This window comes from Vipera berus (genome assembly GCF_964194415.1).
Source record: "Vipera berus genome assembly, chromosome: 3".
Classification (NCBI taxonomy): Eukaryota; Metazoa; Chordata; class Lepidosauria; order Squamata; family Viperidae; genus Vipera; species Vipera berus.
Window position 1 is genome coordinate 101,070,316 of NC_138204.1, and position 72,089 is coordinate 101,142,404.

A 72,089-nucleotide genomic window follows, 5' to 3' on the forward strand; every position below is an offset into this window, starting at 1 on the left:
GAAGGTGAAGGAATGAACGGAGGGAGGAAGGGAGGGAGGGTGGGAAGGAGGGAGGAAGGAAAGGAGGGAGGGTGGGAAAATGGAGGAAGGAAGGAAGGAATGGAGGGAGGGAGGGAGAGTGGGAGGGAGGGAGGGGAAAAGGGAGGGATGAAGGAACAGGGAAGAAAGAATGGAGAGTAGGAGGGAAGAAGGAAGGAACAAAGGGAGGAAGGATTGGAGGGTGGGTGGGAGGGAGGAAGGAAGGAACAGAGGATGGAAGGGAGGGAGGGTGGGAGGGACCATGTCCCAGCACTTGCCCCGGTCTCATCCGCCTGTGCCGGAGGCCCTCAGATCTGCCCCAGTCCTACCAAGGAACCCCTGAAGCAAGTGATGTCGAGCTGGCCATGCCCACCCAGTACACCACACCCATCCCAGCCACACCCACCCAGTAGGCCACACCCATCCCAGCCACACACACACACACACACCCAAGAGCAACCACAATGTTTTATGTGGCCCTCAATAAAATCGAGTTTGACAGCCTTGAAGTAGTCCATAATTCCCTCAATGCTTTTTTAGAATGAAGCACTTCCTGAGCAGTTTTTCAATAGTTCCAATATGTGTCTTCTGCTCAGGGAACCTGTGCACACTCCTGGTTCAGTCTCTCCATGAGGGAACTATTGCTTTAAATCCAAGCAGCAACAGACCTCATACTGATAAGTGTGAAGCACAGGCAGCTGAATCAACCTTGAGAAAACAGAGAAATGATCCACAAACAGAGTTACCCACAGTCACTGATTATGCTGAGGGTGTGCCGGAAGAAATGTTGATAGACTTTAACAATATATTGCCAGAACCTGAGCAAGCTAATTATACACAGAGACTGGATGATTTAAAAGAAGCATTGACAATAACTACTCAATCTAATGCATCAAATAACAATTATTATAACTATCCTCCAACAAGTGCCCCTATGGAGAACTTGAACTGACTATATGAAGGCCAGTGCAAGAAAAACTCTTTAAACATCATGGCATGGAATGTAGCCAGGTGGTATCATTTCAGAGGCCTTAATCACTCTGATCCTCTGAAAGGTAAGTATATTATATTGTTGCAAGACTTGGACTATTGATGATCTCCTGCTTAATGGCTATTATTCATATAAGCTGGTGAGTATCCTTGCGAGTTTACATTCGTGGCAGGGTCCAAAACTAGCACCATTGACTACATCTTAACTTCTATGGATTTAGTACATTATATAGAAAATTTGAAGTCTTGCCTTACCTAGAAAGTGATCATCTTCCTCTGTGTATGCACATGAAGCCGTTCATCAGGCAGATACCCTCCGAGGATCGTTTTATCCCTGCAATCTCTACAGCTGACCTAAAAAGATGTCAGGTCAAATGGACCCAACAACTTGATCAGAAGGTAAGGAGAGCCTTAACAGCGGATAATTTTTCAAAAAAGCCATGCAGCCTTTATATCAGCCAAATCAACTCAAGATTTATTAGAACTATATAAAAGTTTAGTTTATGAGCTACAACCATTATTAGAACATGACCAAAATTTCTCAGTTTCTACAGCGAAGGCAGGAACTTTGCACCCCTCCCTGCTGCCCAACTACACTATCTCAACTAGGTAAATAAGATATTATTAGCAAATAGGATGGCAATAAACAATTTAGGCTGCATTTACACCAGGTCTTTTCAACCTTTTCAGACATTGTACCACTTTTAGACATGACAATATCCAAGTACCACCAGTGCTTAACAAGATGTCAAAAACATGATGACTAAAAAAATGGGGGGTGTTTTGGGTTTCATTGGTTAGATTCATTTATTGTTATAGAAATGGCTAGTTTATAATATTATAGAAAAGTAAAAAGTTGAGGTGCAATGTTAATGCTTCCTTTTACTCCTGCAACAGAGGAAGTCAGAAGTCAGTGCCTTTTCTTTTTCCCTTCTCCCCCTCACTTTTCCATTTTTCTCTCACCCTTCACTTGCAAAAGCCCCCCCCCACTCACTCACACTTTGCTCACAAAAGCCTCCAGTCACTCTCACTCACTCCGTCTCTTTCAAAGGCACCTCATTCAGTCTCTCCCCCACTCACTCCATCTCTTTCAAAGGCCTCTTGCTCGCTTGCTCACTTACTGCCTCATCGCTTCCAAATGCCATTTGTTTGTTCACACACTCATTTACTGCCCCGTCACTTCTAAACACTTTCAAACGCCACTCACTCACTGCCCCGTCGCTTCTAAATGCTTCCAAATGCCATTTGCTCATTCACTCACTCACTTACTGCCTTGTCGCTTCCCAATGCTTCCCAATGCCACTTGCTCACTCACTCAGTTACTGCATTTGGAAGCAACAGGGCAGTAAGTGAACGAGTGTCAGGGCTGGTGTTGGAGGCTATCAGCTGTTTGGCGCCGAAGATGCCGAGCGGCCCATGGCCTGGGCATCTTCAGCTGGTGTCAGGGCCAGTGCCAGAGGCCATCAGCTGTTCAGCACCGGAGACTGCTGCCACGAGGAACACAGCTCTGGGTCAGGGTTCAGAGCAGCTCCGGAAGGGGGCTCAGCATGGGCCACGGCATGGCAACGGGGAATCCCCATGGCGACTGTGGAGAGGGGAATCTCCGCAGCCTGTGGCTCTGAGCCACAGGGGCAGGGGTGCAAAGGACAGGCGGCAACCCTGTAGCAAGAAGGGGTTCTTACAGACACCGGCATCGCTCCCAGTGACAGCACCTCTGATTTCCGGCACCATTTTTTTTAGAAAAAAAGCACTGGTCACAACATTATAGTTTTTCATCATTTGCATTCCTGGAAAGTATATAGATTGATATCTGGCATAAAATATGAATCATTTTTCATGTATATGTTAAGAAACTTTCCTTTGAAGACTATGGAAATTTGTCAGAAGGCAACATTTGTAAAAGCTGATGTGGAAGGAAAGAGAAGAACAAGAAGACAGCCAAATTTGATGGCTTCATTGGAAGACCTGAAGGACCAGGTTAAGAACAGATCATCATGATGATCTAAAAAAAAATAACATCATACAGTAGTTATTTCTATATATGTGCGTCCATGAATTCTGCCTCCATAAACTAATTATAGATATCCGAGGAATTATAAGAAGCTAAAATTTCTGTAGTCCACATATAAGAAAGAAGTAATGAGTGAAATATACTGCCCATTATGATTTTCAAGGATTCCCTACTGCACATTCTTACAAATGAGTAGTTTTGTAGAAATGGAATGAAGTATACAAGGATTTAAAGACCAAAGAAATATAACAGTCTGTAGTTTTCAAAATTTGGGTTTTCTGAGTCTCTGTATAGTCTTTGATTGGAAGAACTGCCTTCTTGGATCAGGCTAAAAGCTGTCTTGTCCACTATTCTTTTTTCTAGACCTTTTGAAATGTAAGAAATATAAATCAAAGAAGCCTCACATCATACTGTTTGACCCTGGATCTGATACTGAAACTTCTAAGTTTTAGCTGTGTGGTTTTTGTTTTCTGTTGTCTTTACAGCTGAACTTTTTGAAATATTATCTATTGTATTTTATTTAAAGCAACCATCACTACTAACCATCACTAGTCATCCACCCACCTAGTGTCCAAGAATCTTGTTAGGTCTAACCTGAGGCACTATGGTGGATGTACTGTACAACTATTCATTCCTTCACAACAAGAAATCCTCTAGAGAAAAAGTTTTGATTCTAAACTCTATGAATCAGTAACTTTCTTCATAAGAAGTTTTTATTAAATCTTACAGAGACATATTCTGAAATAAGTTGTCACTTTAAGAGAAAATTATTATAAGCTTTTAGAAGAGGAAAGTATATAACTACCCAAGCAACTAGGAAAAGTCATTCAGATATGAGATGACACAATAAAAAGTAAATATCAGATAAATTCAAGCTCCAAAGACTTAGCTTAATTTGCTAGAGATATAAAATCAAGGTATTGTAAAGAGGAAACAGAAGGTCCTCAGTAAGCTCTAATGACTGAAGTTCTATCAGAGGTATGTTGTCTCAGTGAAATTGTGGGATAGCTGCTAGTAATCAGACTATTGTGTGAACCAGACACACTCTCAAAATCTCCTATAACAAGACTGAAGATATAGTCTTTAGAACTTAACAATGGAAGGAAGGCCATATGTGCAGTTGGAAGAAGATAATGCAGTTTTGATCCTCCATGGTACATCAATGTGGCTGCTTCTCAGTGTGGATATTTTATAATTTTGCTCCATGAATCTCATCAGCTTCTGTTGTACTTCCAGATGAAATTCAAGGTGTCAGTAGTCACCTATAAGTCATCATGGCATCAAACCAAGTTATTTGCAGGTCCTTGGCTGTTTCTGCTCTTCCTGTTAGAACTAGACAGAGGTGTATAGTACTGATCTTTTCAGTTAAAAATATGTCATCTTTTGGAAACCAGGAAGAAAGCTTTATCAATTGCTGCCCTTGTCTGCCCTTGTTTCCCTCTGAAACTAAAAAGGCCTCAATTCTGCTAGTCTTTCAGAAGACTGTTAAGACATACATGGGTTCTCAAGCATGGGGTTAGAATGTTAATGGGAGCCATTGACGTGCTTAGTGTTGAACTGGTTTTGTTCCTTGTGTGTTGCTGTACTTTACATTAGATCATGTTTTTGAATTGTGTTGTAAGCCATCCAAAGTTTCTATTTTGAGAAGGGCAGCCATTTATCCACATCTTTCTTAAAGTAGGATAGGGGCTTGGATTGAGATTAAGATGAAACATTATTAAATTTTTAATGTAAATTAGGATATTTTCCATCAATGGAATCAGTAGAGACCTAATCCCAAAACTGGCTGAAATGATCAAGAAAAATGTAATAGCATATTAAAATGTAATAAATAAATGAAGAATAATTTGCTAACTGCACTGATATGATTCAGTTGCAATAAATTACCTGTTTTGTAAAGTGTAATGTCTAAGCAAGCCAGTTAAAAGCCAAGTGCAACCCATAGCCTCCAAAAGGGTTGTGATCTTATGATATCCATGTGGCACACTTGTTCCTTATTGCAGTTTCTTGAAATTGGAGAAGTGTCTAATCATCCAGATCAATGGACATTTTTACACTTTCCCAGGGAATGCTGTTTTTTAGGAGATTGCTGAGCATTACACATGAGCACTTGTGGAGAGAGGGGGAAACATCAGAAATATGTTGTTAAAGTACTTGACTCAAGTACATAGAGCATTGCTTCAAGCCATACAGGGATGCCTGCACATTAAGGTTTAAAAAGTGAAGATATAACTACAAATGTGTTATCAAAGCCCCTTTTCATGTATATACAAAATACATTTTTTTAAAAAAACAGTATGTCTTTGATTATCTATTTTCAGCTGTCATCTTCAGTTTTCAAGCACACACAAAGTGGACATCCCTGCAATAACAAATTCAGTTTTTGTATTAAATGAAATTTCTGTTGAAGCTAGTAATCGAATGTATTTGCCTATTTGGGAAAAAGGGTATCTGAGGACTATTTTTCCCCCCAGTTAATATAGCACCTTAAAAATAAAGGAAAATAAAAAGTAAATACATTTCAACAAAAATTGCTAACAATTCTCATTCATCTGAATTTAAACGCAACAAAAACACTGGCAATATTAAAAGTAGTGTTTTATTGACAATAATACAATAACATAAATAGAAGACACCATTGGATGGAGGAAATCTTTTCATTGAAATTTTACCTTTTTTGAAGTAAATGAATTTACACTATGAATATTCTTTCCCTTCTATTATAGCCATAGAGAATGGGAAATATCAGCCATTTTCAACATTAATTACATTCAAGGGCAAAAAAAATTCTATATGAATGTTAACTGTGCCTACAGGGTGATAATACGAATTAAATAATCTTTACAAACAATTTACTAAGTGTATTTCAACAGAAGATTTTGTAATAATTTATAGCCGTATTATTTTCCTTGGAAAATTCCCATTTATTTTAATATCCTTATAATGCTGTTCAATTATTTCCTGTTTTTGTTGAAATTCTTCCAATTATGAACATTTGACCTGCTTGGAATGGTGCTTGAGAACATTTCTATAAAACCAAATGAGTTGTAATTGATGCACCAGGATCTACCAGTAGACTATATCAAGTTCTCAGGATAGGTTAGATACATTAAGAGCTGGTATAGTACATTGGTAAGATATTGTCCTAAGAGTGAGATATAATGATTATATAATGATATAATGAGAATGTTCTTGAGAGACATGAAAACAAGGAGAAGCCACAGACTATAGAAAGGTCAAATAAAAGGCAGCTTAGCTCACAGAAGACATGGGGTATGGCAAACTTCTCAGAAGAGACCTTAACTAGTTCTTGGAGGTGAGAGCAGAGGAATTTCAGACTTGCAAGATACTGTTACGGCAACCTTACAATAAAGTTTGAGTAAATTATTTTTATATAAGTTTTTTTTATTGATTTTCCAATGTTACAATAGTATCTTTGAAAAGCAATGTGGTGTCTGGGTTACAATAGTTCCATTTCATACAAATACATATTATTACAAATCTCCAATTTATTGTGACCAGTATTTCCTCTCTTTTTTCCTTAAATACATATTATTTTTTAACTAAATTAACATACTTCTTATTGTTATCCATCAGTTATTTAGTAGTTTTCTTACATTTGTCAATACTTTTGTATATTTTATATTTTAACATTCCATTTTTAAAACATCAAACACCTTATATATTTTTCCAGCTTTGGTTTTGCATTGATATTAAAGTTAAACGTTTAAAGTTTCTCATTTTTATATTTCTGGGTGACCTCCCTTCCCTTTACACAATTCTCTCCAATACCTGGTAATATAAGTACATTTCTTAGCTATCTGATTTCCATATCAACAAGTTAGTAATACAATATAATATTCTTATTTTCATTATGATTTCCACATATTGAAAATTAGCCAAAATTTCTTCCATTTTAACATTTAATACATCCTTTCATATCACTACATCCAAGTATATTAATTACATTATATCATTCTTAACATATATATATATAAATATATAAATAAACATATATATATATATATATATATATATATATATAAACATATATATAAATCAATTTAACATATATATATGTTAATCAATTTCGTTTAAACAGCTCAATATTTCAATTTAACTGTTAATATTCATACATCTAATTTTTTTTAATTAGCCAGTATTTTTATCTACTCATCAAACAATCTCTTATAGCCCAAATACAATCCTGTCTATTTTAGTATTTTCCATTTCAAGCCTCTTAAATATGTCCAATCTTCTTCAATCTTATTCTTGCTTTTTTTCCTGTGCCATATCACTTTTTGCTTCTTTGCTTCAGGGTCATCAAAGAATTCTTGTGTTATTGTATCATATTGAAGTGACCCTCCAATCTCCATTTTTGAAGGGTTGAAGGGTCTAATAAAAACACCAAATCTTCTCATTATTTTCACCTCTTGATATAATTGTTCTGGACTATATATTTTTTCTTCCATTTGTTTCTCATTTTGTTCCTCAAATGTCTGTGCTTGTTGAGTAATTAATTCTTGTCAGTGTATTTGATTGTTCAGGTTCTTCTGTTAAGTTCTGTCCCAATAAATTATTAGTTGTAGTCACAATTTGAGTCTGCTTCTCCAAGACACTTTCTAGTTTTTCCCCAAAAGCTCTTATTTCATCAGTGGCTGTAGAAAGGAACTGATAAGTTTGGTAGGTTGTTTTCATCATAGCACAGATTTGTTTTTGTATTTCTTCCATGGTGGAGTCTCACATCTGGTATTTAAGGTTATTCTTATTTTTAGAATGTCAAATTGTAATTTCAGGCTTAGCCACTGAGTGTCCCCCAAGTGCTTAGAAAGTTCTTTTCTTTTCTTTTAGGGAACTGTCTGTTAATCTCTTTCCAATTTATTTCTTCTATTTTAGAAGAGCAGAGCCAGATTTTCAAATAAAAGTAAGAAATAAAGAGTAGGTAGTCCAAAGCTTTTAGTCCACAAATTATAAAGTTCTACTTGAGGTCCAAATCAATTTTTCAACTTTTTTTTAAAAAAACACTCCTGGAGGCTTGGTCGCAACTAATTTGAAGGGAGGGTTAAACTCCCCCCTCCCTCTCCACAAGGGGGGGACCATACTTAGCAGCTCATTTAGGTGGAAAGATTAGGGTATAAGAGAGGAATCTTACCTAGTCTCTTCCACACTGCTTTAATGTTGCCTGGTGGTAAGTGTGACTTCGGCTGTCTGCAGCCTAGTAACTGGCCATGTTGCTATGGCCAGTCTTTCGTCCACTGGTTCAAAGGGAATGCAGGCACTAATGGGAGGGTTGTGGCTCCCCCGCATTTCTTGCTGGTCGCCCCTCCAGGATAACACTTCGGTCTTTTTAGGACCCCCCCAGCGATGCAAAACTGGATGTGGAAGATAAGAGCCATCCTCCAGACATCCATAACAGCAGCGTTGGCAAACCAGAAGCCTTGAGTAAATTCTTATAGTTGGTGCTTCTTGTCTGAACTACCCTGAAGGACTGACAAGAGTCACCTTCTGTTGAGATGGGCAGCAAACAAATGTAATATATAAATAAATAAAATAGTATGATGGTTAAGGTTCTGAATTGGGGAGACCCAAGTTCTTTTGGGTCCTGAAACCAGATAGGTGATTTTGGACCTGTCACTCTATCTCTTCTAAACAGTATTCTTCATTCACAGTCAAAAGACAACCTGGAAGAAGACAATAGCAAAATGCTTCTGCAATTGCTTTCTTGCTAAGAAAATTACATAGGTCTCTTGTTGAAATTGCCAGGAATCAGAACTGACATGACACCATGTACAAAAGTATATTTTCCCCCAAATAGCCTTTGTTATTTTGTTCACAAAAAAAGTGACAGGGAAGAGGCTTAAAGAACAGAGTTATTGTCAGTCTTAATAAGTTATATTATTGAAGTACACATGGAGTGGAAATTCCATATTTTTGCTAATGATTATGGACAATAAAGATTTGTGAGTGATCCAATGGGAAACATTGTTATTTTTTTTAATACATCAGGAGAAAAGTTCAATAGTAGCAATTGTGAGAGGGATCTTGATGTCCTAATGGACAATCACTTAAATATGAGCCAGCAATGTGCTGCAGCTGCCAAAAAAGCCAACACAGTGTTAAGCTGCATTAACAGAGGGATAGAATAAAGATCATGTGAAGTGTTAATACCACTTTACAATGCCTTGGTGAGGTCACACTTGGAATACTGCATTCAATTTGGATCACCAAGATGTAACAAAGATGTTGACACTAGAAAGAGTACAGAGAATAACAACAAAGATGATTAGGAACTGGAGGCTAACACATATAAGGAATGGTATTCTGCCTTTGTTTCTGTTATTTTTATAATGCTCTTTGTTTTCACAGCCTGCAACAATTTTTCTGTACTTTGATTTAGATAGTCATTCAAACTTTGTTTTTCTTCTTCTACAGTTTGGTGGATTTGCAGTAGCCCTCTGGCCCCTATTCTTCTTGGCAGATACAATCTGTCAATGTTACTTTGTGGATGTAGAGCGTGGGGCATATTCAAAAGTTTATGCGTTTTCTGGTCTAGGTGTTCCAATTCAGCCAAAGTCCAGTTGATAATTCCAGCTGGGTAGTGTATCACTGGGATTGCCCATGTATTAATGGCTTCAATTATATTTCCAGCATTCAGCTTTGATTTTAGTATTTTGCGGACTCTCCTGATGTATTCCTTTTGTGTTGAATCTTTGACTTTTCCATTCAAGATGTTATCTGCTTCCAGTATGCCTAGGTATTTGTAACAGTCATCCATTGCTAGTGCTTTCATAATAATTCCGTTTCCCAGTTCTATTATTATTATTACTATTATTATTACTAATAATAATAATAACAACAACAACAACAACAACAACAACAACAACAACAACAATAATAATAATAATAATAATAATAATAATAATAATAATAATAATAATAATCACAGTCAGCCAGATGTTCAGACTGGATTTGGCATTTTTGTCTATCTATCGAGTCTTTACCAAGGACCTGGGATAGGCAGATGTGGATGCTTGATGGTATTACAGATATCGTCACAGGATGGAAGCAGTTCCTAGTAAGGCCGCCTTTTGCAATTGTCTAATGGCGAATTTGTCAATGCCAATGGTGTTCAAGTGGTGCTCCAGTTGTTTTGGGATTGCACCCAAGACACCTATTACTATTGGTACTACCCTTGCTTGCCTTTGCCACAATCTTTCTATTTCTATTTGTAGGTCTCTGTATTTTGTTATCTTCTCCAGTTCTTTCTCGTCTATTCTGCTGTCTCCAGGCACTGCCACATCCACTATCCAGACTTTTTTGTCTTTCTTATCAACAATTGTTAAGTCTGGGGTGTTATGTTGCAGGTGCTTGTCTGTTTGAATTCTGAAGTCCCAGAGCAGTTTAACTTTATCATTTTCTATGACTTTCTCTATTTTATGATCCCACCAGGTCTTGCTTACAGGCAAATGATATTTCTTGCAGATCTTCCAATGCACCATTGTTGCTAGTTTGTCATGCCACTGCTTGTAGTCAGTGTGTGCGATCTTCTTACAGCAGCTTACTAGGTGATCCACTGTTTATTCAGCTTCTTTGCATAGGCAGCACTTACTGTCTGTTGCTGTCTTCTCAATTTTGACTTTTTATGCATTTGTCCTTAAGGCTTGGTCTTGTGCAGCCAGAATTAGTCCCTCGGTCTCTTTCTTCAACTTTCCTGCTCTTAGCCATTGCCAGGTCTTGTTATTATCTGCTTTCCCAGCTATTTCTTAATATACTGGCCATGTAGTGCTTTGTCTTCCCATGCCTCTATTCTGTTCTTCATTTGGTCTGTCTTGTGCCCAGTTTGGTCTCTCCAGTAGTCAGTAAGCCTTCCTAATATATTAATTTCAGTGTATCTTCATCATTGTCCTTCAGATATTCTTCCAAAGCCATTTTTTTCTTCTTCAACCATGATGTTTGTATGATGTATGATGTATTTGCAGTATTCCATGTCCACCTGTTTGCCTTGGCAGATGGAGTCTATCAATGTCACTGCATGTATGAATGGCATGATTCATTGTCATTATTTTTCTGGTCTTCCTATCCATTGCTTTTAGTTCTGCTTGAGTTCAGTCCACTATTCCAGCTGTGTATCTAATGACTGGAATTGTCCAGATGTTGATTGCCTTCACGGTATTTCCTCCATTGAGTTTGGACTTTAAGATCTTCTTCACTCTCTTGATGTATTCACCTCTAAGCTTTTTCTTGACTTCAGTGTGCTTGATGTCGTCAGCTTGAAGGATAGCCAAGTATTTGTATTTAAGTATTTAATGTTATTTTCATGGAGCAACTTGATTCCTTCAGTTTTCACTATTTTTCCTTGTTTGAGAGTAAGTGTGGCACATTTGTCCAAGCCAAACTCCATTGCAATATCTTGGCTATATATACGGACAGTGTTCAGCAGCGAGTCTATTTCAGATGATGTTTTTCCATACAGTTTCAGATCATCCATGTAAAGTTGGTGAGATAGTCTGGCAGATGTTTTTGATGTTTGATAGCCATGTCCTGAGTTATTCAGTATTGTTGACAGAGGAAACAGTGCAATAACAAATAGTAGTGGTGATAATGAATCTCCTTGAAATATTCCTCTCTTGATATTAACCTCTCCCAGTCTTTCCCCATTGACCTGCAACTGTGTCTTCCATTGTGCCATCAACCTTTGCACAAATTTTCTGATGTTTCTACTGACTCCTGTTATTTCTAGGCACTTGATTATCCAGTCATGTGGCAGAGAGTCAAATGCCTTTTTGTAGTCAATCCATGCCACATTCAGGTTGGTCTTCCTTTTCTTGCAGTTTTCCAAGATCATTTTGTCTATTAGGAGTGGATCTTTTGTTCCTCTGCTATTGGGGTGGTTTCCTTTCTGTTCAGGTGGAAAGAGATTGTTTTCAACTAGATGCTGTTGTATTGCATCAGCTACCACACCAGTTAGCAATTTGAAAGTTGTTGGTAAGCAGGTAATTGGCCTGTAGTTGCCTGGTGTTGCCCTTTTTGCTGGATTTTTCATTATTAGGTAGGTTTTCCCAGTTGTTAGCCACTTTTCAATTTTTCCTCCTTGTAGTATATTGTTGAACTGCTTGGCAATGAGTGGGTATATAACAGTTAGATGTTTCAACCAAAACCCATGCAGTTCATCTTCACCTGGTGCTGACCAATTTTTGTTCTTCCTTGCTCTTTTTTCTACCATTTTTGTTGTTATTACTAGTTCTTTCATTTCAACTTCTGTTTTATTTGCATCCACCTCTTTTAACCAAGCCGCATCCTTTTTGTGTTTCTTTGGGTTATCCCATATCTGCTTCCAGAACAGCACTGTTCTTCCTTGTCAGGTACTGACTGATTCATTGCAGTTTCTCCATTGATGGATTGCTAGAAACGTTTCTGACTGGATTGAAATTGGAGGTTCTGCCTATAATTTGCAATTTGAGCTTCGTATCTACTGATTTTCCTGGCTATAGCTGTTATTTGCTGCTTTATTATTTCCAGTGCTTCCTTGATCTTCCGTGTTTCTAGGTGGTATTTCTTGATTAGGTATTCTTTGGTCTTCTTGTTCTTCAACATCTTTTTTTCTATCTGTTCTAGCTTGCCTGCATGTGATCTTAACTTGCTGATTTTATTTTCTAGTCTAACCTTCCATTTTTGTGGTGCACTGTTTGTTTGTTTTTCTTCTTTGTTGATTTTGCATGCCAGGTATTCAGTTATAACTGCAACTGTGTTGTACATTAGTTGGTTTGTTTCTTGCAGTGAATTGGTGCTTACACTTGATATTGCAGTATTTGTATCTTTTAATGCCTGTGCTAGCTGTTTTTTTGGAACAAGCTTCAATGCAGGCAGCCTTATTCTGTTGTTTTTGTGTTGTTCTAGATGCTCACTTATTCTTTGTTTCAATTCTTTTATTTCTTTAGTTAGAAGGCTTTGTTCCTCCTGAGGAAGAGGTGCCTGGTTTCCAAATGAGAACAGCTGTATATGTCTGCTGGATTCCTTCACTGCCAACTCCCCCTGGTTTGCCTCTACATTATGAATTACTTTTGGCAAGGCTTTGTTTTCTTTGCGCTGGGTAAACCTTTGCAGTTTGTCCAATTCTGTTTCTGTGAATACTTTATTTTGTATTATAAATCGGCATTGATCTTCTAGTCTCTGTTCTGTTATTTCTGATACTGGATGTTGTTCTTTCCAGAACTGGTGCATTCGTTTTAGATATCCTCTTCTTGTTGGACTTGATCTGTAATAACAGAGCATTATTTCTTTGTTTTCAATCACTGTGTATTTGCGACGGGTAAACACCTTTTCTTCCAGTAGTTCTGCAGCTGCTGGCCCTGGTTGCTCAGCCAACAGTCCTGAGTCCTGTAACCCATTTTTTCACCAGATATCCAGGAACTCCAACATCTAGTGTGGAGCTTGTTAACCCGGGTGACATCCAAGCTGGTATGACATTCTGAAATTTACATCTCACCATATTGTTTATGGGAGAGACACTCTTTGTCTGACTAATGAGACCTATCCAGTATGGTTGAATCTCTGGCATAGCTCTCATCTTCCTCAGAGTACACAAGTCCCACAACCACATCAAGGTGCACACACACACACACACACACACACCCCTTTTTTATTGAAATATTTACAATACATTTTTTAACAAAGCAAAACCCCTCCCCACCCCCCTCCCCTCTCCCCAACCCTCCCCAACACCTCCCTCCCTTCCCCCTCCCCCCTTCCCGACTTCCCAGAGCTCAATACAGGGTATAAAAATACAAACAAACATAGTCTACCTTATGCAAACAACAATAAAATATTAAATCTATCGCACTTTAACTCTTATAAAATAACTACAAGCAATATAAATATCACATCAATACTTATTCAAATGCTAGGTGAAACTTTTTAGTCCCTTATTTATTCTGGATATAATCAATCCATCTTCTCCACTCCACAATATATCTCTGTTGCGACTGGTCTTTCAAATACGCTGAAATCTTTGCCATTTCCGCCAGGTTGGAAACTTTTAAAGTCCATTCTTCTATAGTCGGCAATTCTTCCTTCTTCCAATATTGCCCTACTAAAAGTCTTGCTGCCGTAATTAAATTCAAGATCAACTTAGTGTCCACAACAGTAGTATCAGTAATAATGCCCAGTAAAAACAGTTGCAGACAAAACTTTATCCTTTTTTTAAATATCTTTTGCATATTCCACCAAATTTTAATCCAAAAAGCTTTAACCTTTTTACAGGTCCACCATATATGAAAATACGTTGCATCTTCACCACCACACCTCCAACATTTGGGCTGGCAGTTCGGATACATACTTGCTAATTTTTTAGGATCTAAATGCCACCTATAAAACATTTTATAAAAGTTCTCTCTTAAGTTTTGAGCTTGCGTAAATTTTACATTTCTCACCCAAATCTTTTCCCAGGTATCCACTGTAATGACTTCTTGAAAATTCTGAGCCCACTTAATCATACAGTCTTTAACAAGTTCTGTCTCTGAATCAATTTCTATCAATGCAAGATATATCCTTTTAATATGTGCTTGACCTTGAGCTCTAATTTGCTTTACCAGATTTTCATCAATCATTGAAAAACCAATTTTCTGGTCTTCCTTCCACCTGGCCTGTAATTGCCCATACTGAAACAAAGTTTGTACAATCTTTTCTTCTTTTAAAATATTATACGGCTTTAAATGCTATACATTCCTTTCCAAACTTAAAATTTCCTTATATGTAGTCACATCATGTTTAAACCCAACACTTATATTTTCTATTGCGTGTTTCGGTATTGCCCATATAGGTATCTTATAATTTAACTTATGTCTATACTTTTTCCAAACTCGCAACAGAGCATGTCTTAAAATATGTACCTTGAACACATTATCCACCTTCTTATCATACAATAAATATGCATGCCAACCAAATAACAAATCATGGCCTTCAAGATTTAATAATCTCACTTGTGTTAAATTAATCCAATCACTTATCGCTGACAAAGCAGCAGCTTCATAGTATAGTTTAAGATTAGGCATTTTAAGACCACCTCTCTCACGCGTATCCTGCATAATCTTAAATTTAACTCGTGGCTTTTTCCCTGCCCAGACAAATTTATTAATACCCTTTTGCCATTCCTCCAAATTTGAATCCTTTTTAAGAATAGGTATCATTTGAAATAAAAATAAAAATTTTGGCAAAACATTCATTTTCACTGCTGCAATTCTTCCTAATAAAGATAATTGTAGTTTTTTCCAGCTATCCAATTCTTTTTGAACTTTTCCCCATAACTTTTCATAATTATTTTTATATAACTTTACATTTGAGGGTGACAAATATATCCCCAAATATTTAACCCTTTTAACAATTTCAAATCCCGTTAACTCTTCTAAAACAGCCTTTTGTGATGGTGTCATATTCTTAGACAACATTTTAGTTTTTTGTATGTTAACCTTGAATCCAGAAACTTTCCCATATTGCATTATTATCTCCATCAGTTCTACAACTGAATCTTCAGGCTGAGTTACCGTAACAACCAGATCGTCTGCAAACGCCCTCAGTCTGTAATCCTGATCTCTTATTTGAATTCCCCTAATTTTTTCCAAATCCCGTATTTTAATCAGTAATATCTCCAATGTTAAAACAAATAATAAAGGTGACAACGGGCACCCCTGCCTTGTACCCTTTTCAATGTTACTTACTCCCGTCAAACTATTATTAACTATTATGCGGGCTGTTTGCTTTTGATATAATGCCCTAATTGGTTGTAAACATTTATCCCCAAAGTTCATTTTATCTAATACTTTTAACAAAAATTGCCAATCCAATTGATCAAAGGCTTTTTCAGCATCCAAAAAGATCAACGCTGCAGGGATCTGGTTGTTTCTTTCCAAAAATTCCAACAAATCAACTATATGCCTCACATTATTCTTCATTTGTCTACCACTTATAAACCCAGTTTGGTCACCATGAATTACCTGTTGCAATACCCTCATTAATCTGTTAGCTAAAACCTTAGCAAATATCTTGTAGTCTGTATTCAAAAGTGATATTGGCCTATAATTTTTTGCTTGGGTGACATCCTGGTCTTCCTTCGGAATCAAAGAAATAAAAGCAGTTTTCCAAGACGGGGGCACCCCTCCTCCCATTTGAATTGTCTGAAACAATTCCCTTAATGGCTTTACCATCTCTAACTGTAAATTTTTGTAATACACAGCAGTCAATCCATCCGTACCTGGCGCCTTACCCACTTTCAATTGTTTAATTGCTAAAAAAATTTCTTCCTCAGTTATCAATTGATTCATCTCTTCCTTTTGTTCTTGTGTAAGAACAGGAATATTAGCGTTCATCAAATATTCATCAATATCTACCTCACTAATCTTATCTCTAGCATATAACTTAGAATAAAAATCAACAAAAGTCTTCTTAATAAGACTCTGCTGATACACTACCTTACCCTTATGTTCTATTCTATCTATATTAGAAGCCCTTTGCTTCTTCCTTAACAAATAAGCTAACCATCTACCTGGTTTATTGGCATTGCAAAAAGTATTATGTCTAGCATACCATAAGTTAGTTGCCACTTGATCAGCCATCAACTTGTCGAACTGTCCCCTTAATAAATTAATTACCTCTTTAATCTTCACATCCGACGGATTCAAAATTAAAGCCTTTTCTTTTCCCCTAATTTCATTCTCTAATTCCTTCCTCCTGAATTCCAGATTGCGTCTATATTTATTATTCAAATATATTAATACGCCTCTCATATAAGCTTTACTAGCATCCCAGACCATTTCAATAGAAGTGCCTTTGTGCATATTAATTTTTAAAAAATTCTTCATCTGTTTTTTACATTCTTCCACATTTTCCTGATTTCTAAACAAATTCTCATTTAGACGCCAGGAACACCTATCTCTATTATCTTTTTCTATCTCTAACCAGACTGGACTATGATCAGACATAGTTCTTGGACAAATCTTAATCTTCTTAATCCTAGAAAAGAAATCATTAGTAATTAGTATAAAGTCAATCCTAGAAAAAGATTGATGTCTTTCAGAAAAAAAAGTATAGTTCTTCTCTTGCAAATTTCTTTCCCTCCAAATATCTCGCAATTCCAAATCGTCCTTCATTTCAAAAAAAGATTTAGGCAGTTTAGCATGACTTGGAATACTTTAAAAAAAAAACCTCTTGTCCATTTGTACATCCAAAACACCGTTCCAGTCCCCCATAAAAATAAAAGATTTATAATCCCACTGAGTAATCTTGCTGTGTAGTAAACTATAAAAATCTGCTTGTTGTTGATTAGGAGCATATAATTCAACCAGAAGTGTTTTCTTGCCTTCTATTAACAATTCAATTATAACATATCTTCCTTGTTTATCTGCTTCAATTAACTCCGCTGTCAAGGTATTCTTAACATAAACAACCACTCCATTTTTTCTTATCCGTTGCGGAGGCAATAAATTGTGTACCCAGTCTTGAATTTAATAAGTACTTTTGATCCGTAACTCTAATATGTGTTTCTTGTAAACAAATAACATCATTCTTAAATTGTTTTAAATATTGAAAAACTTTCTTTCTCTTCTGTGGTGAATTTAAGCCATTAACATTCCAGGTTAGAAACTTTGTCACCATCCTTCGCGACCCGAAGCTTTTGGAGCGCTTCTTCCAAAATCACCTGCATTCTCTTAGGTCGCGCTCCTCCCACAGCTTCACTATAAGTAAGTTTTGGAGGTGCCATCATGACTTTCTGCTGTTCTTGTTCTTGCTCTCGTCTCATTCGTCTCGAAGCAGCACACGTCATACTCTGGTCTCTGGCCTCCTCCAATGATACTGAAATTTGATCCACTCCTGTAGCTTTCTCTTCTATCTGCGTTGTTCCTTCAGCACCTTGTAAATTCTCACTGCGTATTTGAGGCTCTCCCTCACCATTCTTCTTTGTAGATTCCAAAAGTGGTATGGGGACTGCTTTTAAAACATTACTATAAAAATCACGTGCCTGCAACACTGTAGTAAGACGATGTCTCATGCCTTCATGCATTACCACCATACCCACTGGTATCTCCCATCTGAACTTAATATCACGTCGTCTTAATTCTTGTGCCAAAAAGGCAAATTCCTTCCTTCTCCTTAGGATTCTTGGAGGGATCTCTTTTAAAATCAAAACTTCTTGCTCAGCAATTGCAAATTTAGTATTGTAAAAGGCTTGAATAACCTCATTTCTAATTGCTCTCTTTGTAAAATAAACCACCACATCTCTGGGTAATTTCCTTTGTCTTGCAATCCACGAATTAACACGAAAATTTTTGTCTATATCTTCCATAATTGCGTCTGCTGGTCGCCCCAACACACCTTCCAAAGCCTCGGAAACTATTTTCTTCAAATTTTCTTTAGAGTCCTCTTTTAAGCCTCTAATTCTCAAAGCAAACTCCATCTCATGATACTGTACCAAGGTCAAATCACCATCAATTTTATCCACCACATTTTCAGTCTCTGTCATTTTTGCATCTAATCTGATATTATTTTGGCTGAGATCTTCCACTCTCTCGTCCAAGCGCTCTATGCATATAGCCATGCCTTGAAATGCAAGTAAGATGTCTGCCCTCATTTCTGTTAACTTCTCATCCATAAGCTCTGTAAGCTTCTCATCCATAAGCTCAACTAATTGTTGCGATTGCTTTTTCATAGCCTCTTGCAACACATCCTGCAAGTCTTTAACTGTAAAAGTTGGTACAGGTGCAGGTGCAGGTGCAGAGGGAGGGGGCATTAAAGCTTGTAATGAAGATTGCTGCACCAGAGAAGCCCCCACACTTCTAGGAACTTTAGAAGATTTGGCAGCCATTTTCACCCACTATTGCCTGCTACGCACTTTCACTTTCAAACTCCACAAAGTCCATTGAGTTAAAGATCATAAATTCACTTTCACCTGAATCTCCTGTATCGCTCTGCCTGCATCCAGGTTCTCTATGGTTCTCTCTTGCTGGCAGGGATGGCTGCTGATGCCCTGCTCTGCTCCAAAAAGCCCGGAGCAGAGGCGCCCCGCAGTCCGGAGCAAACTCAGGCTTCGAGGGGGCTCAATCCTTCAGCCGCCAGAATTTTAGCTCTGGCGGCCCCGGAGAGCTCTACCCCTACCTGAGCGCTCACCCCCTCCTCTTCTCCCGAGGAGCGGGCTTCCGAGCCGTCAAAACAGCTGATCGGCGTTGTTTTCGGCGGCTCTACAGAGCCAGCGGGGCTGACAGCCAGAATGGCTGCCTGTGGCGACGCCTTGCCACCCGGAAGTCTCACACACACACCCCTTTTGAATTGGAATGATTGTCTGAGTTATTTCTTTCTGCTTGCTCAAGCCAATTATTTCCCATTTAGAAACAGTATTAAAATTAGTGGTTTCATAAATACGTCTGTTACATACTCCTATATGAAAAGTGTTCTAGTTATGCATATATATGTGGTTTTGTATATACTTGTGAAAAAATAACAGCTAAAGGCATTTATTTTCTCTTCCCCCAATGTTTATAAAACAAAATAAAATGCTGAAAGCATGTTCTGAGAGTAGTGGTGATGAGATAAATAGGGAAGAAAAGATACTTGGTCTTACAAACAAAATGGACTTATGAACAATGTCACAGAATGTAGTCTGTTCATAAGTAGGTGACTGTTTGACTATATAGAATGTACATTTTCATTAGGCCTTCTTTCTAGTCTTCCTTCCTTCCTTCCTTCCTTCCTTCCTTCCTTCCTTCCTTCCTTCCTTCCTTCCTTCCTTCCTTCCTTCCTTCCTAAAACAGATGAAGTCACTCTACTTAATTAGAAAAGTAGATCTGTCTAACATGGGTCATAACATACACTGACCTATTGTACTGTGGAAAATGTAAGGTAGCTGCCATATCACAAATTGAGTTCAAAGTAGGTCTAGATCTGAATGGGCTGCAACTACTAATATCAGACTAATAAACCTTACCTGGTAACACCAAATGTTTTCCCTTCTCTTTACTTATTTTACTTAGTTTAGAACATATGAGTAGACCATGAGGAAGGCGAAGTCTAACTACTTTGCTGCCCTCATCGCATCCGCAGATAATTGCCCGGCCGCCCTGTTTAGGGTGACTCACTCCTTCCTTGATTGGGAGGTGAGGGAGGAGCCCTTGCAGGGGCAGGCCAAGGAGTTTAGTCACCATCTTGTGGAAAAAATCGCTCAGATTCGGGCCGGTCTGGATTCTGACTGGGCAGAGACTGATGGGGAGGAATCGAGCGATCTTGAGACTGTCATTTGGAGCGAGTTTGATCCTGTTACCCCAGATTTATTATTTTATTTTATTTTTTTATTTTTTTTTTTATTCCATTTATATCCCGCCCTTCTCCGAAGACTCAGGGCGGCTTACAAGCTTAGCAGTAGCCTTCATTCTATGTATATGCCTGCTTATTAGGGCTTTCACACACACACACACCCCAAGTGGCATTATTACAAAGTCAGCTTAATTGCCCCCAACAATCTGGGTCCTCATGAGGTGAGGTGGACAGGACCATAAGGAGACCACGTGTTTGTTGGACCCGTGCCCCTCCTGGCTGGTGTATTCAGCTCGGGAGGAGACACGAGGCTGGTTCCAGGCAGTAATAACTGCTTCTTTGAGAGAGGGTACCTTCCCTACTGCCTTGAAAGAGGCGGTGGTGAGGCCCATTCTCAAGAAGCCTGCTCTGGACCCGGCTATTTTGAATAACTATCGTCCGGTCTCCAACCTTCACTTTTTAGCGAAGGTTGTTGAGAGCGTGGTGGCGCATCAGCTCCCTTTGTTCCTGGAGGAAACTGATTACCTAGACCCGTACCAATTGGGCTTTAGGCCCGGGTACAGCATGGAGATGGCAGTGGTCGCACTGGTGAATGATCTCTGGCGGGCTCGGGACAGGGGTTGTTCCTCTGTCCTGGTCCTATTAGACCTCTCAGCGGCTTTTGATACCATCGACCATGGTATCCTACTGCGGCATCTCAGAGGGTTGGGAGGGGGGGCACTGTTTTACAGTGGTTCTCCTCCTACCTTCTGGGCCGTTTGCAGTCGGTGTTGATGGGAGCACAGAGATCCGCCCCGAGGCCTCTCATTTGTGGAGTCGGTTCTCTCTCCCCTCTTGTTCAACATCTATATGAAGCCACTGGGTGAGATCATTCGTGGTTTCGGGGTGGGGTATTATCAGTACGCTGATGATACCCAGCTTTTTCTTTCCACCCCGAACCAACCCAGCGATGCCCTCGACATGATGTCCCATTGCCTGGAGGCGGTCCGGGTTTGGATGGGGAGGAACAGGCTTCGACTCAATCCCGCCAAGACTGAGTGGCTGTACGTTTCGGCATCCCGGGAAATTCAGCATGGTTCCGGATTATCTTAGGGAGCACCTGCTCAACTTCCCATCGTCCTGTGCGCTCCCATAGAGAGGCCCTCCTTAGGGTGCCGCTGGTTAGGGAGTGCCGGCGGGTGATCCCCAGAGGGAGGGCATTCTCTGTGGGCATGCCTGCCCTTTGGAATGATTTACCTGTGGAACTCCGGACCGCCCCCGATCTGCGTTCATTTCGCTGGGACCTGAAAACCTGGCTTTTCGATTTATCAGGCCTGGACTGAAGGGGTTTTAGCTTTTTAAATATTGTTTTAATTGTTGGGCTTAATTAATTTAATTTATTTTAATTTTATATTATCTTTTATATTGTATTTTATGCTGCCCTGTAAACCGCCCTGAGTCCTTCGGGAATAGGGCGGTATAGAAATCTAATTAAATAAAAAAATTAATAAATCATGTCCAGAGCAATGGAAATTTGTATAATCCTTTTTTCTCTAATCAGTTTATGATTTTATAAGCAATTTTATTTCATAAGCTATAGTAAAATATTTCAATTGCATCTCCTATCAGAATCTGAAGGGGGGGGACCAATAAAGTTGACCATGTAATTCAGATTTATTTTGTTCAAAATAATTTTATGCCAACTTTTGAATCCATGAATCCATGAATACTTTAAAATGTGAAAATCTCAGTATGTTGGAATACAGACTGTATTTAAAAAAACCCAGTAAATCAGAAACATTTCTGCCCACTTCAAAATTGATTTGGAAAATAGCATTCAGATTTCAAGGGACTATGAGAATAGTATTTCTTGATGATTATTGAAAGAAATGTGATTTTTTTTAAAAAAAATGCTGGGCAAATCTTAAAAAGGGCCATAATTTTAAGAGATAAGTTTATTTCAATGAGAGATCTCTTTACATCATTGCTTTTTTCCCCTGACTAATGGGAAAGTCTGAAAAAAAAGCTGGCTTCTTTTAGAATCGAAAAGAGGTGTTTTCTACTTAAAATATTCATAGCACTAATATTTTACAGGTATATAACATCCATGTAGGAAAAAGCCATTAGGCAGCTTCTAAACTACAACAGAGAAGGGGGCAGGATTAGTATCCTTTGTCAGGTATGAGGGATATTAGGATCAGTGCGCAAATCATTTCTTCCAATCAAATTTAACCCCTCTTTTTTTCTAAGCAAGAGGTAGACTGGATATCCATACGGAGGAGTGAAATTTCAAATCATGGGAGCAATACCTGGAAAAAGAAATGCCCCTGTTCTAATTGAATAGACAGATGAATAAAGAGAATGCAGCTCCAAATATTTTCAGACCTAGAGCCATTTGAGACATTCATTTTCTATTTTATTGCATCGCAGCATTGCAGCATTTGAACATCTCCAAAACTATGTCCCATAATGAGTTAATCTGGGAATGACAAAAATATCAAACCGGCTCTGCATATTTCTAAGATGACACAGTATAGAGGTGAAATTCTAAAAGTTGCTCTTAAACCTGGATTGTCACCTGCATTGTCAGCAATCAGTTATATATCTTCGATAATTACCTCTCTGCCCAAGTGAAATATTAATCAAACTTTTGCAAAGTCATGTTTCTCATTACAAAAGAGGAACATTTATTGCATTTAAGGAAGCAGGGTATTTGTAAATGCTGCAAATATTGATTTAGTTATACAAATACTGTGAGTGTTCTATGTAACAATCACTATGCAGCAGAATATATGTTTATAAAAGAAAGAAAAGAAATGCTTGCAACTGTGCAGTGGCGTAGCGTGGGTTGTCAGCATCCAGGGCAAGGCAAGTAATTTGCACCTCTCCCCCTCCACAGTGGGCAGCGACCCGGCGGCTCGGATCAGATTCGCACAGCCAGCACTGCAGTGAGAGAGAGTGAGTGAGCCAGGCAGGGGCAGAGAGCTGCGAGTGCGAGCGCGCACCCCCCCAGATGTTGCAGCCGGTGCGGCCGGCCCCCCCTGCACCCCCACGCTACGCCACTGCAACTGTGCCAGTATGAATTGAACAAAGTTTTACTGACTAAATATATAAGTATTTTTTCAGGGATACACATTTGTTTGAAGTGTCAAAACTAAGACTTGCAATAAGATATTATCATGTCTCATAACTTTGAGTTTAAAAATTGGCCTTTCAGTCATTATCTGAATGCCTGAATTTGTTTTATTTGTTCACTGTCAGAGAACAAAGGGGCATTTAAAGGATGGCTTCAACATTTCCTTGTTTTGATTGATTACATGAACAAAAGTTGATGCATTGATTAAATTGCATGTAATGCCACCTATCTCTTCTATGAGAGATTGTCAAATACTAATGACTTCTGGATATTGTCTGTCATATCTTATCAAACATGCTCAATTGTATTTTGGAAACTGCCAGAAAGTGGCTGTTGTTGCAACCCAGACTGCTGACACTTTCAACTGTTGACTATAACATCAGACTCTGACATATTTCTGATAGCTGCAATGTATCATCAAATATCAGCTCTTCAAGAACATGTATAAATGGGAGTTGCTAAAATTGCACTGAATATTCACACAACCAGAGTTAAATGGAAAGAAAAGTCAAATCATATTTTTTGACAGAATAATTTTACAGCAAAATTGTTTGAATTACATGTTCCTCTTTTCCATTAATCTTGCAAGAACTGGCAACTTTAATGTTATGAAGAATTCCCTCCCCCCCAAAAATTATTCACATAATAAAATAGTTCATAAATTAAGGAAATGAAGGAAAATAAATATATTTCACACTGATTGAAGCATTAGGCCATTGTTTCAAAGTACGTTTGGTTTACATTGTAATGTGTGCAGACAACATAGATTCATGCCTATCAGACTTGTTTATGACTAATGGTCAAAATGTAGCTATTAGCCAATGTAATAAAAGTTGTGGCTATTTTTTTCCTATTGCAAGAAAGTTCAGTGGTTGTTTTTTTTAAAATCTTTTTGAAACAATGAAAGCAAATTAGTCTTTAATTTTTGCCAAATCAAAAGGATGAGACTCTGAAAAATGAGTCCCTCTTGTGAAAGATTTATCTATATTTCCCAGAGTATTTTGAAAGACAAATAAAAACTGATGATGATGATGAATTGAAAAAGTGTTAAATTCTTCAGCATATTTATTGTCAGGACCTACTTCACCCACATCTTAAGAAAGCAAAACTCTTGGAGACAGTTTTTCCAAGCAGGAACTTTTACTAAGAAATAGGAGATAGCAGGCATAATAGACAGGATCTGAGGGATTCCCTTACAGATCAATATTTTTAAAATGCCCCCAAGCAAACCCCACTCCACAGTTCATTCGGCCAGGTCCAGATCAGCCAATCTCCAGGTGGCAAGTCCATTGTGGGAAAAGAAAAATAACATCAGTCCGGTTCCATTTGCAGCATTATCAATTCCATCACTCTTCACACCTCTTCAGAGAAACAAACCAGATCCCAGAGGGCTGCACTTCTTTCCCCCACCTCCTTTTCTAGTTGCCCAGTAAGTTCAGAGAGAATGCCTAGTATAGAAAGCAATTGGTTACACTGTAATGGATAGCAGACAGGTGAATGAGCAAAAGGTTACATTTAATGGAGGAAGTTAAAGCAATAAAGCCCCATGCCTGTTCCCTCTCCCCCTTGGGAATATGGCAGAATCCAGGAGAAGGTGAGATTTGATTTTAGCTCAGAGGAGATAGTTAGAAATGAAATATAAATGGATTCTAACATTTATCCACAAATGAGTACCTTCAGAACTGAAGCAGAACAGATGCCATTTTTTTAAAAAAAACATGAAATACATGCTAAATAGATCATGTTCAAGCAATTGCTCCCCCCACTTAAATAAATAAATATTCAAAATTATTGAATAAATCAAAATAAAAAAAATGATACATGGTGGACTAATTGTTGCTTGCATATAAAAACTCAAAAACATATATACAGTTTCCTTCTTCTTTGTGACCTGTAAGATTTTTTGAGTATTGTAAATAATCTGGAGTTACAAAGGTAAGTGAGATATGTTATAAAAGAGTCAGAAGGATATGAATGGGTCCGCAAATACAACTGCCTTATAGCAATGCTATGTGATCAGGAGCAGTTGTTTGAAGTAGCAATCCCAAAGATACTTTTTCACAAGGTAACCAGTTTCTTGTTTTTCTTTGAAGACATTTTGCTTCTCATCCAAGAAGCTTCTTTAGCTCTGACTGGATGGTGGGAATGGAAAGATTTATAGCTGTTCACTGCATTCTTTTAGTGAGTTGTTAAAGCTACCTGGAGGTTTATCTGTCTCTTCAGGGTCACCTGAGTAGTGAAAATGGATGTGGACCTTCTCGAAAATGTTGAAAGGACTGTATTGTAGAGCTGAACATGCTTCTTGGATGAGGAGCAAAACATCTTCAAAGAAAAACAAGAAAGTCCAGTTGCCTCGTGAAAAAGCATCTTTGGGATAACTATGACCTGGATGACTGAGAATCTCCATTGAAGTAGCAATGCTGAGAAATTGTTTGAAATCTAGCCTATTTTTCCCCATACTGGTAGGGTAATATTTCAGACCATACATGAGAGGGGGTACATTAAAATAACATAACTTCTAATACATGAATCTTTTATGCAGTGTTCCAGTATCTCAGGGGTTGCCACAAAGATGAGGGAGTCATGTTATTCTCCAAAGCAGCTTAAAACAAGAAGCAATGGATGGAAACTAATCAAGGAAAGAACCAACCTAGAACTAAGGAGAAATTTCTTGCCAGACAGTTAGAACAATTAATCAGTGGAATAACTTGCCTCCAGAAGTTGTGAACACTCCAACCCTGGAAGTTTTTGAGAAGAGATTGGACAACCATTTCTCTGAATGGTATAGTGTTTCCTACCTGTGCAGGGGGTTGAACTAGAAGACCTCCAAGGTTTCTTCCAACACTGTTATTCTATTCTATTCTATTCTATTCTATTCTATTCTATTCTATTCTATTCTATTCTATTCTATTCTATTCTATTCTATTCTATTCTATTCTATTCTATTCTATTCTATTCTATTCTATTCTAGCTTCCTGACACAGATAATTGTTAATTTAAGTTCCCTGAGAAAATATTGTAATGCAAATTTCTCTGATGCAGCCTTTGAAAGGTAAACACTATGTGGGTAAGCTGTTTCTGTATGCAATTCTTTCATATGTTCTTTTAGAAACTTCTGTTTCACAAACAAATGTAAGGATGGGTGTTGTATTGAATTTTAATCACTCAGGAGCTGGATGATACTGCCACAAAGCTCCTTTTGGTGAATCTTTAAAATCTTTTTCTATAGGAATACACTGCAGATTTCATTTACATTATTCAATTAAATAAGTTGCTATTCATTAGCTCCAAAACATTGAGGCTCACAGAACATATTCTGAAAACTCAGAAGTTAATCAGTCATATCTTCTAGCAGTGTTTTATTGCTGTAGTTGTCACTTTTGGTCTCCTTTGAATTTCCTGAGTGCTGCCTGTTTCACCACAGGACTCCTTTTAGGTGGCTTATAACAAACACCAAGAAATAAAACAGAAGTTTAAACTCGGCAAAAGTAAAATAATAGAACAATAACATAAACAAAGAAAATTAAAACAAAACACATTGATATGACTTTGTAAAAAGATGGGCGAGTGGAGAGCGGGGAAGGAGAGGGAGAGTTTGCTGTTAATGCAGCGGTCTTCCTATCAGACTGAGTGATCATGATGACATGAGAATGAAGATGCTAATGACCTCAATGACAGGTCCAGTAACTTCAAAGTGATGTAATTTTGTCTTTGACCACCAAGAGAAGGCTTGATGATGATGATGATGGCTTGATGATGACGACGATGCTACATGTAGCCCTGGACAAAATATCTAGTTTTCCCATACCACTATACCTGTTTCCAAAGGAAATGTTCATCCAGCTCTTTTTCCTTGGTGCTACAAGTCTCATTTTTTCCCCTTTTGTTCCTTATGGTATTTTATCCCCTCCATCCTCCTGGGTCCCAAAGCTTAGAATGTCTCTTCTACCATCTTTGCTTAGGTACATTCAAAACTGGTAGATGCTGAATAAGGCCGAAGAATGTAATCATGATAGACCCCTGTGGTAATATATATGCTACTGAAGGTTCAAATTCAATGGGACAGATTCTTCAGCATGTCAAGTTTAATAGCTGTTTTCCACAAGGAGGCAGTAAAGTGTAGAAAGATAAATTTTTACTCCATGTCAATCTTTGCTATTATTCTGCTTATTCTTTGTCTAAGAAACTGTTTCTTAAACTTTTCAGAACCCTTTTCCATTTTTCTGCAGAAGAGTTTTTTTGTTTGTATGAGTTATATTTATAACTAAAAATGGACACATTTGTAAAACATTTATTCATTGAATCATGTAAAAATAACAATATTAAAGCCATTAGATATTAACATAAATATTTTGCATGGAAAAACTTTATACTTTTTAATAAGTAAAAATAATAATGAGTATTTTTTTTGTTTTAGCAAATGTCTGGCAAAATGTTTTGGTTTTGTGGGACACTGGGAGGGCCTTTGGGGACATGCATGGGTACTTGGACCATATTTTAAGGAACACTGGTATAAGAAATTGCCAATCTAAGATTATTTCTTCCTAGGCATACATGTACAGACCAAATGTAATTAGGTTAGGCTTTGCTTGTCTATGCATTTCCTATAACCCACCAATGAAAGCAATTTCTACTATATATTGAACCATCCAGAAGTGTCTAGAATTTTTCAGAACATTCAATCTCTGAGTTTAGCATTTATAAGATTTTGAAAAGTCAGTAATTACATACAATATTATTTTTTGGGAAACTCTTACTGTTTTAATCAGGGTAGACTTTGCTATTTAGGGAAGAAAATACATCCTATATTCTTCCAGATGACACTTTCATTGGGATTAGGACTATAATTCTCACTAGAGTGAATATAAAATAAAATAAAAAGGATTAATATATGTGTTTACACAAATAGTATATGAGTTCACAACATTTTAAGATTTGGTTTATCCCTTGTTTAAAACAAACAAACAAAAAACATTACTTTCAAGGGATGCTGTTAGTGCTGGAGCAGAAAAGAAATGGTAGGAGTAAGTTAGGATTTGGTAACATATTTAAAAGGAAAGCCTAAAACTTTGGAACATGGAATTGCAAGATTTTCCTGAAGATTTATTCCACAAAATGAGCATTTAATTTTTTTAAAGTAATGGTGAAGGAGCAAAAACAATCTTTAATTCATATCTGTAAAGATTGACTTCTAAATATTTTAATTAAATCACTCCCAAATTGCCATCCAAAGGCATTATGAGTTCTATTATTCCAATCCTAAAGTTCTAATGAAGTGAGTTTCTCTGAAAACATTTAGAGCATCAGGGTAATAATCTCCAGAAAAGAAGCCATGTTGGTTTCCATCAGAGGCAGAACATGCAAAATCAGGAAAGTAAATATCAGTTAAGGGACAATAGCAAGAGGCAGGTCTTAATTGCTTGATTTCCTAAAAATTACCATTATACCGTCTAGAGCAATTCTGTGGGAAGACATGGCACCAGATTTTTTTTTCTACACTTCTACAATATAACTGATGTTAAGGAGGGAGAGCAACTAAGAGAAGTATTTGAGGTATGAGTACAGAGTTAATTGATGTAATGCACTGCTGTAGCATATTTTAATGGCCATTATTTTGATGATAATTAAGCTCCAACACGAGGGAGCTTCTAGAGGGAAGTAATAGGACCACATAAGTATATTTACATGAATCCCCACTTTGTTTATTTTTTTACAATGGCCTAGAGAGAAAGACTGTTGGTGAAACATCTAGTCATCAGTGCATCAATGGAGAAGAAGAAAAATAGTAGCAGAGCATTTTGAAGTTTCTTCATTATGGCCCAGCAGTAGCCCAAGGCATGAGCAATTAACATCCTTGCCTGTCAATTTATATAACGATAAAAGAAGGATAATGCTTTCCCACCTCATCACAAGGTTGTTATAAAAACTAATTAGTTAATGCTTGTAAAATATTTTGAAACTGTAAAGAGGTATGTAAGTACTAAGTACTATCATTATTATATCTTAATAGAATTGTATGCCTACGCTGGCATAATGTCACTTAGTGGAACTCATTAATTTCCAAAATGCAAAGTACTTTGTATTCATATCCTTCTCTTCCTGTCTGATTAATACCAATAAGTTGTCTATTTTCAGATGTTCATTCAGAATATCTTGCTGAGATGATATCCTGCATCTACAGTAAGATCCATCAAGGGACAGAAGAGGGAAGGGATAAGAATTTGATACCTTTCATTGCAAAGTATTTTTTCCCCTTTGCTTTATTACCATTGCAGTTTAATTGCCATGTAACTTTAATACGCTTGGGGGGGCAAAAGCCCTAATAAGCAGGCATATACATAGAATGAAGGCTACTGCTAAGCTTGTAAGCCGCCCTGAGTCTTCGGAGAAGGGCGGGATATAAATGGAATTAAAATAAATAAAATAAATAAATAATAACTTATTCCCCAAGTTGTCCTCTTCTTATTCTGTTTCATTTAATGCCATATGCTTTGGATTATAAAATAATGGGAAATGATTTTTTTTTAAAAAATAATAATAATCCTATGTAACCTCTCTGGGACTTTTCGCTGAAAAGTGGGGAAATATTCTAAATTAATGAGTACTACATATATCGTATACTCTTAAGCAAGTTCATCTGGGTGCATAATATCATGTGTGATGTGGAGAAATTAAGAGAAAAGTTTTCCTCCTTCTGGCATATTATAAGACCTTGGGATCATCCAGTACAACTGACATGAACAAGGGTGGGCAACAAAGAGAAGTATTTGTGGTATGAGTACACAGTTAATGGATGTAGTCCACTGCCTTAGCATCTTTTAATAGCCATTATTTTGATGATAATTAAACTCCAAGTCAGAGTTGAACACATTAATGAAATGAAGGCTATCATGGCTAAAAATCATGGTTGCCATGTTGCCTCCAGGTGCAAAGGCAGTAGACCTTTGAATCTCAGTGGCAAGGCAACTAGAGATGGATCTGCCTGACCCCTGTATATAAATAACTTGAATTTGTAGCAGATGGTGCTTGTGTGTTTGTGGAACTGACAGCACAGAAGATTGTGGGAAACCAAGTTATTGGATCAGATGCATCTTTGTTATCATCCATCAGAACTTTCTGAGGATCAGCCTAAGATGTTTGGCTATCTTCTGTGAAGGAGAAGATGGTGCCTCCTTCTATTTAATATACAGAAGCCAACTATGCTAGATTGTATCTACAAAAGGGGAAGTGGTGTGATGGACTCCAGTGATGGAGCAGTTTTCCAGAAAGGTGGGAACACATTCTAAGGAGGTGGTGGGGTTGAGATAAAAGGTAACATAGCTCAGACCTGGATTAGAGACAAAGGAAGAGAATTAAGATAGCCACTCCCTAGAATTTCCCAAGGTATATCCTTTGGGGTAAGAATTGTATCAGTTTAATCTGGCAAGATTCTGTCTATACGGTGAGAGCAAATAAAGAACTGAACTTTGACTGAATTGTTATATTTCATTCTTGGGCTGGCCCTGACAGCAACCAATATGGCAGTTGCCTATCATTTTGTTTCTAATTATAGACTGTTTCTATCTGAGGTTAAGATAGTTATTTAAGGAGTGCAGAATGAACCATGTGAAACTCAAGAAAGGCACTTAACCAGAGAATAGCTGATTTGCCTAATGTTAGGGCAGTGATTGATCCAATCTTGACTTACATCTCCATTGCTAATTTAGCTATGGCAAAATATGTGCAGTTTGAAGGATGGCAGAATAAAGGAGATATCCAAAAAAGATCCCCTTGTATTTGCAAAACTATTTAATATTGGACATGAGATAGATGTAGCACCAATGGATGCAAGGCCGCACATATATATTTTCTATACAGCATTATGCTGGGGTATTTTTAGAAATATATGGATGGGTGCAAGACATTATCATTGTTGATTCCCAATCTGAAAAGTGGAAGAGGATATTTTCAGAGTATAATGAAATTTCATAAGCAAGTCACTGCTCCAGGCCACAAAGGAACTGTATGACTTTAAGTACAGGGAGAGCATATAATGAGGATAAATAGCATCTGCAATAGTTAATGTGTGCAAATTCAATAATTTGGACAGATATAACAACACAAGTAGAATTGACCAAGGGACTCAATCTAGCTAAATCTGCAAGTCATTCCCATATTATTAGCCCAATATTTACAAGCACATAATCTAGCATAGAGGATAATATTATCTGTCTTCAGCTATTGGGAAGAAATTCTGGTCTATTTGGAAATTATCTCCATTTAATATGTACCAATAGTGAATAGAAATGCAGGTAGCATCTATAGAAGTAATACCAAAGGTATTAGAGAACTATATACCTCTAAAGCTTGGGCTGTAGAAATAATGTCTGAAATATAACATAACACACAGGTGTTCTGATTATTCTGCTGCTCATTCAGCTGGTCTTCAGAAAAGCAATTCAGGAAAGTTTCAGCTTTTTCTACTGTAGGTTCTTGAAAATTAACTTAGAGCAAGACTCCAGAATGTGTTGAGAGATAAAACTATGGACACAAATCTGTATCTTTCAATCCCACATCTTAAGAAAGCAGAACTCTTGAAAACATTTTTTTCCAACAGGAACTTTTATTAAGAGTAGTTGATAGCAGGCATAATAGACAGGAACTGACATTTCCCGCACAGAGCAATAGATTAAAGTATCCCAAACAAGACCCTACCCCATAGTCCATCTGCTCAGTATGGGATGGCCAATCCCCAGGTGTTAAGTCCATCATGGGAAAGGGGGAGATAACATCAGTCCATCTCCAGTTCACCCAGTGATGGTCAGCTGCTTCTTCACACCTTCCTCTGAGAGCGTAGACATAAACCAGGCACTGAGGTTATGTTCCTTATTTCCTCCCTTGTTCTAGCTGACAGTTTACGGATATAAAGTTCAGACATAGAGATAACGCTGGAAGCAAATTGTTTCATTATAGTGGGTAGAGGACACAGATGCAATAAATGAAGCAAAAGGTTACATTCTAGTGGAAAGAGGAAGCAAAGGCAATAACCCCGCAGGCACATCCCCCTCCCCCTTGGGAGTATGGCAGAACCCAGGGAAAGGTGAGATTTGATTTTGGGTAAAAGGAGATAGATAGTTTCACTAAGGTTTTTGCAGTGCAGATCTTTTGGCAAGGGAAAAAGTGCACTTGTTTTGAAAATAGGTCCATAACCACCCAGATGATAGTGTTTCCATTGCTTTCTGGTAATTCCACTATAAAATCCATGGATACTTCTTTCCATGGGGCTAAGGTATTCACCACTGGTTGTAGAAATCCAGGCAATTTCCCTTGCAACCTCTTAGCAGTTGCACAACTTGGGCAGCTGGCCACATAGCTTTCTATGTCCTTTTTCATGGACGGCCACCAAAATTGCCTTTTAATTAAATGTAATGTTTTTACAAATCCAAAATGTGCTGCTGATTTTGTATCATGGCACAGCTGCATGAAAGTGACCCTCTGGGTGGTTGGTAAATATAACTTCTCCCCCACCAATGGCAGCCTGTTCTTGATCATACACATGTGTCTATTTTTCTGGAACCATTCATCTGTTTCTAAAGTTTTCCGGAATTCGATTCCGGTTTGGCTATCCAGCTGTGTCTTTATTTTAGCTTGGGCCCTGTTGGTTACTGGCACTGCCAGTTATGGTTCAGGCATGAGAGGTTTAGAACCAGTGGCTCATGTGCTGATATATTGGGGCATGCAAGACAGTCCATCTGGCAGGAGTTTATTTTCCCCTGGCAAGTGCTTGAGCATAAAATGGAATTGGTGAAAGTGCTGGGATCAGTGGGCTTGCTTAAGGGTGAACTTTCTGGGTGTTTTTAGTGCTTCCAGGTTTTTGTGGTCTGTCCAGACCTGAAAAGGAATTTTACTTCCTTCAAGGTAATGGCACCACTTAAGTAATGACCATCTAACAGCATACACTTCCTTTTCCCACACAGCCCAGCATTGTTCCATCTCAGTGAATTTCCTGGTTGTGTATGCACACGGTTGCAGTACCCCTTCATCATTTTCTTGTAATAGTACAGCCCCCACTGCCACATCACTTGCATCCACCTGTATTATGAAGTGTTTATCTGGGTCCGGGTGCCTCAGTATGGGTTTGGTGGAAAAGAGTCTCTTTAACCTCTCGAATACCGCTTGGCATTCCATTGTCCATTTCAGTGACTGGCTGGGTTTCACTGAGGTTTCTCCCTTTGTTTTTAACATGTTTGTGAGGGGCAGGGCTATTTGGGTGAATAAGGGGATGAAATGGTGGTGTTGTTGTTAGTTGCGAAGTCGTGTCCGACCCATCGTGACCCTATGGACAACGTTCCTCCAGGCCTTCCTGTCCTCTACCATCTTCTGGAGTCCATTTAAGCTCACGCCTACTGCTTCAGTGACTCCATCCAGCCACCTCATTCTCTGTCATCCCCTTCTTCTATTGCCCTCAATCTTTCCCAGCATTAGGCTCTGATCCAGTGAGTCCTTCCTTCTCATTAGGTGGCCAAAGTATTTGAGTTTTAGCTTCAGGATCTGGCCTTCTAAAGAGCAGTCAGGGTTGATCTCCTCTAGGACTGACCGGTTTGATCGCCTTGCAGTCCAAGGGACTCGCAGGAGTCTTCTCCAGCACTATAGTTCAAAGGCTTCAATTCTTTGGCGCTCAGCCTTTCTTATGGTCCAACTTTCACTGCCATACATTGCAACTGGGAAGACCATAGCCTTGACTATACGCACTTTTGTTGACAGGGTGATGTCTCTGCTTTTTAGTGTGCTCTCTAGATTTGCCATTGCTTTCCTCCCAAGGAGCAAGCATCTTTTAATTTCTTGGCTACAGTCCCCATCTGCAGTGATCTTGGAGCCCAGGAAAATAAAATCTCACTACCTCCATTTCTTCCCCATCTATTTGCCAGGAATTGAGAGGGCCAGATGCCATGATCTTGGTTTTCTTAATGTTTAGTTTCAACCCAACTTTTGCACTCTCCTTCTTCACTCGCAACAAGAGGCTCTTTAGTTCCTCTTCACTTTCTGCCATTAGAGTGGTATCATCTGCATATCTTAGGTTGTTGATGTTTCTTCCGGCAATCTTAATTCCAACTTTTGATTCATCTAGCCCTGCCTTTCTCATGATGTGCTCTGCATATAAGTTAAATAGGCAAGGCGACAGTATACAGCCTTGCCGGACTCCTTTCCCAATTTTGAACCAATCAGTGGTTCTGTGTCCAGTTCTCACTGTTGCTTCTTGGTCCGCATATAGGTTTCTCAAGAGACAAATAAGATGGTCTGGTACGCCCATCTCTTTAAGGACTTGCCACAGTTTGTTATGATCCACACAATCAAAGGCTTTAGCATAGTCAATGAAGCAGAAGTAGATGTTTTTCTGGAACTCTCTAGCTTTCTCCATGATCCAGCGTATATTAGCAATTTGATCTCTAGTTCCTCTGCCTCTTCGAAATCCTGCCTGTACTTCTGGTAGTTCTCGATCCACATACTGCTGGAGTCTAGCTTGTAGAATTTTAAGCATAACTTTACTAGCATGTGAAATGAGTGCAATGGTGTGATAGTTTGAACATTCTTTGGCACTGCCTTTCTTTGGAATTGGAATGTAAACTGATCTTTTCCAATCCTGTGGCCACTGTTGAGTTTTCCAAATTTGCTGGCAAATTGAGTGTAGCACTTTTACTGCATCGTCTTTTAAGATTTTGAATAGCTCAGCTGGAATACTGTCACCTCCACTAGCTTTGTTGTTGCTCAGCTTTTCTAAGGCCCACTTCACTTCACATTCTAGGATGTCTGGCTCGAGGTCAGTGACCACCTCATTGTGATTATCAGGGACGTTAAGCTCATTCTTGTATAGTTCTTCTGTGTAATTTTGCCACCTCTTCTTAATCTCTTCTGCCTCTGTTAGGTCCCTGCCATTTTGGTCCTTTATCATGCCCATTTTTGCATGAAACGTTCCTTTCATCTCTCCAATTTTCTTGAAAAGATCTCTGGTCCTCCCTATTCTATTGTTTTCTTCTATTTCTTTGCATTGTTCATTTAAGAAGGCATTCTTATCTCTTCTAGCTATTCTTTGGAATTCTGCATTTAATTGGGCATATCTTTCTTTTTCTCCCTTGCCTTTTGCTTCCCTCCTTTCCTCAGCTATTTGCAAAGCTTCCTCAGACAGCCATTTTGCTTTCTTGCATTTCTTTTTCTTTGGGATGATTTTGGTTGCTACCTGTTGTACAATGTTGCGAACCTCTGTCCATAATTCTTCAGGCACCCTGTCTATCAGATCTAATTCCTTAAATCTATTTGTCACCTCTACTGTATATTCAACAGGGATATGATTTAATTCATACCTGACTGGCCTAGTGCTTTTCCCTACTTTCTTCAGTTTAAGCCTAAACTTTGCAACGAGAAGCTCATGGTCTGAGCCACAGTCAGCTCCTGGTCTTGTTTTTACTGACTGTATAGAGCTTCTCCATCTTTGGCTGCAGAGCATATAGTCAATCTGATTTCTGTGTTGACCGTCTGGTGATGTCCATGTGTAGAGCCGTCTCTTGGGTTGTTGGAAAAGAGCATTTGCTATGACCATCGTATTCTCTTGACAAAATTCTATCAGCCTGTGCCCTGCTTCATTTTGTACTCCAAGCCCAAACTTGCCTGTTATTCCAGTTATCTTTTGGCTTCCTACTTTAGCATTCCAATCCCCCATGATGATAAGGACATCATTTTTGGGTGTTAGTTCTATAAGGTGCTGTAGAGCTTCATAGAACTGGTCAATTTCATCCTCTTCAGCACCGGTGGTTGGGGCATAGACTTGGACTACTGTGATATTGAATGGTTTGCCTTGGATTCGAACTGAGATCATTCTGTCATTTTGAGGATTGTATCCCAGTATTGCTTTTCCTATTCTTTTATTGACTATGAAGGCTACTCCATTTCTTCTGAGGGATTCTTGCCCGCAGTAGTATACCTGATGGTCATCTGAATTAAATTCACCCATTCCTGTCCATTTTAGTTCGCTGATACCTAAGATGTCGATGTTTAGTCTTGTCATCTCTTGTTTGACCATGTCCAGCTTTCCTTGATTCATGGATCTTACATTCCAGGTTCCTATGGAGAAAAAATCTTTACAGCATCAGACTTTCCTTTCACCACCAGACACATCCACAGCTGAACGTCCTTTCGGCTTTGGCCCAGTCGCTTCATTCTTTCTGGCGCTACTAGTACTAGCCCTCTGCTCTTCCCCAGTAGCATATTGGACGCCTTCCGACCTGAGGGGCTCATCTTCCAGAGTCATATCGTTTTGCCTTTTGGTACTGTCCATAGGGTTTTCATGGCAAAGATACTGGAGTGGTTTGCCATTTCCTTCTCCAGTGTATCACGTTTTGTCAGAACTCTCTGCTATGACCTTTCCATCTTAGGTGGCCCTGCACGGCATAGCTCATAGCTTCATTGAATTACGCAAGCCCCTTCGCCACGACAAGGCAGTAATCCATGAAGGGGGAAATGGTGGTAAAAGTTTGCAAAACGCAAGAAATTTTGCAATTGCTTCCTTGTGTGAGGTGGTGCCCATGCTAGCATTGCCCTGACCTTCTTGGGGTCCATTTCAATGCCCTGTGGGGATATTAGATAACCAAGGTAGTCTATTTTTTCCTGGTGGAACTAGCATTTTGATAGTTTGGCATATAGGTGGGCAGCTCGCGGTTTCTTTAAAACCACTCTGACTAGGTTGACATGCTCCTCTTTGGACTCGATGAAGATAAATATGTCATCTAAATAAACCAGGACTCCCTTGAATAGGTGCTGTCTTAGCACCTCATTGATTAATTGCATAAATACTGTGGCTGCCCCTTGTAGTCCAAATGGCAAAACTTTGAATTGGTAGCATCCCATTGGGCAATTAAATGCAGCTTTCCATTCATCCCCTTCCTTAATCCTAATGTGGTAGTACACTTCTCTTAAATCTAGTTTTGTAAAAATTCTTCCTTTCGATAGGTGGGATAACATTTCCTTCATGAGGGATAGGGGGTACAGGTTACTTTCACTGATTTCTTTCAGGGCGCAGTAATCCACACACAAGCGCCATCCTTCTTCTCTCTAAAGAGGACTGGGGTGGCTACTTTGGCTTGGCAGTTTCAATAAATCCCCTTTCTAGGTTTTTATTTATGAATCTTTCCATCTCCTCCTTTTCTTTAGGGCTCATGGAGTACAATCTGGGCTTCAGGAGTTTTGCCCTAGGTTTGATTACTATGGCACAGTCCATGGGTCAGTGAGGAGGGAGCTCATCCACTCGGTATTCCTCTGGTGTTGCAGGTAACCCCTTTTCCTCTCCCACCAACACTTTCTCCATTCCTGGGCTTGGTATGGCTCTTTCAGCTGTTAAGTTCACACAATTCCCTCTGCCATCCTTCAATTTACCCTGGGGTTCCATTTCTTTAGCCACACCAGCCCTAGGATCACTGGATATTCCATGCCTTGGGTCACCTTCTCAGAGAGGACATGAAGTGGTTGAAGTTGTGGAGCTCTGGGGTATTGGAATCATGCAGGTTCACCATCCAGTCTACAGCCACCCCATCCAGAGCGGACTACATGATCCGGATATGGACTTTGTCGCTGGGAATGTCTTGTCCATATTCTTCCATGTAGCTAAGGACTTTTTTTAAATTCCATTTATATCCCGCCCTTCTCCGAAGACTCAGGGCGGCTTACAAACTTAGCAGTAGGGTTAGGAAGAACCCCAAGCGTTGCAACTCTCCTCTGAATTTCACATCCAGTGGAGGGAATCTTTGGATGGATCGGTACCTTCGCTGCCAATGGTGTTGTCTCCCATCCTGATTGGCAGCTGTGGGTCAGCGGGGTGTGGGGGCTGCCAAAGCAGTAGCTGCTGTCTTGGCGGTCTTGGCGGATGTCCCTGGGACTTCAGCTTCCAATTCCCACTCAGTGTCTCTCTGGTTGCAGCCCAAGGTATTAGTTTGGCCGCAGGGTTCAGGTTTTTCATCCCCAAGAGAGCCGATGGTTCATTTCATCAGGTCAATAGCTTTCTCTAAGATCCAGGTCTTCCTTCCAGGTTGAATATTACTGCAGATCCTGTCTAATGTCAGGACCCACTTCAATCCCACATCTCAAGAAAGCAGAACTCTTGGAAACAATTTCTTCCAACAGGAACTTTTATTAAGAGTAGTTGATAGCAGGCATAATAGACAGGATCTGAGATTTCCCACACAGAGTGATAGATTAAAGTATCCCAAACAAGACCCTACCCCATAGTCCACCCACCGGGTATGGGACGGCCAATCCCCAGGTGTTAAGTCCATTGTGGGAAAAGGGGAGATAACATTGGCTCATCTCCAGTTCATGCAGTGATGGTCAGTGGCTTCTTCACATCTTCCTCTGAGAGTGTAGACATAAACGAGGCACTGAGGTTACGTTCCTTATTTCCTCTCTTGTTCTAGCTGACAGTTTAGGTAGATAAAGTTTAGAGAGAGAGAGATAACGCAGGAAGCAAATTGTTACATTATAGTGGGTAGAGGAAGCAAAGGCAATAACCCCTCAAGCACATCCCCCTCCCCCTTGGGAGTATGGCAGAACCCAGGGAATGGTGAGATTTGATTTTGGGTCAGAGGGGATAGATAGAAATGAAATAGGAATGGGTTCTGACATGGTCCATTCATTAGAGTTTCTACTGGCAGTTTCTATTTAACTTTGAGTGCCTTTCTTCTGTGTTATAAAAAAATGGAAGCTAATTCAGTAAAACCAAATGTTCTCAGTATAGAATATTGAACTTGGCAGACTCAGTTCAAGGAATTAATAACATACAACCCTATTCACACATATTCTTTTTAACAAAAGTTATATAAAGCTAATAGGAGGAACTGGCAAAGAACTTTTGATTTTTAAATGGCTCATTTAATAAACAACTTAAAAGAAAGACTAAAAGAGTTGCAAGATCAGACTAAGCAGAAATCACCAGACTTCAGGCTTAATAACTAGCACATCATTCCATCAAATGTTAGAGTAGTAGCTGTCCAGCTGAGCCAAAACCTAATTAGGCCGCCAATTGCACAAAATGATTCATCTTTTGTGGATGAAAGATCAATAAATATGAGCTATTCCATGCCTTTGGAAATAATCTACAATATTTATAAATCTGCTATGTTGAAGCAATTTTTTAAAGATGGTTCATATGTGTTTCTGAGTTAAGTACCCTAGTTTGATAAAATTTCAACAACATAATATAATTTTATTGAACATAAATATGCTTTGGTCTTTATGTATGCAATACATCATAGTTGGGCATAAATACTAATCCATAAAAATTAGTCTAATTTGTCATAAGTGAAAGTTGCTATTTAGGAAGCCAAGTAAAATAAGATCAAATTTTGATAAATTAATAATATTTTTTCTGTTGTATACTTATTCTGTTACATCGGGGTGTCCAACTGCTGGCCCACAGACCGGACATGTCACAATGAAACCGCGCCCACCCCATTGCTGGCAATGGGGAAAAAGTTCTGATACGTCGCGCAATGTCACGTGACATTGTGTGTTGGACATGTCTGTGTTACATGATCTTAAACATTTACTTTTTTCCCTATTATCTTAATTATAAAAGCCAAAGTATATTATGAAATATTTTGCTCAATTATATGAAATAGATTGGAGAAAGAGAAAACAGGCCTCCAAAGGCAACATGTGTGTTCATGAAAATGGCTCCATTACAAGAAAGGAGTTATCTTATTATACTTTGACAGCTTTTTGCTTAATTAATAATGAGTATGGTTCATTTGTATTTTAAATTTATGTTACTCTTTTAACATAAAAAATATGGGTCTGAAGTCAAGAAGTCAGATTAAACAGGGCTCTCTCATGTTTCCTGAGGGACAGCAGATCCCAAATGAGTTGAAAATCGAAAGAAACTTTGCTGAATTTATTCTAAACCTACCAGGAAAAAAGTAAAGAAAATAACTGAGAAAAAATATGTAGAATTGTTTAAAAGTTCTTTCCCATGATTTAACAAATCTGATGTTAAAAACTGCAGTGTACAAAATGACACAGAGCCTTTGGGAGATGAAACAGAGATTGATGTGTTTGATGAGAAATTAGTGGAATTAAACACCTTAGTGATTTATTAACATGAAACAATGGTTATTGAGGGAACTTCTGTGGAAGAAATGGTGAACTGAAGACAGCTACATTAAAGTAGAGCCAACAATCATGGTGGAAATAAGAGCTGATTCCAATGTGCCTACTTTGGGGTAGAGTCAGATAGTTCAGCAGTTCATAGCCATCCTGGTAGCCATTAACCTGACCTAGGTCACTGAAGGACTGGCATATAATGGTGGCCACACTTTAGACCTGGTCTTTCTGTTGGTGCAGTGGTAATATGATCTGGAATTGGGGACAATTACATCATTCCACTTTCTGGTTGCTTGGAGTATTCTGCTGATCTACCATCACAGGCAGCCAGGCCCTCTTTGACCAATCAGCCCCAAGTGCTTGATTGACCTAACTGGATTCTAGAGGGAGTTTAGGGTTCTAACTGAATGTTTTCTTTATGATAAATGGCTCAGCTGATGCATATTTCCACTTGGAATGAGAGGGAAGACTTTAGATTGGGTCATACCTATGTGGCCCAATGGATCCTGAATTCCCCTTGGATTATGGAGGAGCTAAGGGGCCCATTTAGATGGCCATGAAGTAGGAACCTAAACAAACACAAGCTAGAGCCATTGTTAAGGCCAAGGACAGCAAAACTATCTCCATTATTTTATACAATTTTGTATAATTTTAATGTGATATTCAGTATTCTTTTCCTAGGGAAGGTTCTTGAGAATGTAGTAATATTCTGGGGGAAGCAAATTATCTAGACCCCTTTCAGTCAGATTTCAGACCTTGGCATGGGACCAAAATGGCATTGATTGCACTTGTAGATAACTTCTGGTTGGACTTTGGGATAATGTAGAAATCCTTGCTTTCTTTAAACTCTCAATGGCCTTTGATGCCTTTGCTCAAGGCATACTTCTGGCAACTAGAGGCACTGCACAGTGCACTTCACAATGGATCAGTTCAAAATGTGCTACATGGGAGTTCCCTTGGACCATCCAGAAGCTATAGCTGGTCCCAAATGCAGCAGGATGGGCAACTATGGGTGTTTCTCAATCATTGTTATGAAAGCTGACCTGGTTTCCATTTGGCTTTCAGGTTCAATTCAAGGCATTGGCTGTCACCTATAACATCCTTCATGGTAACTTCTTTCAGTAAACTCTATCTGCTGTATGGATCCAACAGGAGAGGCATGGTCATCTTGTAGGACCCTGGAAGTAGGACTTGTCTATCACAGGACATCGTATTACCTGATATCCAGGTTGTCCACGATCCTGCTGACCTTCTGGAAAGTGGTGAAAATGTAATTATTGTCCAAGCATGGGGGTCATGTACTTATTGAAGCCCAGGTAGAGTCATATTTTATTCTATTCTTTTTACTCAACTACACTGTCTTTGGACTAAATTATATGACTGTACAATATATTTTAATAGTTATATTGTGATTTTTGTTTACATTTTATTGCTGCACAGAGTGACACTAAACAGAAACAAGCAAACATGTTCTTCTGTCTTGATCTATAAAAATACTGCATTTTTTAAGAGCAGAGGTTTTCCCTCTACTTTTTCCATCTTTAATTGTGGAATCGCAAAGGCTTTTGATGTCTTTATAATTTATAATATAAAGATAGATCCTTACAAAATTGCGGCTCTTTCAGCCATCTCCTGCGGCTCCCAGTCCTCTGCCATGTGCAGTCCAAAAAAAAAAGTGGGACTAAAAAAGTTCAACCAATCAATTCAAATATGCAGGGTAGGTGCATATCTCGCCTTGGCTCCACTCTTCAGTCAAACCCTGTTCTGCACATGCGCCCATGTACGCGCATGCACACACATTTTTTTGCGGCTCCCAGTTTTTCCTTTTGTGAGGGAACCGGTTCTGAGTGGCTCTTTCACTGTTTCAGGCTGCTGACCCCTGTGCTAGACCAACCCTCCAAATTTGGAGAGGAACAAGAAATAAATGTTCCCCTACTGTATTATTTGCTCATAATAGTGATACATGTTAACTTTTAGTATTCTACCATCATACTAAGTTAACTAAACTGTGTCACTGTATGTGGAAAATGCTGCAAACAAATATAGTGGAATTTAATGTGGTGAATATAGGACAAGCTTTAAAACCATTTCAGCAGCAATACATCAGACATTTCTTTGACACGATTATTTTCTAGTAGTTTGACCCTTAGAGGAATGTATGAATTAATTTAATACAGATCCTATTACAATTATCAACGATTATATCAAAATCATTATTGTAATTCAACATAGTATTTACATCATTATACAGAACCCACTGTTTACCCAAAAAAAGATAAAATAAGTTTTTGACCTAATTGTTTAGATCCATGAATAAGGAATTTATTCATCATTTTATTGTTGCATATATTTCATGGAAAAAATATAAACAAAAGGTGGAGAATAAAGTTAAGAAGCTTCTGAGTATGTATTCAAGATAATCTATACTAGAACTCTAAAAAGATTTTATATCTCCTAAATTAGAGCAATTCTCTGTATTTGATGAAGAACATTCATTCACTGATTAAAAGAAAGAGATAAAAAAAGGGAAAGAGGTGGTAAATTATGATTAAAATAACAACAGAAACAACAGAAAAGTGATATTATTTCAAATATAAAGAATGCGTAAGGCAAAATATATAATGACTGATTTTTAAAAGTTAACATTTTTTTCATTTTTATACTTGACTTTATAACACTAAGTCAGAGGTTACTGTGGAAGAAATTAATCATTTTAAAATTTTAAGTCTTTGAAATATAGATGACTAAGGTGTTTTTTCTATCAGCACTTTTATCTCTTCAGGTCAAACTAAATATTAAATACCTTAAAATATATGAAAACAGGAAAAGCTTCTGGTCTTACGACCATTTCATTTCTATTTTATATTCTCTTACACTGTTAGAACTTCATTCCTCTTATATTATTATGATGTTTGAGGCCCTTGAATGAACGGCCTATACCTGCAGATAGATGATAAAAATGAAATATGATCATCTTTATTGACACAATGGTGTAAAATTATATTCAGGCATATATGAGAAGTCTACTTTTTTTCTAAATTCCTTTTGTAACACTTATAATCAGTGTTTTTTGAAGACTGGTGACGGTTCTATTGATTATTTAACAAGGTTCAGATAATATGAGATTGGCAAGTTTTATATATATACATACACGTATACACATACATATACATACAGAAAAGCTGAAAACAACATTGTTCATCTTGTTGAATATGTAAAATAAAATTATTGATATGGAAATTAAAGCAAATATATATTTTCTTCCTTAATAATTCAATTATTTAATAGCTTGCCAATCCTTTGGCTAGTGTTAACACAACTGGAATTATTTTTTCACATGCAATGTTAAATGAAATTGTCAGTATTATATTTTGTCTTCTCTTTTATTTACTTTGATATTGGAAATATTAATCTATTTTATCAGGGACATTCTTGGTAGTGAAGGACATTGTGGGCACTGGCTGGATTGAAAACAAATAGCATAACTATATGCTGAAGATATATTGTGTCTTTCTTATTAATAATTACAAATTATGTATACCAAAAATATTAACACAAGAAGAATTTGGTAAATTATCACATTATTCATTTAATTAGAATAACAGGCAACCCTCTATTTACAACCACAATTGAGCCGAAAATTTCCTTTGCTAAGGAAGATAGTTATTGCGTTTTGCCCATTTTACATACAGTCTTGCCAGTTGTTACATGGATCACTGCAATTGTTTTTTTTATTGAAAAGTTTTTCAATACATTTTATCTTTAACAATCCCTCCCCCCCACCCCCCACCCAACCCTTCCTAACCCTCCCTAACCCTCCCCCCTCCCCTTCCCCCATGCCCCCTCCCCGACTTCCCAGAGCTAAATACAAGGTATAAAAGTAAAATCAGTCATAAACAACCATATGCTAACAACCATAAACCATTAAGTCTATCGCACTCTAGCTCATATGAAATGACTACAAGCAATACTAATATAACCTAAAAAAAAGAAAAAAGAAGAAACTTATTCAAATGCTAAATGAAACTTTTTAGTCCCATATTTGTTCTGGATATAATCAATCCACTTTTTCCACTCCATAATATAACATTGTTGTGAATGATCTTTCAAATAAGCCGAAATCTTTGCCATTTCCGCCAGGTCAGAAACTTTTAGAGTGCATTCTTCTATAGTCGGAAGTTCCTCCTTCTTCCAATATTGACCTATTAAAAGTCTTGCTGCTGTAATTAAGTTCAACATCAACTTAGTGTCCACAACAGTAGTATCTGTAATTATGCCCAATAAGAACAATTGCGGACAAAACTTTATCCTTTGCTTAAATATCTTCTGCATATTCCACCAGATTTTAATCCAAAAAGCCTTAACCTTTTTACAGGTCCACCATATGTGAAAATACGTTGCATCTTCGCCACCACATCTCCAACATTTAGGTTGATAATTCGGATACATACTTGCAAGCTTTTTAGGATCTAAATGCCACCTATAAAACATTTTATAAAAGTTCTCTCTTAAGTTTTGAGCTTGTGTAAATTTTACGTTCCTCACCCAAATCTTTTCCCAAGTGTCCATTGTGATAACTTCTTGAATATTCTGAGCCCACTTTATCATACAATCTTTAACAAGTTCTGTTTCTGAGTCAATTTCTAACAATGCAAGATATATCCGTTTAATATGTGCTGGACCCTGATTTCTAATTTGCTTTACCAAATTTTCATCAGTCATTGAAAAACCAATTTTCTGGTCTTCTTTCCACCTGGACCGTAATTGACCATATTGAAACCAAGTTTGAACAATCCTCTCATCTCGTAAAAGATTATACGGCTTCAAACACCATACGTTCCTCTCCAAACTTAAGATCTCCTTGTATGTAGTCACATCATGTTTGAAGCCAACATTTATATTTTCTATTGCATGTTTCGGGATTGCCCACAACGGTATCTTGTAATCTAATTTATGTCTATACTTTTTCCAAACTCTCAGCAATGCCTGTCTTAAAATATGCACTTTAAACACATTATCTACCTTCTTATCATACAATAAATATGCATGCCAGCCAAATAACAAGTCGTGGCCCTCAAGGTTTAATAATCTCCCTTGTGTCAAATTAATCCAGTCACTTATCCCTGACAATGCAGCAGCTTCATAATATAATTTAAAGTTGGGCATTTTAAGACCACCTCTTTCACGCGTATCCTGCATAATCTTAAGTTTAACTCGTGGCCTTTTCCCTGCCCATACAAATTTATTGATACCCCGTTGCCATTCCTCCAAATTTGAATCTTTTTTAAGAATAGGTATCATTTGAAATAAAAATAAAAATTTAGGCAAGACATTCATTTTCACTGCTGCAATTCTTCCCAATAGAGACAATTGCAATTTTTCCCAACTCTCCAATTCTTTTTGAATTTTTCCCCATAACTTTTCATAATTATTTTTATATAACTTTGCGTTTGAGGGTGACAAATACACCCCCAAATATTTAACTCTTTTAACAATCTCAAATCCAGTTAACCCTTCTAAAAGGGCCTTTTGCGATGCTGTCATATTTTTGGCTAGTATTTTAGTTTTTTGTACATTGACCTTAAATCCAGAAACCTTCCCATATTGCATTATTATCTCCATCAGGTCCACAACAGAATTTTCTGGCTGGGTCACCGTAACAACCAGATCGTCTGCAAACACCCTCAGTCTGTAATCCTGATCTCTAATTTGAATAGCCTTAATTTTTTCCGAATTCCGTATTTTAATCAATAATATCTCCAATGTTAAAACAAATAATAAAGGTGATAACGAACAACCTTGTCTTGTGCCCTTTTCAATATTGCATACTGCAGTCAAACTATTATTTACTATTATTCGGGCAGTTTGTTTTTGATATAATGCTCTAATTGGTTGTAAAAATTTATCCCCAAAATTCATTTTATCTAAAACTTTCATCAAAAATTGCCAATCCAATTGATCAAAAGCTTTTTCAGCATCTAAAAAGATCAACGCCGCAGGGATCTGGTTGTTCCTTTCCAAAAACTCCACCAAGTCAACTATATGCCTCACATTATTTTTCATTTGTCTACCACTAATAAACCCAGTTTGGTCCCCATGGATCATCTGTTGCATAACCCTCATCAGTCTATTAGCTAAAGCCTTAGCAAATATCTTGTAGTCCGTATTCACAAGTGATATTGGTCTGTAATTTCTTACTTGAGTAACATCCTGATCTTCCTTCGGAATCAGGGAAATAAAAGCAGTTCTCCAAGACGGAGGCACCCCTCCTCCCCTTTGAATTGTCTGAAACAATTCCCTTAATGGCTTTATCACCTCCGATTGTAGATTTTTGTAATAGACCGCAGTCAGTCCGTCCGTGCCTGGCGCTTTATCCACCTTCAATTGCTTAATTGCTAAAAAAAATTCTTCTTCTGTTATCAATTGATTAATCTCTTCCTTTTGTTCTTGTGTAAGAACTGGGATGTTAGCATTCTTCAAATATACATCAATATCTATTTCCTCAATCTTGTCTTTAACATATAATTTGGAATAAAAGTCCACAAAGGCTTCCTTAATAAGATCCTGTTGATACACAACCTTACCTTTATGTTCTATTTTATCTATGTTAGAAGCCCTTTGCTTTTTCCTTAACCTGTAGGCCAACCATCTACCTGGTTTATTGGCATTACAGAAAGTATTATGCCTAGCAAACCGTAGGTTAGTTGCCACCTGATCAGCCATCAACTTATCAAATTGTCCTCTTAACAAATTAATAACCTCTTTAATCTTCACATCTGATGGATTCAAAATTAGGGCCTTTTCTTTTTCCTTAATTTCATTCTCCAATTCTTTCCTCCTGACTTCCAAATTACGTCTGTAATTGTTAAGTTAGTAAATATGGTTGTTAAATGAAGCTGGCTTCCCCATTAACTTTGCTTGTCAGATGGTCCCCAAAACCAGTTAAACATGGTTTTCCTATCCTTTCTAGGCAATAAACTGAAAATGTTGTCAAAGAATTCCAGAAAGTGCAGAAATCTAAAAAGTTCCCTGATATCCCTTTATCATTCAGTTCTCAGATCATGGGTTAATTAAACATGTAAAACCTATTTTTGTATGCTTATCAGCTGCTAACAATCGGACACAATTAAAAGTTTCCATTATTGCCTTTTCTCAATAGTATGATTGCATCATTCCCTAAATTGTGTGTGCAGATTTGAATATGTTTTACTTTTTTTCCAGTTTGGTCTTTCAGCTTGATATTTGCTCCATTTTTCATTGAGAAATTATGTTTGCCCTGTCCATTGGAGAGACTGAAGTGCTCATTCTACCTCTGAAGTGAATCTACCTCTGATTCAGCTCTTATTTTTTTTTTATTGAAAAGTTTTATCATACAATTTTATCTTTAACAATCCCCCCTAGCCCTCCCCTAGCCCTCCCTCCCTACCCCTCCCCCCTCCCCCCCCGACTTCCCAGAGCTAAGTACAAGGTATAAAAAACCAAAAAAAAACCAATCGTAGACATTCATATGCTAACAACCATAAACTCTGAAATCCATCTCTCTCTAGCTCATATAGGGTAATTACAAACACTATTAATATAAGATATATAAAAAAAAGGAAAAGAGAAAAAAAGAGGAGAAAAAAAAGGAAGACTTATTCAAATGCTACATGAAACTTCTTAGTCCCATATTTGTTCTGGATATACTCAATCCATTTTCTCCACTCCATAACATAACGTTCTTGCGAGTGATCTTTCAAATAAGCCGAGATCTTTGCCATCTCTGCCAGGTCAGAAACCTTTAAAGTCCATTCTTCTACAGTCGGCAGTTCCTCCTTCTTCCAATATTGGCCTATTAAGAGTCTTGCTGCCGTAATTAAATTCAACATCAGCTTAGTGTCCACAACCGTAGCATCTGTAATTATACCCAACAAAAAAAGTTGCGGACAAAACTTTATCCTTTGCTTGAAAATCTTCTGCATGTTCCACCAAATTTTTATCCAAAAGGCCTTAACCTTTTTACAAGTCCACCATATATGAAAATATGTTGCATCTTCTTCACCACACCTCCAGCATTTAGGCTGATAGTTCGGATACATACTTGCCAGTTTTTTAGGATCTAAATGCCATCTGTAAAACATTTTATAAAAATTTTCTCTTAAATTTTGAGCTTGTGTGAATTTTACGTTCCTCACCCAAATCCTTTCCCATGTGTCCATTGTAATAACTTCTTGGATATTTTGGGCCCATTTAATCATACAATCCTTAACGAGTTCTGTTTCCGAGTCAATTTCTATCAAGGCAAGATATATCCGTTTAATATGTGCTGGACCCTGATTTCTGATTTGCTTTATCAGATTTTCATCAGTCATTGTAAAACCATTTTTCTGATCTTCTTTCCACCTGGCCCGTAGCTGAGTATATTGAAACCAAGTCTGAACAATCTTCTCATCTCGCAAGAGACTATATGGTTTCAAACACCAGACATTTCTTTCCAAGCTTAGAATCTCCTTGTACGTAGTCACATCGTGTTTGAAACCAGCATGTATGTTTTCTATTGCGTGTTTTGGGATTGCCCACAATGGTATCTTACAATCTAATTTATGTCTGTACTTCTTCCAAACCCTCAACAATGCCTGTCTTAAAATATGCACTCTAAAGACATTATCTACCTTCTTATCATACAACAAATATGCATGCCAGCCAAACAACAAGTCATGGCCCTCAAGATGTAATAATCTCTCTTGTGTCAAATTGATCCAATCACTTATTCCTGCTAAAGCAGCAGCTTCATAATATAATTTAAAATTAGGCATTTTAAGACCACCTCTTTCACGAGTATCCTGTATTATCTTTAGTTTAACTCGTGGCCTTTTCCCTGCCCATACAAATTTATTGATACCGCGCTGCCATTCCTCCAAGTTAGAATCTTTCTTAAGAACCGGTATCATTTGAAATAAAAATAAGAATTTAGGCAGGATATTCATTTTCACTGCTGCGATTCGCCCCAACAAAGACAATTGCAATTTTTCCCAACTCTCCATTTCTTTTTGAATTTTCCCCCATAATTTTTCATAGTTATTTTTATATAACTTTGTATTAGAGGGCGACAAAAGCACCCCCAAATATTTAACCCTTTTAACAATCTCAAATCCAGTTAATCCTTCTAAGAGAGCCTTTTGCGAAGCTGTCATATTTTTTGCCAGAATTTTAGTTTTTTGTGTATTAACTTTAAATCCAGAAACCTTCCCATATTGTATTATTATCTCCATCAGGTCCACAACAGAGTTCTCCGGCTGGGTCACTGTAACAACCAGATCGTCTGCGAACGCTCTCAATCTATAATCCTGATCTCTAATTTGTATACCCTTAATTTTTTCCGAATTCCGTATTTTAACCTACAATATCTCCAATGTTAGTACAAATAACAAGGGCGATAACGGACACCCTTGCCTTGTGCCCCTCTCAATATTACATGCTTCTGTCAGGCTATTATTAACTATTATTCGGGCAGTTTGTTTTTGATATAATGCCCTAATTGGTTGCAAAAAATTATCCCCAAAATTCATTTTATCCAAGACTTTCATCAAAAATTGCCAATTCAATTGATCAAAAGCTTTTTCAGCATCTAAAAAAATTAGCGCCGCAGGGATCTGGTTATTCCTTTCCAAAAACTCTAACACATCAACTATATGCCTCACATTATTTTTCATTTGCCTACCACTAATAAACCCCGTTTGGTCCCCATGAATCGTCTGTTGCAGAACCCTCATCAATCTATTAGCCAACACCTTAGCAAATATCTTGTAGTCTGTATTTAAAAGCGATATCGGTCTATAATTTTTAACTTGAGTAGCATCTTGGTCTTCCTTCGGAATCAAAGAAATAAAAGCAGTTCTCCAAGACGGAGGCACCTTTCCCCCCCTCTGAATTGTCTGGAACAGTTCCTTTAACGGTTTTATCATCTCTAATTGTAAATTTTTGTAATAAGCCGCAGTCAAACCATCCGTGCCTGGCGCTTTGTCCACCTTCAATTCCTTAATTGCTATAAGAATTTCTTCTTCTGTTATCAATTGATTAATCCCCTCTTTTTGTTCTTGCGTAAGAACCGGGATGCTAGCATTCTCCAAATATACATCAATATCTTTTTCATTAATCTTCTCCTTAGCATATAATTTAGAATAAAAGTCCAGAAAGGCCTCCTTAATAAGATCCTGTTGAAACACAACCCTTCCCTTATGCTCAATTTTATCTATATTAGAAGCCCTTTGCTTTTTCCTCAGTCTATAAGCTAACCATCTACCTGGTTTATTAGCATTGCAAAAGGTGTTGTGCCTGGCAAACCGCAAATTGGTTGCCACTTGGTCAGCCATTAATTTATCAAATTGTCCTTTTAATAGCTTAATAACCTCCTTAGTCTTCACATCCGCTGGATTCAAAATCAAAGCCTTTTCTTTTTCCTTAATGTCATTCTCCAATTCTTTCCTCCTGGCTTCCAAAATACGTCTATGTTTATTGTTCATATATATCAACACCCCTCTCATATAGGCCTTGCTAGCATCCCAAACCATGTCCATAGAAGTGTCTTTGTTCATATTAATTTCAAAAAAATCCTTCATCCGCTGTTTACATTCTTCCACATTTCTCTGATTTCTAAACAAATTCTCATTTACGCGCCACGAGCGCCTATCTCTATTCTCCTTATTAATCTCTAGCCAGACTGGGCTGTGATCAGAAATAGTTCTTGCACATATCTTCACCTTTTTAATCCTTGAAAAAAAGTCATTAGTCAGCAAAATAAAATCGATCCTGGAGAAAGATTGATGTCTGTCAGAAAAAAAAGTATAATCCTTTTCATGCAAATGTATTTCACGCCAAATATCTCGCAGTTCCAAGTCATCCTTCATTTCAAAAAAGGATTTAGGCAGTCTAGCATGACTTGGAACGTGTTTAAAAGAACCAGCCTTATCCATCTGTACATCCAAAACACCATTCCAGTCCCCCATAAAAATAAACGATTTATAATCCAACTGAGTAAGCTTTGTGTGAAGTAAACTAAAAAAATCAGCTTGTTGTTGATTAGGAGCATATAATCCAACTAAAAGCGTCTTTTTACCTTCTAACAGCAACTCTTCTAACAGTCCGCTGTTAAGGCACTTTTAACATAAACAACCACTCCATTTTTCTTATTCATTGCAGAAGCAACAAATTGCGTGCCCAACCTTAAGTTCAATAAATACTTTTGGTCCATAGCCCTAATATGCGTTTCTTGCAAACATATAACATCTATCTTGAATTGTTTTAAATATTGAAAAACTTTCTTCCTCTTCTGTGGTGAATTTAGTCCATTAACGTTCCAGGTTAAGAATTTAGTCGCCATGCATGTCATCCCAAAGCTGTTGGAGCACATCTTTAATAGGCTCTCCTTTAGGCCATGCTCCTCCCACTGCTTGGCTGTAAGTACATTTTGGATGTTCCATAGACTTCTGCTGATCTTGTTCTTTTATTTTTTTTGCTCGTTTTAAAGCAGCACGTGTCACCCTCTGCTCTCCAGGATCATCCAAAGAAGTTGTAGCTTGATCTCCTCCAGCACCATTCTCCTCTGTCTGTCCAGCTTCAGCCTCTTGAAGTTTTCCTTCTCCAGATCCCTTTGCAGCTTCCAGAAGTGATAGTGGGGTTGCTTTTAAAACATTGCTATAAAAATCCCGCGCCTGTGTCACAGTGACCAGACGGTACCTTTTGCCTTCATGCATCGCCACCAATCCAACTGGAATCTCCCATCTGAACCTTATATCACGTTGTTTGAGCTCTTGCACAAGAAATGCATAATCTTTTCTTCTCCTTAAAATCTTTGGAGGAATTTCTTTTAAAACCAAAACTTCTTGGTCAGCAATCACAACTTTAGTATCATAGGCAGCTTGAATAACTTCATCTCTAGTTTCCCTCTTTGCAAAATATACCACCACATCTCTAGGTACCTTTCTCTGTCTAGCAATCCATGAGTTAACACGGAACACTTTATCCATGCCTCCCTTTATTTCAGATGCTGGCTGACCCAATACTGCTTCCAGAGCTTCAGAAATCAGCTGCTTTAGATCTTCCTTAACATTTTCTTTTAAACCTCTGATTCTAACAGCATATTGCATCTGGTAATATTGAACTAGACACAGTTCTCTGTCCATTTTGTCTCTTAAATCTTCATTCTCCAATACCTTTGCTTCTAATATGGCATTCTTTTGAGTCAAATCCTCCACTTTTTCATCCAGATCTTGCACACATTCAGCCACACTACGCACTGTAGACAAAATGTCTACCCTCATCGCACTGAACTTCTCCTCCATCCTCTCCTCCAATTTCTCCTCCATCTTTGCCAATTTATCACCCATTGATTCCAAAATTACCTGGGCATGTTTTTCAAGAGCATCTTGTAAGTCCTTCGATGTCAGTGCAGCGGGAGGAAGCAAAGCTTGCAATGATGTCTGTTGCACCGGAGAAGTTCCAGCACTCCGAAGAGTTTTTGGGGGAGGTTTAGCCGCCATCTTTTTACTTTCACTTGTGACGCACTTTCACTTTAAGTTTATAAAGTCCATTAAGCTAGAGAGCAAAAATAAAAGTCCTCTTCACCTTATCCTCCTGTACCGCTCTGCCTGCTCCTTTTATTCCATGGTCTTTCCTTCTGGCAGGGGTGGTCGCAAACGCCTGGCTCCGCTCCAGAAATCACGGAGCGGAGACGCTGAACAGCTGGGAGCAACCCAGGCTGATTCAGCTCTTACTTTTAAGCTTTTACACATATGAAATCAGGTTTCAGGCCCGGGTACAGCACGGAGACGGCATTGGTCGCTCTGGTGAATGATCTCTGGAGGGCACGGGACAGAGGACATTCCTCTGTCCTTGTCCTATTAGACCTCTCGGCGGCTTTCGATACCATCGACCATGGTATCCTGCTGCGGCATCTCAGGGGATTGGGAGTGGGAGGCACAGTTCTTCAGTGGTTCTCCTCCTATCTCCAGGGACGCTCGCAGTCGGTGTTGGCAGGGGGGCAGAGGTCGACCCCTGGGACTCTCGCTTGTGGAGTTCCTCAGGGGTCGGTCCTCTCGCCTCTCCTGTTCAACATCTACATGAAACCGCTGGGTGAGATCATTCGTGGTTTTGGAGTTGGGTATCATCAGTATGCTGATGATACCCAACTTTTCATTTCGACCCCAAACCACCCCAGTGATGCCCTCGATGTGATGTCCCATTGCCTGGAGGCGGTTCGGGCCTGGATGGGGAGGAACAGACTTCAGCTCAACCCTGACAAGACTGAGTGGCTGTGCATTCCGGCATCCCGGGACATTCAAAATATTCCATCTCTTCTTATGGGGGGTGAGTCCTTACCCCCCGTCGATAGGGCTCGCAACTTGGGAGTCCTCCTAGATTCACGGCTTACTCTGGAAGACCATATAGTGGCCGTGACTAGGGGGGGCTTTCGCCCAGGTTCACCTGGTGCGCCAGTTGCGGCCCTATCTGGACCGGGATGCCCTGTGTACGGTCACTCATGCGCTCGTGACCTCTCGCCTGGACTACTGCAATGCTCTTTACATGGGGCTTCCCTTGAAGACCACTCGGAGGCTCCAACTGGTACAGAATGCGGCCGCGAGAGTTGTCTTGGGAGTTTCCCGGTACTCCCATGTTACACCTTTGCTCCGCGAGCTACATTGGTTACCAGTTGTCTTCCAGGTGAGGTTCAAGGTTTTGGTTATGATCTTTAAGTCCTTACATGGCATGGGTCCGGGGTACCTCGAGGACTACCTGCTGCCGGCGTCAACTCCCCTCCGCCCTGTGCGTGCCCACAGAGAGGGCCTCCTCAGGGTGCCTCCGGTCAGGAAATGTCGACTGGTGGCCCCCAGGGAGAGGGCCTTCTCTGTGGGCGCTCCGGTGCTATGGAACCAACTGCCGGTTGAGCTCCGGATGGCACCGGACCTTCGCTCCTTCCGGCGCGGTCTGAAGACCCACTTATTTGAATTATCTGGTCTGGCCTGATGGGGAACGTTAGGGTTTTTTAATGGGTTTTTTATTGCTATTGTAATTTTTAATTGGGCATTTGTTTAATTCCTTTTTAATTTTTGTATTGTTATTTATATATGCCCTGTTAACCGCCCTGCGTCCTTCGGGAGAAAGGCGGTATACAAATTTAATAAAAGTAAAAAAGTAAAGTAAAGATGATAATATAATGCAAATAAAATAAAAATAGTACATACAGTCAAGAAACAGTGGCTGGCAAGGAACAAAAAAAAATCTACTGAGATTGTGTATTTGCTAAGAGTGGTAATTTTGGGGAGAATAAATAGAAGCAATTTTATTGTTACCAGAGAAAACAGAGGGGAGACTGAGGCTTCTGTCTGTGGTCTAAGAAATCCGAGAGACATCATTTTCATTTTCATTTTCAATTAATTTTATCAGTGAATTTGAGGAAGGGCATTTTAACATATAACACTCTGTCTATATAATGGGTTTATGTTTATGTGTGTATATCAGTGGTGGGATTCAAATATGTGAACAACCAATTCTCTGTGTGGATGCCACTTCCGGAAGTCCATTCTGGGCCTCAGCAACAAAAAAATAGCTACCGGTTCTGCTGAACTGGTGAGAACTGGCTGAATCCCACCACTGCTGAAAATATGTGTGTAAGTATCATCAAATGCCTGGACAAATCCCTATAGTTTTATTGGAAAGATTTTGGGAATGGTTTGCCATTGCTTTCTTCCTAGGCTGGGACAGATTGGCCCACTCAGGGGCACCTGAGGTAGGACTAGACCTCTTAGTCTCCCAGTCCCTAGCCTGGTGCCTGAACCACCATAATAAATTTGGCTCTCAAATACTACATACAATATAATACTAAAAATATTTTGATTACAGATAAAAGGAGCAAAATATCTTATATTGTTTACACTTTAGGAGATCACATTGCTGTAATCACATGCATGGAATAAGGGACCTGAGAGAGAATATTATATATACATGCAACTAATGGTGGAAAGAGAAAAGAAGGAAAGAGAAAATAAAAGAAGATAAAAATTTGTATTAGTTTTCAAGGCAAATTCTACAACACAATTTGTGATTAAAATGTGACCATTTGCGTTAATGCAGATTGGATCCTAATAAATAAAGATGTGTATGAGAAATAAATATAGTAGACTATTTAGCTTTTTATGTGTTAGATAATACAATACTGAACTCAAAGGAAGGATGTATTGGTTTATTTATCCCAGACAAAATAATGTTTTATTTGACAGTATGCCATATTGTTTTTGCTACTTAAACTAAAATGATATGTCTGCTTACTTTGATCTGGACATAGAAATTGATTGGAAACATGCTACAGTTGCTTGTGGCTTTAGAAAGCTAGTAAGATGGCCACAAGATAATAAAAATATAAAAAACAAAAGACATTTGTTATTTATATGCATTAATTGTATTATATATTTTATATGTGGCCCAAGTCAATTCCTTTTCACTCAGTGTAGCCCAGGCAAACTAAAAGATTGGACAACCATGTACTTGAACAAACTAAACTGGAAAATACCCACAGTCATTCTCCAACAGAAAAGTTCAAATCCCAGTTATTTTCAGAAATATATCCTAATTTTTTAAGATATACTTAAAGAATTAGGATATATCGAATTAAAATTGGATTAATTAGACTATTCTACACTAAGGGATGCGGTGGCTCAGTGGGTTAGGATGCTGAGCTTGTCGATCAGAAGGTTGGCAGTTTGGCGGGTCGAATCCCAAGTGCTGCATAACAGAGTGAGTGCCTGTTACTCGTCCCAGCTTCTGCCAACCTAGCAGTTCGAAAGCACGTAAAAATGCAAGTAGAAAAATAGGGACCACTCCGGTGGGAAGGTAACAGCGTTCTGTGCGCCTTTGGCATCTAGTCATGCTGGCCACATGACCACAGAGATGTCCTCGGACAAGCGCTGGCTCTTTGGCTTTGAAATGGAGATGAGCACCAGCCCCTAGAGTTGGAAATGACTAGCAGACATGTGCGGGGGAACCTTTACCTTTACCTTTAATCTAAACTAAATTAGATTAATAATTTTAAATGGAACATCACCTTTCTGTTTCTGTAACAAGGTTGTACTCTATTTAATGCACAACCTTGGTGAGAAATAGTGATTTGTGAAATGACAGTTAAAACAACAGGATAACAACATGATTAAAGGAAGCTTTATGACCTTGGCCAAGTTAAATGATGACAAATGTTTGTGGCCTTTAGAATCTATGACAGCCAATGTGTGCTGAGCAAATCAGAGTTTTTAAAAAGATTCTATCGAATGAAAGGTTATACTTCAAAAATGTTACATTTGCCATTTCAGACTAGCCAGGATTGCAGAAACTATTTATTTCCAGCTGTAGAAATTACCTGAGTAGCAAAATGTTCAGTTTTTAGGCATATTTTATTAATCAGAATGTGACAAGATGAACAAATACCTCATGATTTTTTGTTTTCCGTTTTTTGTTTGTTTGTTTTGTTTTTTTACATTTTAGGCTGTCAGAAGATGATTTGCAATATGCGTTGATAAGATTCTTGGCAAATTAGGGGAAATCAGCAATAGTTTCTGAGTTGCAGATAATTTATAATAATCAGTCTTTCCATCATTCTAAAGTAAATTGCTACAATGAAAAGCAATAAAAGGAATAAAAATGATAATGGATTTTTAAATGTTAATGTTACAAACAAAGGGAGATCTAACTGTGAAGTTCAGTCTGATATTTAAAAGAAAGAATTGTAGTTATCATGGTATGATAATTCCTTTATTCTAGCTTTCACTTGATTCTGGTTGGTACTTCTTGGTCTTCAAGATGATGATAAGGAGAAAGAGGTTATATTCCAAGACTGAAATCTGTCTCTGTGTGCTATATCATCATCTTGTTCAAAACAGCACTTACACATTCTCCCTCCATGAGTAATCAATCTCCAGTAGATGCCATGATATCATCATGCAAATAATACAAATTATGAAAATTGTGTCAGGCACACATGACATGACTTGCCTTGTTTTGAAGAGCACAGCTTGAAAGTTTGACATTCAACAGAAAAAAAGAAAAGAAAATTATGTTGTTTTATGCCTGCAAATGCACAACAATTAACATTACTGTATGATCTTCTTTTTGTTCTTGCTTTGTTTTTGTTTTTTTTTGTGTGTGTGTGGGAGTAGAGGAGGAGGAGAAGTAAAAAAAGATTTTTTTAAAAAAGTTCAAGGGTTCTGTGGACAGTTAAGATGTGAAAGAAGCTTAACTTAGAAATCAGGATGTATTTATGTATGTATACCAACTTAATGTGCCATTATTTTTATCCAAGTTGGATAGATTAAAATGAGTTTCTTTAAAGGAAAATGTAGTAAACAAATCTGTTGTGAATGCCTAATTATAAATTTTAAAAGGCTTTAAAAAGACAAGAACTACAAAAAATATGGTAGCTCTATAATTGCCTACATTTGCTGCTTCTTTACCATAATTTAGAGCATTATTTATGAAAGATTTGAGGATACAGATTGACCAGATAATTCCAGCTGAAGATTCAGAACATTTATGAGTGATTATTTGTAAAACTCGGTAGTGTATACTATTTAGCATTTAAGTTTCTTGTTATTTTTTTCTCCAGAGCTCCATTAACTTCATATTGAGGAAAACTGGGAAATCAAAAAATATATTCCATTAATATTATTGAGTATTCTATTCATGTACAGCACTAGTTAATTATTTACTCTCTGTTTCTGTTAAAGATAATAAGGCAGGCCTCTCTGCAGATAACATAATTCCAGAAATTATGCAATTAATCTCTGGAAGATTGGTTCCAGTTATGAACATTGAACAGTGACTTGTTATTAAATTATAAAAATATCGTCTTAAACTGCATGCCCTCAAGAGTTATGAATTTCAACTCCTAGTCTCTCAGAAAGGACCTGACATTCAAGAAGGATGCTCAGGTAGGAGAAGGCTAAGACCTAACGTAGATATTTTCTTATAGAAATAAGACCGTTTTTTCTTCATTTCAGTACTGGAAGATGGAATGCTGATATTGCTTCAGGACTGCATTTCTCAGATAATCAGTACCCATCAGTTGGCAAATCCTGAGATATAAATGGGAAAGAGTTCAGCAATTGCTCTTCATGTATGTCTTCTTCTATCTTAAAACAGTATTTCTGAAATCTATCAAACAAATACAAGTGTGTATAGAAACATAGAAACTAAAGTATTCAGAATGTGGAATCATCTCTATAATTCTTACTGCTCCTGTTATATACACCAGTGTGATTTTAATTTGATATGCTTAGGGATCTTGTACCTATAATAAATATTCTGACATGCTACTATGATTCAAAGTCTCCATAGTTTTCTTATTAGGGAACAAAATCATCAAATCAGTATACCAAGCTCTACAAGGCCAAATGGGTCTAACATTGGACTATTGGAATCAAGCAGATCAGACTTCAGACAGATCAGTTTTAACTTATACCTAGTCAGTTGAATTTATTGAATTATTGCATCTGATAGCATCTGTTATTAAGATTAGAGCCATCAAACAGACTTAAAAGCAGGTTTCAAAATATTATTCATAATTCATACTTTTGTATGCATAGGACATATGTAACTGGAACCAATTATTTGATTCCTTATTTCTGCAAAGGCATGGGAAAAATGTCTGTCACCTATCTTGCGGAACAAAAGTATTGGCCAGATAATTACATAATCATTTTTCTTGTCTTCTACTAAAGATAATGTTCTTGGGCTATGGCCAGATTTCAGTGCAGCTATTTCAGGGAAGAAAATTGTTCACATTGGTGCTTGCAGATACGATATCAAGTAAGCATATGCTTTAGTCTTGCTTTGTCTTATCCTTTTTGTAATTTTTTATTTTCATTATTTTATTTTGATTTTGTAATTTGATTTGTTATGGCATAAGTGGTACACAGATAGAAAAATCACATTTACTACTAATAATAAAAGTTAATTTATCCTATAGAATGGGTTAGATAGCCTAAACTCTATGCCTGTGGATTGTCATCAGCACAGTTTACAACACCTTTGCCAATCAGTTAAGATCAAATCATGATAAAAGTCTCCTACTTAGGAGAAGGAAGGGAGGGAGAAGGAAGGGAGAAAAATACAAGTCAGTGAAATATTTAGGCTTTTAGCCCCTTCACTGGTTATCTAAACCTCATCCACAATAAAATTCAAAATTAATTACTGTGGAGGATATATTTCCCCTGAAATAAGGAAAAGGTTTAATTTGTTCTAAATCTCAACTAGAGTTTGAAACATTCTAAGAAGAATATCTGATTTGGGAAAGCCAAAATATGCCTTTATTTTTAAAAAGTTATTACATTTTAGAACATTTTGAATTATTTAGTTTGAGAATCAGAAATAGTGACATGAATATAAGACTAGGAAACCATCAAAAAGCAATGATAATTGTTTAACTTATATTGCATTGAATTATATCTGTCCATCTCAACATTTAGTTTGAAATGGAAAAGACATTCAGAAAATCTCAGAATTCTTTATTCTTTATTGGCCAAGTGTGACTGGATACACAAGGAATTTGTTTCCAGTGCATAAGCTCTAGTACATACAAACAACAAAGTGATAGATCATAGATTACAAATCATAGTTATGGTCATTAATCATAAGATACAAACAAGTGATAAATCATAAGATACCAAATAGGAGAAGACAGTAGGGAAGATGAGAATGATGAGAATCTGAGAAGGTTAATAGCAATACAGCCTACTACCCATGTTGTGTCCATAGTTAATGGGAGTGGTTTCTCTAGGCGGGAAACCCGGGTGCAGTTATTGGTTGTTACATTCCCGGCGGGAGATTCCAGGCCGGGGATTGGTTATGTTTAAAGACACCCTAGCATTTAAGCTGGGGCTCAACGGCTGCTAGCCAGTTGACCCATGTGCATTCAATAAACGTTCTCTTGTTCAACCTCGCTGTCTACGCTTGTCATTCCGGACATAACAGTGGCGACGAAGGTGGGATTGACGGTGGAGCAGTGAAGGAGCCACGGAAGCCAGCTGAGCGAAAAGCGGGAAATTTGAATCGCAGTCAACCGAACTACTGCCGCGTCTAACTCACAGAATGGCGCAAGTCGGATCCCTGAAGGAGTTCGACCCTAACTACCCCGAAGACTGGGAGGAGTACGTCGGCCAAGTCGAGGGGTTTATGCTGGTCAACGGAATAACGGAGGACCGGAAGAAAGCGGCGGCTCTCCTCACCATTAGCGGCACGCCGGTTTACCGGGTCGCCGTCGGCCTGTGCCAGCCCTTGCCGGTCTCCAGCGTGTCGTACGCCGACCTGTTGGCTAAACTAAAGGTACACTTTACCCCAAAAAGGTCTGAACTGTTCTGGCGAAGGATATTCGAAAAATGGAATCAACGGCCGGGCGAATCCAAAACACAGTTTGTGGCGGCAGTCAGAGAAGCGGCCCTGCGTTGCAAATACGATAACCTCGAGATTCGCATAAGGGACCGAGTAGTTTTGGGGCTGCGAGACGAACACTTGCAAAACTGGATAATCGCAAAGCCCACGGGTACACTGCAAGAAGTCTTAGACGAGCTACTCACGTACGAGTCTACAGGCAGACGCGACCCCCCCTACAACAGCATGGCTGCCTCGGCCGAAATAAACCTTGAGAGCCATGTGGACGGTGGGGAGGTGGACTACCAGTGGGAAACTGATGTTGCAGAGATCGCCCGAAGGTTCGGAAAGATGGCGGCGAGACCCCCATGCTCCGACGGACCCGACCAAGGAAGAAGACAGCAGACCCCAGCACCACAACGACCCCAGAGGGACAACCAATCCAGGCCTCGTGACCCCGAAACAAGGTGCGGCAGCTGCGGCGGAAACCACATCGGAGCAACTTGCAGGTTCCGAAACGAGAAATGCCGAGGGTGCGGAAAAACGGGCCACATCCAGGCCATTTGTAGAAGCCGACCGCGCGACAACTGTCTCCACGAGCTCGACGCATGGGCCACAGGTGAGGTAACCCCCGAAGGGAGCGGCGGAGAGACCCCAAGACCTAAGGCACGCACTTCCAACCCTGGGGCGGGGGTGGAGGTCAACCAAGTGGGAACCCCTAGAATTAATCACATTCTGAGGCCTAAATTAAAAATTGGAGTCCAACTGCAGGGCATTCCCTGCAAGATGGAAGTGGACTCAGGGGCCTCAGTATCTATAATTTCCAGCGACACCCTCAAATATATCGAGAAGAAAAGCGGCCGTAGAATTCCCCTAAAACCCACTAAACTACAGTTAGCAGACTTTCAAAAAAAACCCATTGAACTAAAGGGCGAGGCCACGATTAAAGTAAAATATAAGGGGTTTAATGGATTTTTAGACCTCTTAGTCACTGAGGGCCACAGAACCAGCCTAGTAGGCCTCAATTGGTTCCCGGCCCTGGGAATTTGGGTAGGGGGAATTAACACAATTACTAGCAAGACCCTCAAGACCGTCTGCAATAACTTCGCAGATGTGTTCGATGGGTCGTTAGGGAGATACAAGGGACCCCCCATTTCCTTTAATTTAGACCCCGATGTTAGGCCCATCAGGCTTAAGGCCCGGAGGGTGCCTTTCGCCCTTAAACAAAAAATCGAGGCCGAACTAGATAAGCTAGTAGGCCAGGGCGTCCTAGAACCCGTAGAGGGAGGCCTCTGGGAGACACCAATCGTCACACCTTAAACCGAACGGGGATGTGAGGATTTGTGCCGACTATAAAGCCACCCTTAACTTAGCAATGAAAAAGCATGCTTACCCGGTCCCGACGGTGAAGCAGGTCCTCGCGACGATCCAGGACGGCGCCATTTTCGCCAAGCTCGACTTGGCATAGGCGTACTTGCAACTCACTGTGTCTAAGGAAGCCGCCGAGGCCCAAACGATAGTTACCCACAAGGGGGTGTTCCGCGTTCACAGACTTCAATTTGGAATAGCAGCAGCTCCAGGCATCTTCCAGGAGGTGATGGAGAGGACCTTAAAGGGCATACCAGGTGTATGCCCTTACTTCGATGATGTCCTAATCGCTGGAAAAACTGAAGACATCTTAGCAGACAGGCTGGAACAGGTACTGGGGAAATTCAGGGATGCAGGGCTTAAACTAAAAAAAGACAAGTGTTGTATAGGAGTAAAATCAACTGAATTTCTAGGATTCAGAATTGATGCACAGGGTATACACCCTACTGAGGGAAAAATTAAGGCAATCAAATTGGCACCTGAACCCAAAAATAAGGCGGAACTACAAGCCTTCCTAGGCTTAATCAATTTCTACCACACCTTTTTGCCCCACAAAGCAGCCATTGCTGAACCCTTACACAGGTTGTTAGATAGGAAGACACCTTGGCAGTGGTAGGACAAGCACAGAATCAGTTTCCAAACTTTAAAGGACATCTTGTCCAGCAACTCCACAGTCACCCATTTCATTGAAAACAAACCAATCTTCCTAGCATGCGACGCCTCTCCTTATGGGGTAGGGGCAGTCATTAGCCACATGGACAACCAGGGTCAACAGAGGACTATTGCATACTATTCCAGGACCTTGACTAAAGCAGAACGGAATTATGCACAAATTGACAGGGAAGCCCTGGCCATCGTGGCAGGCATAAAAAAGTTCCATGATTACCTGTATGGTAGGAACTTTACAATATACACAGACCATAAACCACTTCTAGGGCTATTCACCACAGATAAACAGACACCCCAAATCATGTCCCCAAGGATGCTGAGATGGTCAATTTTCCTTTCAGCTTACTCGTTCTCCATTAAACACAGGCCCGGCAAGGAGATGGGGCACGCAGATGCCCTTAGCAGACCCAGCACCTGTGGGCCAAATCTTGTCCCTACAGGAACTCTCAGAATGCCCACTGACAGCCAAAGACATTGCAGCAGCCACCAGAAAAGACCACATCCTTAGCAGAATAGCTGCGTGGGTACAGGGGGGGTGGCCTAACAAGAATCCAGACCCCAAATTCACGCCGTACTTTAGAAGGAAGGATGAATTGTCTTCACACCTGGGATGCATTCTGTGGGGAAATAGGGTTGTCATTCCAGAGGGCCACAGGAACACAGTAATGGGGGAACTGCATGAAGGGCACCCAGGAATTGTTTGGATGAAAGCCCTGGCAAGGAGTCATTTATGGTGGCCAGGGTTAGACACAGCAATCGAGGACAGAGTAGCCGGGTGCTATCAGTGTCAACGGTCTAGGCCAGAACAAGCGCACACACCTGTACATAAGTGGGAGGTGGCTAGGAACCCTTGGTCTCGCATTCATATTGATTTTGCAGGCCCATTCCAGGGCCTCACATTCCTAGTTGTTGTGGATAGCTACTCCCGGTGGTTGGAGGTCGTGCCAGTAAAGTCCATGACGTCAGCCAAAACCATACAGGTCTTGCGGGGACTCTTTGCCACCCATGGGTTACCTGACGTGATTGTTTCTGACAATGGGCCCCAATTCACATCCAATGAATTTCAGGACTTCCTCAAGGCCAACTGGATTAGGCACGCGACATCGGCACCCTTCCACCCCTCCTCCAACGGATTGGCTGAACGATACGTCAGGACAACCAAGGACGCTTTAAGAAGAATCATCCAGGGGAATTGGCATCAGAGACTGGCTCAGTTCCTGTTGGCCCAACACACGACACCTTGCACGGCCACAGGGAAAAGCCCAGCTGAAATGAGGTGGGGCAGATGCCTAACTACCAAATTGGACAGACTACACCCTGACAGACTACCTGCGGAACCAGAAAGGGACATTCCGACCCGGTCTCTAAATATTGGAGACATAGTATGGGCAAGGAACTACGGGCAAGGGGACAAATGATCACAAGGGGTAGTCATTGACATAACTGGACCGTTATCTTACTTAATTGAGGGGGAAGGGAATCAGCTGATCAGGAGACACATCGATCAGTTAAGGAAAAGGTCCCCAGAAATTGTACAGGCCAACAATGACAGAAGCATCACTACACCAGACAATGCATGCAGTCATGACCAGTTAAGGGCAACATCAGGGGGTGAGGGAATGGGAATACAAATCAGTGCAGCTGAAGCAACTCCCCAAAGTAGCACAGCAGAAACTGAACCACGTTCCCAGGGTAGCCCAACAGAGTCCCCTGAACGGCCCAGCGAACCCCATCAACCCATAAGTTCAGCTTTGCCCGAGTCAGTGCCACTAACAACAGGGCTGGAAACAGAATCTAACAACAGAACATTAAACACACCAGTCGTGGGCACAGCCGGCAGATACCCTGCCAGGAATCATAAGCCACCTAGCTATCTAAAAGACTATGTTAAGTAATTAACATTTATCTGGGGGGGAAGGGGTGTTGTGTCCATAGTTAATGGGAGTGGTTTCTCTAGGCGGGAAACCCGGGTGCAGTTATTGGTTGTTACATTCCCGGCGGGAGATTCCAGGCTGGGGATTGGTTACGTTTAAAGACACCCTAGCATTTAAGCTGGGGCTCAACGGCTGCTAGCCAGTTGACCCATGTGCATTCAATAAACGTTCTCTTGTTCAACCTCGCTGTCTACGCTCGTCATTCCGGACATAACAACCCAGGCTGTAAATATCTTTAGGCCTAAGACAGGAAATAGGTGTTGAAAACAGTTTACGTTCAGGATGTGAGGGATCTGTAGATATTTTCTCAGGCCTCTTTCTGTTCCATGCTTTACACAGACCCTCAATGGAGGGCAGGCTGCTTGCAAACTGTTTTTTTCTGCAGTCCTACCTATCTGTTGAAGTCTGTACCTGTCCTATTTGGTTGCTATGCCAAACCAGACATATATTGAGGTACAAATGAAAATTTGTCAAAAATAAAAAATGTAAATGCTTGTTAATAGCTAAATAAATTATGAAACTACATATAATTGTGATATTTCCTACACTTCATATTTGGTTCAATGAATATTCTAAGGAAATAGAGATGGTACCAGATTAGTTGGACATTTTAAAAACATTATTGTAAATTATGTTCAATGATGGTTTTCCAAAAATGGGTAGTTGTTATCTTTAAAATCTGATGACAAGCACTCCAAGTGTGATCTTTCTAAGATCTGTATGTTGTTGCTTTACCAACTCCAGAATACAACTGGAAAACTTATAGACTTCCTGATTTTTGCAGAATTTAATTCCTAATAGCCCAGGCAAGTCAACATTCTGATGGCAATGTAATTACCAATATCTAGAGGACAATACTAGAATCAATTGTCAAGGGAGAGAGATTCCAGTATTAGAATAATGGCTTGCAATTTTGTTTTGTTTTCATCATATTAAGTAGGATTCTCATAGATTCATTTATAACCTCCTTTATCCAACTAAATTTAAGATTTTTTAATCCACAAAATCATCTGTGTATTATTTGATCCCTAGTTTTTACCAATGACTCTGATGCCATATAAATTGCCTCATGGAGATTGCAGAACAGTTCTTTGCTTGAAAGTCTAGAAAGAAAGCAAAGATAAGTGGAAAGGACAAAGAATGGTGGCAGAAAACAATTCCATTAACCTTAATTTGAGCCATTCTGCTACTTGTTTCAGTGCTTCAATTCAGGTGTACATTCGGCCTTATATTTGTCTTCACATTCTGATGCCCATACTTCAGTAGGTCTGCTACAAGTTCATATTGCTGGGCAGTTGGTCCATTTTACTAAGTTTCTCTTGGTTTCTCAATTATTGGTGAGAGGAGGGTGGCAATTACTCATTTCTGGGTGACCATACTGATCTACTTCATCAAAAGGCTTGTAAGGTTGTTAGGCTTTGCTATTTCTCATTGCAGCTGTGTTACCTTTAGAATTTCATTGTTCACTCCACTAAACTGTTTTCAATGCTGCTAACCTCGAATGTTATTGCTTGACAAGAGATGAAGGAGTAGCTATTTCATATGTTAAATTTGTGTATTGCTTTAAGACTTGTGTATTGTTTTAGTTTAAAATTGGTGGGAGGGAAGAGTAGGAATGCACTTTGAAGGCCATTTGTCTCTCTAAAGAAGATAAGACTTTGGCAGTTCTTCTAACGGAAGGGAAACTGATTCTTTAAATTAATTGGAGAATATGATCAATGACAAAATTAGAAAGGTGGAGAATTGTGTTTAATTATATTGTGCAAGGGGCGGAGATTTCAGATTCCAGCTTCCTTTGAGCAAGCATTTGCCGGTGTATTAGGCTAATAAGGGATTTTTAAGGTAAACAATGCCTCAAAGTCACTTGAAAAGCCCATACCTCAGAAACTTGATATCAAGCTGGAATCCACACTACTTTTTAAACTAATTAGGGAGTCCCAACCTCCCGTCACTGTCTCCAAGCTTCGGAGGCAGTCTGGCAAAGAGTTGGGGAAGATCCCATAATGGAAGGAGTAAAATTGCCTGAAGCCAGCTCCCCGGCACCAGCAGCCACCCCAGTGGGGGAAAGGCCAGCTAAGAAGCCAGCAAGGAAAGAGTTTCAGCAATCCTCCCAGCTGGGAGCTGGACCCAAACAACCAGGAGAGTGGATTAAGCCCAGCAGAGACTCCAGGAGCCTCGAAGCAGCCAGGCCAGCTGAGATTGAATACTCGGGTGAGTGGAAAATCCTGTCTGCAGATCAGACTGCTTGCCAAACCCAGGAGTCCCCTGCCAAGCCCTCCAGATCCATAGAGACAGAGGACCCCAGCCTGGGGCCTCTGCAGCAATGGGAGTTTGGGGAGCCCCCACAAGTGGAAGGCCAACAACCTCTGAGCTTGCCCCAGCTAATAGAAGCCTTGCAACAGCTGGGGGTGGTGCAGAAGCCTGGAGATCAGGAACTGGTGGGAAGACAACAGCAAGGGTGGCAGCAGCAGGACCCAGATATGCAACCCCTGAATGTACAGCAGGGCTAGAGGGGCCAGAAGCAGGGGGGGCCCTGGCAGCCATTAAATCAGCAACCAGAGTGGGGCCAGCAGCCACTGGAGACACAACAACAGCAGTGGGGGCCCTGGCAGCCAGTGAATCAACAACCAGGAGGGGGCCAGCAGCAGTGAGACCACCAGCAACAGTTGATCCAACAACCAAGGGGGGGCAGCACTAATGGGGGCCCCAGCAGCCATTGAACCAACAACTAGGGTGGGACCAGCAGCAATGGGGGCCCCAGCAAGCAATGATCAGCCCACCCTTCAGAACAACCTTCGATGGGGACCCAGAGAAACTGATTTTTTTCCTCAACCAAGTACGCTCTCACTTGAATCGCTGGGGTCACTCTTACCCGGACCCGGGTGCGATGGTCGATGTGATTGTGTCCAACTTAGAGGGAGAAGCATCTGAATGGTTGAACAATTTATATAATGAGCAGGCCCCTGAATTGGAGGACCCCCACCTTTTCCTCCTGGGGCTGAGGGAAAGATCTGAGGACCCATCCATTGCCCTCAAAGCAGAAGAACAAATCCATAAGATAAAGCAAGCTGACCGGCCTGCCCTAGAGTATGTGCGGGAGTTTCGAAAGATGGCAGGAAGGATAGAGAGATGGCCTGAGCAATCAATGATTCAGCTTTTTAGAGAAGGGTTAGACAACCACCTCTCTCAGGCATGTATGTATCAAGCTGTACCCGGCCAGCTGCATGAATGCTACCAGGCAGCGGTGAAATTAGATGTCCAGCTCGCCTGCTATAAAAAGCCTCCCCCACCTGAAACTGCACCAAAACCAGGATCCAGATGGCTACCACCACCCCAAAAACCCCCAACGTCTGCTACTGCCGAAAGACCTAGACAGCCTACAGGTCCGCCAATCAAGTGCTTTCAATGTGGACAGCAGGGACATCGAGCAGCGAATTGCCCAGTTCCTTACCCGCAACAGCAGAGTAGACCAGATCCAACAATTAGGAAGAAACCCTCACAGCAGCCATCAAGAGAAAAGTCCAACTGGGCCACCCAGGAGCCCATTACCCAGGTTATGTCCCCCACCCAGGAGGACACTGGCCCACCGACCGGGCCCACCCCCACTTTATCTGGTTTTGACAGCGATGATGAAGGGGAGAACGACCCGATGGTGAGTCGACCAATCCTACCTTTTTTATTGCCTGCAAAGGACTTCCATCGGCTCAACGCCTGACTAAGTTGTTCCTAAAACATATCTATCGACTACATGGCACCCCTAAGTAAATAGTTTTGGAAAGAGGGGTGCAGTTCACAGTGAAATTTTGGAGAAACTTTCTTAAATTAATTGGATCATCTCAAGGCCTATCAACTGCTTTTCACCCGGCTACTAACAGAGCCGCAGAGTCCGCCAACAAAATGGTGGAACAATACCTTAGATGCTACGTCTCTTAACAACAAGCAAACTGGACCAACCTCCTCCCTTTTGCAGAAGTGGCTTACAATAATTCAGTACATAGAAGCACTGGCTACACTCCTTTCCGTGTAGCCACAGGGAAAGAATTCAACCCCATACTGGAATACCCTCAGTTACCCTCCGCTTCCCAGACTCTTGATCAGTGGGTGAGGGGTTGGGAAGAAGTTTTGAAAAATACAAAGGTGGCCTTAAAAAAGACTTTTGAGACCTACAAAAAGCAAGCTGACAAAAACAGAGCTCCCCAAAGAACATTCCAAGTTGGGGAAAAGGTCTATTTGTTGACCAAATACCTACGCCTGAAACTACCCAACAAGAAATTGGGACCGAAATTCTTGAGGCCTTTCCCCATTGTGAAAATCATCAACCCAGTCACAGTAAAATTGAAACTACCCAGACTTTTGGGGAAAATTCACCCAGTGTTCCATTGTAGCTTGCTGAAACCTTTTCGAACCTCCACTTTAAGACCTCCCCCTAAGAAAGCACCTGGCCCCCTCATGGTAGCAGGTCAGACACATTATGAAGTGAAACATATTCTTGACTCTAGAATCTTTAAGGGAAAATTGCAATACCTAGTACAGTGGAAGGGATACCCATTGTCTGAAGCCACTTGGCTGAAATCTACTGATGTGAAAGCTGACAGATTTATCAAAAGGTTTTATGAGAAACACCCCAACAAACCAAAAGCCAATTCCTAACTTGTGTTTTGTTTACATTACAGGATCTGTCCTTTCTCTAAGGGGGGCCAGATGTCAACGCTGCTAACCTCGAATGTTATTGCTTGACAAGAGATGAAGGAGTAGCTATTTCATATGTTAAACTTGTGTATTGCTTTAAGACTTGTGTATTGTTTTAGTTTAAAATTGGTGGGAGGGAAGAGTAGGAATGCACTTTGAAGGCCATTTGTCTCTCTAAAGAAGATAAGACTTTGGCGGTTCTTCTAACAGAAGGGAAACTGATTCTTTAAATTACCGTAATTGGAGAATATGATTAATGACAAAATTAAAAAGGTAGAGAATTGTGTTTAATTATATTGTGCAAGGGGCGCAGATTTCAGATTCCAGCTTCCTTTGAGCAAGCATTTGCCGGTGTATTAGGCTAATAAAGGACTTTTCAGGTAAACAATGCCTCAGAGTCACTTGAAAAGACCATACATTGGAAATGTGACAACTGTTTATGTTCAATTTCACTTCTATCACATATATTTCTCCTGCAACACTCTAATTAAAGCCCCAAATCTTGTGTCTTCAGCATTTTTATCTCTCTGCCATGCAGGTGTTGTCCTCTAGTCTCTTGAGGTCCAAAACCATAATGAAGAAAAATTCTCATTGGCCTTGATGCTTTCAGAAGGAGATCCATGAGGACCAATCTAGATATTTATTATGAGGTTAACAGCTATTTTATAAAGTACTTCCATAGTATATTTTGAGATTATAGACATAATATATCTTCAGCAAATCATTTGCATTGTGACTAACAATCTAGTTAGGCATATCTATTAGGAGATTCTAACAACTAGTTTGAAAACCATACTCACAGGAATCTTCATCAATTGTTCTGCATCTCCCTGGAATGAGATACCAAGTGAGATTCTGGAAGTTCAGCCATGGAACTGGCACTTTCCAACATTTTTACTAATGGTGTGGATGAAAAAGAAGAACTCTATCAATTTTGGAGATAACACAAATCAAGGGGGATGATATCTAATTATATTAAAGTTTAAATTTTCAGATTTTATTTCAGAATGAACTTCTTAGGCTAGAAAAGTGGCTGAAATTTACAGAATGAAATAGCGTGTGGAAAGGAAAAAATAGCTGTTGTATCATACCCCTCTGTGAAATCAGTATTATAAATGTGGTTGATCAGAAGCTGAATACCATCCAACAATGTGTTATGGTTAATAAAAAGTGCAATGTTAGGCTTCATCAATTAAAGTATAATTTCTAAACTACAGAAACTAATATGTTCTGCATTGGTTGAACTTCACTTTAAGAACACTATCCAATTCTGGGCATAACATTTTAAGTAAGATTCAGAGAAATCAGATGAAGTGCAATGGAGGAAAAGCAGATGAGAGTTTGGAAAGTAAACCTTAAAAGAGGACATGAGGGAAATAATTAGCTTTGAGAAGATGGGGTAGAAGGAACAATAATGCTTTAAACTACTGTACTTGGGAAAAGGTACAGTACAAAAAGAAAATCTCTATTTTCTGTCACCCCTGAGTGCAGGGCACAGAACAATGTTCTAAAGTTTCAAAAAGGTGGATTTCAAATGAATCTTAACAAAGAGCACATTGAGTAAGGAACTTTTAGTGAGGGAGGTGGTGAGCTCTTCTTTATTGGATTGGTTCAAGCAGAGACTCGGCAGATATTTCTCAGGGATACTTTCCTTTGGAATCCTGCATTCATCAGAAGGCTAGGTTTAGTAGCTTCAATGTCTCATTCAATTCTAATGCAAGGCTTTGAGTTGTGGATCAGGAGTTCAGTCATAGGCTGAGAAGCAGCATTAAAGGTAAAGGTAAAGGTTCCCCCGCACAGGCGTGCTAGTTGTTTCCGACTCTAGGGGCTGGTGCTTATCTCATCTCTTTTACCGGTCTACTATAGAGAGTGTCCTCTCGTATGGTATTGTGGTTTGGTATGCTGGTCTGACAGCCGCGGATAGGAAAGTACTACAGAGGGTAGTGAGCACAGCACAAGACATTGTGGGCTGTTCCCTGACACCACTGGATGACATCGCCAGGGCTCGTTGCCTTGGAAGAGTGAGGAAGATTCTCAGGGATGACTCACACCCTGGATGGTATCTCTTTACTCTCCTACCATCCGGTAGGAGATATAGGAATATAGCCAGTTGTACCAACAGGCTGAAAAATAGCTTTTATCCGTGGGCTGTTAGGCTTTTAAATGGGACATAATCTTATGCAGAATTGACTTGGGAGGCCGGTGTGTGGTGTAGTTGGTTCACATAGTGTGGTGGGATGGAGGGTTTGTTGTCACTGTGTGTTGGGGGGAGAGAGCATGGGGGGAGGCTCAGCTAATCTCAATGTACACATGTTGTACTTTGACAATAAAGGTTTATTATTATTATTAAAGCTGAAGAGCCAGCGCTTGTCCGAGGACGTTTCTGTGGTCATATGGCCGGCATGACTAGACACCAAAGGCGCACGGAACGCTGTTACCTTCCCACCGTAGTGGTCCCTATTTTTCTACTTGCATTTTTATGTGCTTTCGA